The 62071-nt window shown below is 41.8% G+C and overlaps 1 protein-coding gene across 1 annotated transcript; it reads right to left on the bottom strand.

Moving 5' to 3' along the window:
• Positions 1–1799: 1799 nt before the first annotated feature.
• On the bottom strand, positions 1800–28340 carry rab4b (RAB4B, member RAS oncogene family). The gene is made up of 8 exons (XM_060944207.1): positions 28188–28340; positions 10209–10289; positions 8750–8864; positions 8601–8663; positions 7738–7892; positions 7349–7444; positions 7006–7168; positions 1800–3943 (listed from the first exon to the last, which is right to left on the bottom strand). Exons 1-7 carry the CDS (start codon positions 28201–28203, stop codon positions 7053–7055), a joined length of 642 nt encoding a protein of 213 aa, XP_060800190.1. The 5' UTR covers positions 28204–28340; the 3' UTR covers positions 1800–3943; positions 7006–7052.
• Between the last annotated feature and the right edge of the window lie 33731 nt (positions 28341–62071).

Here is a 62071-nt window from a genome sequence, read left to right as displayed (position 1 = left end):
GCATGTTGTAGACTCTACAAATTAGTTGATTAATACATTCATGAGTTGTCACTGCAGTGCTGTAAATTAAATCAGGCGATGGAAAAATGAGTGGCCAAGCAGACGTGAAGTAAAGCAAGTGAAATGTACTTTGTTCGTTTGGAAATATTTCAGACTAAATGAAGCCAATATTCTAACCAGCTGCACACTGTGTAAGACTACACTGGGGAAAGTCGTCATCGCTCTTGGACTTTAATGGGAAGTTGTGTGTGTTATGTCATCACTTTTATATGGTTAATTATAAATGTGTCTCAAGGACTGTTTGATTTTAATCCTCCTGCCCACAATATTTATTTTCTAATGAACTTTCCAAGAATATAAAAATGAATAATTTATTTTGGTTACAGTTCCTTTGGGTAAAGTAGCTCTAAAGATGAATAAATAAATAAACAAACCCCTTTTATGAGATTAGCTAAATATGCCCATGAGCTGCATTTTATTTATTTATTACTGTAATTAAAAAAAAAAAAAGACATACTTTTCAATTCAGTCAATTTATACAGTAGTTACATTTTAATGTTTTGGAACATCCACTAAATAAACAAGTCCTTTTTTTTGCACTCTGACTTAAAAATTGTGAAATGTTCATCATCAATGATACGTTTCTTCATTGTTAAATAACAGTAGGTTTTACAATTTGTTTATTATTAGGCTTCGATTATCTGGACTGAGACACAAGTTCCTACAAATTAGCTGTTACTATAGGAAACATTATCTTATTCAGCTAGAAATTGTATAAACCTGTAATTTGCCTTTCAGCCAACACTAACTGTCAGAGCTGCCGTTATAGAAAATTAAATCAACAACTTCTGACAAATCAGATTTAAGAAGTCGTCAACAGTGCTGCGCTATAACAGCATCGAACTGCACTAATAAAATCACCAAATGTCCCAAATCGGTTTTTGGTTTAAAGGAACAGTCCACCGTACTTCCATAATGAAATATGCTCTTATCTGAATTGAGACGAGCTGCTCCGTACCTCTCCGAGCTTTGCGCGACCTCCCAGTCAGTCAGACGCGCTGTCACTCCTGTTAGCAATGTAGCTAGGCTCAGTATGGCCAATGGTATTTTTTGGGGCTGTAGTTAGATGCGACCAAACTCTTCCGCGTTTTTCCTGTTTACATAGGTTTATATGACCAGTGACATGAAACAAGTTCAGTTACACAAATTGAAACGTGGCGATTTTCTATGCTATGGAAAGTCCGCACTATAATGACAGGCGTACTAACACCTTCTGCGCGCTTCGGCAGCGCATTGATATCTGAGTTCCGTATCAATGCGCTGCTGAAGCGCGCAGAAGGTGTTAGTACGCCTGTCATTATAGTGCGGACTTTCCATAGCATAGAAAATCACTATGTTTCAATTTGTGTAACTGAACTTGTTTCATATCACTGGTCATATAAACCTATGTAAACAGGAAAAACGCAGAAGAGTTTGGTCGCATCTAACTACAGCCCCAAAAAATACCATTGGCCATACTGAGCCTAGCTACATTGCTAACAGGAGTGACAGCGCGTCTGACTGCGTCTGACTGACTGGGAGGTCGCGCAAAGCTCGGAGAGGTACGGAGCAGCTCGTCTCAATTCAGATAAGAGCATATTTCATTATGGAAGTACGGTGGACTGTTCCTTTAACTATGGCTGCTAGAATTAATTTTCTGAATTACTGGTCGACTGATAAAAATTTGAGTTGTTCAACACCTAGTGCATTGTCACATGTGCACAACCAAACAGAATTGACAAGAAACTTACTGTAGAACATTTAAAAAACAAAAACACAAGCAGTCTTTACTTATAGACGTTAAACCTTAAAATTGAACAAGCACCCTCCGCAAAACAATCCAACAGACAAGTTCAATATTATTTACATCATGGATGAGTCAGATATACAGTATTCATGGGTCAACAAAAACCACACTGGTTGCTAAGCAACAAATGAGTTTCTGCAGTACATGGGCAAGTCTCAAAACTCCAGAGTAAAAGACAGATGTAGTCAGAGACACTGCTGTCAAAACCAACAAAAATAGACCAGGTTTCATATTTTTGGTTAGCAGTAATATGTTTAAGCTCGTGTTGTGTGAGCCATATACATGATCGCCATTCTAATTTACAGGAACAATCAGCCCAAAAATAATCAACGTGTGCCAATTTGCTGTTGTGAAATGTTGTTTGTCAAGTGATTTATTGTCTGTAAATGCCCAACCATCATACTACAACATTTCAGAACAGGTTGGGTAGAAAAAGGTGTTAAATCCTTAAGTGTAACCCCTTCAAATGATTTCTACCCCTCAAGTTGAACAGACATGTAGTCGGTGAACCGAGGCCATGCAGGCAGTGTGAAAATTCAACTAAACTGCTCAGTATTTTGCAACACACCGTCTTCACCGACTACCTACACTAATAACAGGATCATCATTTTGGACCACTCTTATAGGCTTAATTCCTATTTAGTAAGGAATGATTACTCTATCATTTTTCACTGTATAGTATTTAGATTACTGCAAATTTTACAATTCTATAGATACAGTATATAACAGTCAAAAAGTGCACTTGCAGAGAGAAAGAAAGAGGGGGGGGAAAAAAAAAACAACAGAAAGAGAACATGGACATATCACAGACATGATATTTAAAACACAGAAGCTGAAAAAGGACTGACGTGAGAGAGAAGGAAAACAAACATATCCAACCATTCATACTGCCATTCCCCTGGTTGAGGGTGTTTGTGAAAGCACCTGGCCATGTGAAGATGGTTTCTGGTCTCTGTGGTGTGTGTGATGGTTCTCAATTTATCACACAGTGCAAAAAGCTTCCTGAAATCTTTTGGGACCATATTATTCTGGATTTCTGTGCAAAAAAAAAAAAAAAAAAAAAAGTGCAGTAAACACATTTCCTCGCATTTTAACGTTATATTAGAGCGCTATATTTTGGGGCCATGTGACAGCTTGGTGACATTCAACTATACAACATCAAGCTGTCTTTCTGTCTATGGATAAATCAATAAAATAATAAAATCTATACTCAGAAGAAGGTTAGTGGTCTGTTTTGTATCAATAAATAACAGCCAATAATAATAATAATAATAATAATAATAATAATGCACCAATGCAAAGTGGTTTCTGAAGGTTAAGAGCTCAACGTGATAACCTACACAAGCCATTGTGCAGTGAACAGCTGATATGCACTGGATAATGATCAACAATTCTGGAGGGGCAGATCAACCATCTCCCCTTTGTGCTTAGAGTTCTCAGCTGCAAATATTTCTTTTTAGGTGCAATGATCTACAGGAAATAGAATTATATAAGGCTTAGCCTACATTTATTGCACCTACACTAAACGCACAGCTTATACTGTACGAGCAAGATCATCTCAAAGCCAGGGCAATGCTGCGGTATTCACGGAAACAGCACTTTCTCCAAAACTGGTCTGTCCAGACAGAATAGGAGTTTAGACCGGCTCCAACCAGCCACCATGTTGATATTGTTAATATCTACTAAGAATTGGAAAAAGCCTTAATTTAAACAGGGGCTACGCAAGTCAACTAATGCGCTGTCGTCAGTGACATTGTATGAAATAGCGAGAAAATGTTATCATCTACACTTCAGCCCAGTGCATAGAGATTAGGCTGATGACTGTTTACTCTACACAAACAATGGGAATGTGTTTGTGGACACACACACACACACACACACACACACACACACATCACAGGATAAGGTTAAATCTGCAAAATTCCTCCACACCACTTTTACCATCCCTCGACTTGATCAGAGGTGCCTTTCCATGGCTGCTAAGGCCACCCGCAAAGCTCAGTGGTTGCAGATGGACTTCATAAAAAGTGATCCAGATGTTTCTAAGTGTCTCAGCAGGTTCGAGAGGGAAACGATGACACCCAGACACACCTGGAGCTGACAAAGAGAGAAAGAGACAAGTCCTGACATGGGTAACTGAAACCCTTCAGAGATAAGTGATAATGGTGCAGATCAGTCTTTTGGGACTCTGTGTGCTCAGTGTGTAGCTGAGGCTAAACATTCAGGTCTCAAGAGCAAGAAAGGTTTTGCGATGGTGTTGTGTGCACGCGCGCGCATGTCCAGATTACAATCCATAAATAGGCCAAGAACCTGGCTTATTCTCTGGCCTCTTCTTATTTTAACAACATATCTGCAAAATCATCACTGAAATCTCACAGCAATCTTAAAGCTCTCTTAAGCTAAGAATGATTTATTAAAAAAAAAAAAAAAAAATCTCCCACATTATTGGCTGGCTTTTTTTCATGGTATATCAGATATATTCCATTCAGCTAGCATGATATTGAACTCGTCTTCGACTTGTTCAAGAACATGCTAGCTGAATGGAATACATCACAAAAAAAGCCAGCCAATATTATAATAATAATAATAATAATAATAATACACATTCCTTTTGGGTGTTCAACGTGTCTTTCTCTTTCAAAATTCTCTCAAAATCTTCTGTAGTTAACAACGCAAACCTGGCAGCCATGTTTGTTTACAAATTGTCACGGTTGCTTGCTAGTGCAGAAGGTTTACGCCTCTGACATGTCTCTTTTCCAGTTTCTCTCTTGTAAACATGCATGAAGAATATATAATGAAGTTTCGGTAGCTTTTCGGGTGTTCAACCCGTCTTTCTCTTTCCCGGCGAACAAAGGATTGCTTATGCTCATGCGCAGCAGAAAACTCCCTCACTAAACATTCACATCAGCTCTGACATGTGACGTCATGTTGTCTTGGCAACCATGCCATATCGTAAAAAAATAAAAAATAAAAAATTCAACGCCCATTCTCCACTGGGTAGAGTGACGTAATACATGTAGGATAAGTGATATGCTAACAATATTGCATGCTATCAAACCAAATGAATGAAACTCGCTATAAAGGAATAGAATAAATATATATGTTATTTACCAGCTGGGAGGTCCGTATCGTGAAATACCGTGACTGAGGTCTTGAAAGTACTGAGCGAGGCCCTCTGGGTCGAGGTCCGTATTCAAGGCCGAGGTCACAGGATTTCACCATACGGACCGACCTTAAGCTGGTAAATAATATATTTATTTTTTTCTTTACCAAATTCTAACAGAAAACGAGAGCGCCCGAAAGGGAAACCCGAGCCAAGCTGCCATTTTGAATCCTCATTCACGGCTGTAATGCAAATGGCTTCCTCCTCGGTATACAAGTGCACTTCCATGGCAGGAAAAAAACTACATTTCGCTGCCTATGTAGTCCCCTATTTATACAAATAGGAGTCATTCAGGATTCAGCCATGTTTTTGCTCAGCGTTAGCAACAGTTAGAGGTTTTTAGCTTTCTCCTGAAATGTTTAATTTCATTTCTTCTTCCTCAGGGTAGTAAAACTCGCTTTCGCTGTGAACACTGTCGTTATCACTATCCATGATGTAAAATTATTGCTATTCTCTTGAGAAATGCTGGCAAAAATTTATAAGATTTTTGATAATCTTATAAATAAATCTTATTAAAAAAAAAGTTGACAAAAACATTCTACTATGTTTGTTGTTGCTGTGAACGAGCGAGTTGCCAGAGGTCCGTAACCAGGGTCCGTATCGTAGGATACGGACCCGCTCGCCAGCCAATCAGAGCGCAGGATTTGATGGAAACCGGACCGCGAAAAAAATAAATGTTTTTATTCCATCGAAAAAGTGTCCTGTATGTAGAACAGCCTTTATGCATATTAAAACAATTAAAAACATCACTTTTGGTTGTTTAACGAGACACTAGAATTATTTTTGCTATGTTGGGAAACTGAAGATTATATTTTGTTCATGCCAAAAGGTGTGCAATAACAACAATAGCTGAGTTTCTAATATTTTCTAAATTAATTATTATTATTTTTTAAATTGTGCGATACATCACTACCACTTTCAAGCTACTGTAGTTCTCGTCTACCAACTAGAGAAGGTAAAAGCCATCATGTTGCCTCCAAGACACATGCATTTCTACCATCACACCTTTCAAACTGCTGCTCATGCAGCATCACCCGGAGATGCGAATTGCCCTATTCTGTATACCTGAGCTTACAGAGTCCCACAGTTCTCAACAGCACTTGAGTTGTTTGTTCAATCTCAACTTCCAGACTTAAAACAGTTGATCATGCACTGGTTAAGCAGCCTGGCCATACTGATGCAACTAAGGCCAAGTTTACATTAGACCGTATCTGTCTCGTTTTCTTCGTGGATGCACTGTCCGTTTATATTAAAACGCCTGGAAACGCCTGGAAACGGGAATCCGCCAGGGTCCACGTATTCAATCCAGATCGTGTCAGCTCCGGTGCTGTGTAAACATTGAGAATACGCGGATACGCTGTGCTGAGCTCTAGCTGGCGTCGTCATTGGACAACGTCACTGTGACATCCACCTTCCTGATTCGCTGGCGTTGGTCATGTGACGCGACTGCTGAAAAACGGCACGGACTTCCGCCTTGTATCACCTTTCATTAAAGAGTATAAAAGTATGAAAATACTGCAAATACTGATGCAAATACTGCCCATTGTGTAGTTATGATTGTCTTTAGGCTTGCCATCCTTCCACTTGCAAGTGGTAAGTGACTGAGCCGCTGTGCGCAAGTCCCGAATCACTGCTCGTGCACTTCACTCGCGCGCTCTGTGAGCTGCGCAGGGCCGGAGTGCGCACCCTCCAGAGGGCACTCGCTGTTCAGGGCGGAGTGATTTGGAGCGCAGCCGCTGAGGAGGAAGTGATGAGCCGCACTGACACATTTCAACTTACGTGCCGAATTAGTCATGTGATTAGCGTATCCGTGTATTGGCGTTGCTGTGTGCATGCGAATCGTGTATTGGCGTTGCTGTGCGCACGCTAATCGTTTTTAAAAACGTTAATCTGATGATCCGCTGATACGGTCTAATGTAAACCCCACCTAAGACTGGACTGACTGATGTTCTGACCGTCTGAGCGAGACACTGGGTGTCAAGGACTGTGTCCTGACCTGAAGCAGGAGAGGTTGTGCGCAGGGAAAGGGAGTGCGTCCCGTCCCTAGCAGTTACATTGCTGCTTGGTTTGTGCAGCAGAGCCCCGTGGCTGCCTCAACTGCCTCAGGGACGCGTCACCATACTGAATACCAGAACCCATCCTTTCAGGGTCCAGCTCACCTAAACACAAGATATGAACAGAGACACAAATTCATACAGAGTTCATACATAAACCGGTGTGTCAATTTCCTAACACTCTTAATCACAAATATTAATGGACACCAAATTTAAAGGATACACAAAGAATAACCTCAGTACAGAATTTCTATTCAGATATTTTTCAGAAGAGCGTTCGCTTACCAGATTCTATCTTGTTTAGAATCGTGCGGGCACATTTGAGAAAACCCTCTTCAACATTCTCTCCAGTTAATGCGCTCGTCTCCAAAAACATCAACTCTAAGACCAAGAAAGAAGGTAAATGCACAACACACAGAATGAATGACAAGAGCCATATTACAAGGTTGGCATCAAAGGTAACACTCAGCACGACACTACCACCACCGTGTTTCACTAGACAGATGGTGTTCTCAGAGTGAATTTTAATATTATTATAACAACTGTCTATCGACCAATCTCAAATTTAATATTGGCCAATCTGTCTCATCATTAATTAACCAATTTCCTCAGGAGCGCCTACATCTTAAAGAAAAGCTAAAATAATATTTTATGTAGCCGTTCAGGGGGCTCACCATTCTCTTGAGCAAAACGAGATGCTTCCAGGAAGGTGACCTCACGGTCTGCATCCAAATCTTTCTTGTTCCCGCAAAGGATGATGACAATGTTGGGGCTGGCCAGCGTCCGAGCATCCGTCAGCCAGTTGGTCAGAGCGTTGTAGGTCTCTCGACTGAGCGGTGCACAGACCACACAAAACATGAACCATTTCACAAGAACTGCATTCTGACTCTTGTGGGAAAATGAGGCAACTAGACACTGGTCACCACAATACTGGTCAACTGGCTAAATGCACTTCTGCTTCATCATCATGAGATAATTCTTATTACTGTTGAGGCATCAATTAAGCACGACTCATCTTGCACAGTGCATCAGGAAAGGTGTTTTTCTTGATTCACTATTTACCTTCGAAGCATAAACTCATTGAGTGGAGTCGGTAAGAAGAGAATATGGGACAGCTGGCCACCACAAATGTAAGACGATACACAGAAATCCTGCCTTACAAATTTATTGCACTACTTCAAAAACACAATCCTTTTAGCTCCACATTCACCACCACCCTTTAATTTGGTAACAGCACAAAGACCCGGCCAACAACGACATCTTTCCGAGTTGCTGCCTCCTACATTTTATTACAGGCCTGTCACTCTACAATCACACGGTTCCCTTCATTGCTATTATTGCCACCCCAGAATAGAGTGCTGCAGTCATGCTGTCTGAATTATGGGTGCAGAAGCAAACGACTGTGTGAAGCCACATGGCCCAGTAACTCTGTATTATATGAACTGTGACTGAACTAATCATTTTAATAATGATAATAATATCTTATGCCAGATGTTAGCTTACAAATCAAGTACTTGATATCAAGTGGTCATCTTACCTTGTGATGTCGTAGACAAGAAGAGCCCCAGCGGCGCCCCGATAATAGCTACGAGTCACTGACCTACAGTATAAAACACCATGAACAGGTGTCATTCAGTCATCAACAGAACGCAGTTTTGTTGTGCGCTACCAATCATAAACTTTTACCTGAAGCGCTCCTGTCCTGCTGTGTCCCAGATCTGCAGTTTAACCGTTTTTCCACCAACATTGACGACCCTCGAACCAAATTCCACACCAATGGTGTGATTGGAGTCTTGTTTGACTGGAACATCATACATACAGTTTAAATGTGTTTGATGCCGAGCTCCTAAAATACTTAATCAGAAACCAGCTGAGATTCATTTTTGAGGAATATTTTCTACACATAATGGGCATCATTTGTCAAAGTTGTGGAGAAATGTTTGCATAAACCAAACCAAACCAAGTGGGCAGCCATGGCCTCAAGGTTAGAGAAGCAGCCTTGGTTCCCAGGACCAGCAAAAAAAAAAAAAAAAAAAAAAAAAGGGGAATAAACAGCACTTCCCCCTCCCTCTGTATCATGGCTGAAGTGCCCTTGAGCAAGGCATCTAAGCCCCAACTGCTCCCCGGGCGCTGTAGCATAGCTGCCCATTGCTCTGGGTAAGAGTGTGCACTCACTGCTTCACATGGGTTAAGCCTAGGTCGCAACCGGACGTACGATTTTTTGGCCGTGCGATTTTTGGCGTTTCCCAAATCGCTGTGTTTTTTTTGTTCGTGGAGAAAGACGCACGTTGTCCGTAAGTTTGTCTTGCAACCTGAAAAAAACGTAAGCGCCCGTAGAGTTTGTTTGACATGACAAAGAACCTCTGCGGCCGGTCTACGGCTCGAAAATCAGCACGTCACACGCGCGCCCTCCGTGTGTTTCTTGCGTTTTTTGCACGTAGACCAGCCGTAGGAGCACGTACGGACGGTTGTGACCGAGGCTTTAAATGCAAAAGAAGAATTTCACTGTGCTTGAGCGTACATTTGACAAATAAAGGCTTCTTCTTAAATATTTCTGCCAGATTTACAAAATTTTGGAAACACTGATTTCCTTCAAAATTTGTCAGCACCAAATCTTCCAGGCTTACTTACGGTTTACAGCTATGCACACACAGACAGGCCCGTCCTCCGTTTATATGGTGGAGGTTTGTATGGTGTACATTTCTTTTTTTATCAATATTTAATGATTTTTAAGTCTTAATTTACATGCATGTGTTGGCTTGCTTTCTTTAAATTAAAGAATATAATGAACGTCAATGATATAAAACGACTTCTTAGTCTCCGACTCAATGAACTAACATGAGGACGATTTTGACAGGAACTATAAAGCTGCGAAATGCTGTAAATGTAACAAAAAATGTGCAGTCATCCATGCAAATTACATGATTTGAAGTCGATCAAGTTGCCTTGTGTAAATTTGCACAGGCGTAAGATAAACGGTTTCCCGAATTTACAGGATTTTCGTGAATATGAAATTTCTTGGGCAAACGCTTGTACTAAAGATTTACACAGAACATTTTCCATTTTCCTCGTCGAAAGGTCATCATGAAATTTAAACATGCGAGTGTGAGGATGTGAATGCCAGAAAGCACTATTAAACACTTACACTTATTCTCAATAAACTGATGAAGTAGGCAGGATTTCCCAGTCCCCGCGCTGCCAATCACAAGGAACTTAAACAGGAAATCTGAAGACCACAGGACAGCAATCCAAGAAAATACATGGAAAGAGAGACAGGGAAAAAAAAAAAATCAATAAATAACTGAATATGAACAAAATTGCTCGCAGCCACTCTTTATTCTCGGACCATCTAAGCATCACCCTGTGTCTTCACCGTGTGTTGATTTTTCCACTTTCATACGCATGTACAGCCTTTTGTGTTAGGGTTTCTACTTTACACAAATAAGCCAGATGATTTGAGGTTTCAAAAAGCAAGCATGCAACCTCTGCACTGTTCCAAACCATGACAACATTTCCATGCAATTTGAAAAACAAACACTTGTAGAAGACAGAGTGAGGAGTTTGGCTAAGTGATTCATTCTGAAACAGTCACAGATGACTAATAAAAAGACCACAAAAAGTAACATCCTGGCAGTATTCTGGTGGTAGGAGCTTCATCATGCAAAAAACCTCAGCCACATCTTCGAACAGCAGATTCCCCCACAAAGACACACACGTCATTTTCGTAATATGATCCAGAGATCTGCAGCTGGACCGAGTCAGAACTTGACCTTGCTTACGCAGATGAGCACAGGGTCGCGGTCAACCTGCATGAGCACAGAATGTCCCAAAAGCTCTTTGTGCTGGTGGAGTAGGGGGTCTACAGATCCACTCTGAACACAGGAAAGACTCAGTCTGCCGGCAGACACGATCAGACCCAGTTTAAATAGAAACCAGTACGAACTTATGAAGGGACATGACCGTTTGTTTTTATGTCTAGGAGCTGATTTTAATGCCATTGCGTTTATTGTGATGACACATCCTAAGAGTAGAGAATAAGTGATTCTTGAAAGAGTGCACGCTAAGCTCTATTTGGACAACATTAGTTTTGCATAACTGAGCTGGGGGTAATATCACCTAGTCTGGCTAACGCGACTTCAAAGCTCTGCGAGCATTTGGTCTGGCAAAGATATTAAGCCCAACCGTTTCCCAGAGCCCGTGGTTGACCCGCCTCCCTGAAATGCCTCAGTTTGCTACTGGTCGAAGCCAGAAAAGGCTGTGACGAAGCTTAAACCAATCACATCACTCTTTCCTCTGACGTATGTGACGCGACGGGGCGAACTGGTAGATTAAACTCTTACCGAAGCCGGTCGGGAGCAAGGCGAAAACGTCCTTCCTTTCAATAAATACCTCCAGGGCTGCTCTTTGCTCCGTTTTCAATGAGAACTTGCTCCATGTTCGTAATGTTTCTAGTGAATGAAGCGCTTCCGGCATAGATTCTGTAAACAATCTATGGCTTCCGGTCGCAGTTCTACTACGTCAGTGCCTTGAACACGCCTCTACCCAGGGCCGTTGGAGATGCTCAAAGTTGATTGGCTCCCGATTTTTCGGGAGCTTGGAAGAGCTGTAGATAGCTTGCCTTGCCAGACTAAGCTCGCAACAGGCCCTCGTGTTGCGTCACACTTAGGATGGACGGGCCCAGGCTAAATATCACCTGCCCTGTGATTTTACTTAGCATTGCTGGAAGTTCACCATTCTCTTGGAATGGACATTTCCAGGAGAGTGACCTGATTATTTTAGTCCTGTTTGGATACACGTCTTGTATTGGGATAAGGGGTATGTGTGTCACAAACACAAACCTAGTTGATGGATATTTTAGAAGTTTAGATGTTACAGCTTGCATGCGTGATGAATGCATTTCCATGTTCATTTATATTTAAAAAAAAAAAAAACCCTCATCCATCTGAGGCCTTTCTGTGTGGAGTTTGCACGTTCTCCCGTGTCTGTGTGGGTTTCCTCCGGGTGCTCTGGTTTCCCCAACAGTCCAAAGACATGCAGGTTAGATTAACGGGTGGCTCTAAATTGACCGTAGATGTGAGTGTGAATGGTTGTTTGTCTTGATGTGTCAGTCCTGTGATGATCTGGTGACTTGTCCAGGGTGTATCCCGCCTCTCGCCCATAGTCAGCTGGGATAGGCTCCAGCTTGCCCGCGACCCTGCACAGGATAAGCGGCTACAGATAATGGATGGATGGATGGATGGATATCCATCTGATGGAGTTTATCACCAAAGAGGGAACATGCAAACATTTTTATTACAGAAATGACGTTGAAAACTAAAACCATCCAAACAGAGCTCAAATAAAAGTTTTATAAAGTGTGGGAAATTTTACATACAATTCCTCCTGGGAATCTGAAACATTGTTTTTTCTTTTTCTATTTAATTATAGCCGGTTTTATCCTCTCAGTGTTGGACTGTGTGATATGAGCAAAAAAAATGCCATACTGTGATTATATTGTTACACATTGTAAACGCAATATGCTTTGAAACATCAAAATATACTAATTAACCATGATGTCTCACATTCAGATATTGGCCTGAATTATTATCACCAAAATTAAATGTATATTTGTACCACAGCAATGCCATGACTTACCAAATCACCCAGAAGAAAAAAATAAACTGAATCTTCTGCTCACAAGACTCAACACAAAGCCGGAGGTGTGGTCGAGCACTTATCTGCATGTTACAGGCTTCTGTAATATCAATATTTAGAAGGTCAAGACTGTGATAATGATTCACAACTGTATCATGTTACACCCTTTTCCAAGCTCACTGACCTGAGTGACTGATATGAATTTCTTTTTTATTCTGTACTGCGCCCTTTCCACTGCTTTATCACTACACAGATGTGGCATTATTCTGAACTGTACATCTAAAATGTACAAATCATTTATCTTGGGGGGGGGGCAACCCTGTTTTCTTTTTACATCCCTGATTTCTGATCTCATTATCTCTAGCCGCTTTATCCTTCTACAGGGTCGCAGGTAAGCTGGAGCCTATCCCAGCTGACTACGGGTGAAAGGCGGGGTACACCCTGGACAAGTCGCCAGGTCATCACAGGGCTGACACATAGACACAGACAACCATTCACACTCACATTCACACCTACGCTCAATTTAGAGTCACCAGTTAACCTAACCTGCATGTCTTTGGACTGTGGGGGAAACCGGAGCACCCGGAGGAAACCCACGGGGAGAACATGCAAACTCCACACAGAAAGGCCCTCGCCGGCCCCGGGGCTCGAACCCGGACCTTCTTGCTGTGAGGCGACAGCGCTAACCACTACACCACCGTGCCGCCCACATCCCTGATTCATGATATTAAAAGTTTTGCTTCAGGTCAAGTTCTTTTAATCTCTAATTCCATACTTCAGCATTGCAGAAAACCAAATCAGTATCACCATGCTGTTTCAGAACTGAAGTGCCTTCAATTAAACACTTGTTTCAGTAATTCTGCATTATATATACACACTGCCTAGTCAAAAAATTAAAAAAAAAAACCTGTTTGGATTTAAATAAGATACTTCGGAGCCTTTGATTGGATAATTACTGCAGTGATTAATGTGTTTCAGCTGGCAACAATTCTTGTAACTAACTGATGCAGTGAGTAGCTTCTCATTTCTTTAACAACCTTGTAGGAAGATGCATCATGTGGTCGTGTGAAAGATGTTACTGCATTTCAGAAGGGTCAAATTATTGGCCTGCATCAAGCAAAGGAAACAACTAAAGAGATTAAATTACTGGCATTGGGTTAAGAACTGTCCAATGCATTATTAAGACCTGGAAGGACAGCGGTGAACGGTCAACTTCAAGGAAGAAATGTGGTCAGATAAAAATCTTGACTGAGCATAATCAGAGATCACTTAAAGGAACAGTCCACCGTACTTCCATAATGAAATATGCTCTTATCTGAATTGAGACGAGCTGCTCCGTACCTCTCCGAGCTTTGCGCGACCTCCCAGTCAGTCAGACACAGTCAGACGTGCTGTCACTCCTGTTAGCAATGTAGCTAGGCTCAGCATGGCCAATGGTATTTTTTGGGGCTGTAGTTAGATGCGACCAAACTCTTCCGCGTTTTTCCTGTTTACATAGGTTTATATGACCAGTGACATGAAACAAGTTCAGTTACACAAATTGAAACGTGGCGATTTTCTATGCTATGGAAAGTCTGCACTATAATGACAGGCGTACTAACACCTTCTGCGCGCTTCGGCAGCGCATTGATATCTGAGCTCCGTATCAATGCGCAGAAGGTGTTAGTACGCCTGTCATTATAGTGCGGACTTTCCATAGCATAGAAAATCGCCACGTTTCAATTTGTGTAACTGAACTTGTTTCATGTCACTGGTCATATAAACCTATGTAAACAGGAAAAACGCAGAAGAGTTTGGTCGCATCTAACTACAGCCCCAAAAAATACCATTGGCCATGCTGAGCCTAGCTACATTGCTAACAGGAGTGACAGCACGTCTGACTGCGTCTGACTGACTGGGAGGTCGCGCAAAGCTCGGAGAGGTACGGAGCAGCTCGTCTCAATTCAGATAAGAGCATGTTTCATTATGGAAGTACGGTGGACTGTTCCTTTAAAGGCTTGGCGAAGTCAGATTGTAAACAATGGACAGCAGAACTCATGGCTATGTTTAAGTCAAAGTCAACTTTGTCAATACTTCAATATGTGCAGTGAAAGGAAGAGCATTTACACATGCACAATGTGAGGAATGCTTTTCTAACAAAAGCCTGAAAAAGCGCGTACCACAAACACGGATCCTGTACTTCACCTTGACAAAACTAATGCGTCTTCATCCAGTGTTCTTCCCTAATCTAAGCTGTGACTGCTTAAAAGATTTTAATGGCAACTCAAGCAAGGAGAGTATTTACACAGCTGCTGTGCAACCAAGAGGATTTCCGTGCTTTAACTTGATAAAAGCACCAAGGTGACAGCGAGCCCATCAGGCCTACGTAACCAGCCTACGACTGCTCACCACAAGCAACTCTCTTTTAATCCTTTAAAGAATACATCATCTTTCCCAGAACTAAGTGGAGCTACTTTAGTAAGCAAATATAGAAGAAGTGGTGGAATAACAGAGCCTGACACTAAATTAATAACATTTTTGTTCGAAAAAACATGATTGAGTCGGGGGGGAATCCTCTATAACATGATGTTTTCTGAACTCTTGACATACTGCATATTGTAAAAGTAATTCACAGTCAGTTTGCGTCAGGGACATCGGGTCAGGCTTGATTAGAAATTTCACCTTACACCAGCTCAGATAAATCATATTACACATACATGCACTTTTTAAAATTTATATTATATATCAATCAGTGTTTTCCCCAGAAAAAAAATTAAAGCCCTAAATTCTGGCATGATGATAGACAATTGAGCGCCAATGGTGCGAAGTAAAACTAGGGGGGTCCGGGGGCATGCCCCCCCGGAAAACTTTTTGAAAATAGATGCTCTCGGGTGCATTTTCAGGGTCTCAGAGGTTTTAGACACATGATTATAGGATAGATTTTTACCAGTGTTTCAATGATTTCTGACCTAAATAGTATTACATTTGAAATTTCACCTTAAAGTTCAACATGCAAGTTAAACTGTTTTGTTATAGATTACTGAGGTATACGATAGATTGAAAATTGAATTATCTATGATCAAGTAGTGCTGTAACAAAAATGTGCATGAAAATATGACCAGGCGGCACGGTGGTGTAGTGGTTAGCGCTGTCGCCTCACAGCAAGAAGGTCCTGGGTTTGAGCCCCGGGGCCGGCAAGGGCCTTTCTGTGTGGAGTTTGCATGTTCTCCCCGTGGGTTTCCTCCGGGTGCTCCGGTTTCCCCCACAGTCCAAAGACATGCAGGTTAGGTTAACTGGCGACTCTAAATTGACCGTAGGTGTGAATGTGAGTGTGAATGGTTGTCTGTGTCTATGTGTCAGCCCTGTGATGACCTGGTGACTTGTCCAGGGTGTACCCCGCCTTTCACCCGTAGTCAGCTGGGATAGACTCCAGCTTGCCTGTGACCCTGTAGAAGGATAAAGCGGCTAGAGATAATGAGATGAGATGAAAATATGACCAGTGGTTTGCTCCATCTTATGCAAGCCAATGAAGAGAATCGATCATCATGACCTCCTGTTGATCACAAAGGGATCTGAACCCAAGAACTGCCACCTTAAAATAAGTTGCTGTATTACTATAACTGGAATGATTTAGAATGTTTCTGATCCACATAAATGGATGTTGTCTGATAAACTCAAATTGAATACTGATAAAACAGAATTCTTGCTGATTGGTACTCAACCTCAGTTGGAGAAAGTTACTGTCACGAATCTGTGTATTGGAGAATCTATAATTGACCAATCATCTTCTGCTGTAAAGAACTTGGGAGCCTGGTTTGACTCCCACTTGAACATGCGCGAACATCTCATCTCATCTCATTATCTGTAGCCGCTTTATCCTTCTACAGGGTCGCAGGCAAGCTGGAGCCTATCCCAGCTGACTACGGGTGAAAGGTGGGGTACACCCTGGACAAGTCGCCAGGTCATCACAGGGCTGACACAGACAACCATTCACACTCACATTCACACCTACGGTCAATTTAGAGTCACCAGTTAACCTAACCTGCATGTCTTTGGACTGTGGGGGAAACCGGAGCACCCGGAGGAAACCCACGCGGACACGGGGAGAACATGCAAACTCCGCACAGAAAGGCCCTCGCCGGCCACGGGGCTCGAACCCGGACCTTCTTGCTGTGAGGCGACAGCGCTAACCACTACACCACCGTGCCGCCATGCGCGAACATATCAAAAAAAACATGTTCATCGTTTTATCACCTCTACAATATTCGTAGAAAGTATTTATCTCGTAATACAACAGAATCGTTAGTTCATGCTTTTATTACAAGTAAATTAGATTATTGCAATAGCTTATTATATGGCCTTCCTGATGTACATATTACTAAATTGCAGAGAATACAAAATGCTGCGGCCAGGCTTGTTGTTGGACTTCCTCGTTTTTGCCATATTACACCTGTATTACTTGATCTACACTGGCTGCCAATTAGGTATCGTATTCATTTTAAGATCTTATTGTTAACTTTTAAATGTTTACATGGTCTGGCACTAGCCTGGCAAGCCAGACTAAATGTGAATATTTAGTCTGGCCTCGATCCGTAGACATTTCCGAAGGGGGTGGGAGGAACAAACCGCTGTCTTTCAAACTGTCTCTGTGCGTATAGGACAACGCTCTGACCAATCAGCGCAACAGTGACTGTGACGCAGTCAGAGCGACAGAAAGCAGTGGGGGAGGCCTTGAAATAAATAATTTTTCAAAATGCGTATTAATTAATAAACAGGTTCTAGATATTAAGAAGTTTGGAGATAATGACCACAAGTTTGGAGTCTGTACCACATACACTCATTTTTTTTCCCCAAGTGTTTTTCAAGGGTTTGCTTAAACTGTTTTTGAGAGTTTTTATTTAGTGGTGTTTGGTGAAATAATTTCCCTTAAATTTAAAATGACGGGAAAATAAGAAACAATCAAAAAGTAATGTTTCAAAGCTGTTTATTAATTCTTCGTACTGCACAAACTAGCCCCATCCTTTTGGCTACGAGCGGAGCCAGCTGGTAGATCAGACTTTTGCCATAGCCGGTCGGCAAAACAGCGAAAACGTCCTTCTTGAAAAGGAATGAGCGGAGAGCCTCTTCCTGCTCATGTTTCAACGAAAACTCCAAGTCTAATTCTTCTAAAACTGATTCCAAAGCGAAGTCAAACGCACGCTGTTCACTAGCCGTAGCCATCTTTCCTGCTGTGCTTTCTCCAGCGTCGCGCAGCTTTGTCGTCACTCCTGCAAAAGCCCGCCCAAAGAATCCAAACAAAAACCTTGCGTTGTGATTGGCGGGCACGATTTGATGCCCGGGGTGTTTTTGTTTATATGGTGCGAGGCTAGACCCACTCGCTAGGCAAAAATATTTTTGGCCGCTAAGTGGGTGGGTCTAGTTTACTAGGCTAGTCTGGCACCACAATATCTATCTGAATTAGTTTCTAAGGCTCCTGGATATAATCTACGTAATCACAAGGGTACTTTGTTAGTTCCAGCCAGCGGAAAGTGTAAAGTAACATTGGGTGATCGGGCTTTTCAGTCTGCCGCCCCTAAGCTTTGGAATGCACTTCCTATAGAAATCAGAAATGAACACTCTTTAGCCAAGTTTAAATCGTATATTAAGACTTATCTTTTTGAATTAGCTTATAAACGTGATTAGGATTTTTATATGGAGTTGTATTTTACAAGTTTTTATCTAATTTTTATTTATTTTTATATATGCATTTGTTATAGTGAAAGTTAATTCTTATCATTTATTTGTTAACCTTAGTTGCATGTGAGCATATCCACATGAAATATGCGCATTATAAATATTAAAGTATTATTATAATTACCATAATGTATGTATAACTAAGATACACAAAAGAAAAGTAAGGCAACTGCATATTATAAAGTTTAAATTTTGGCACTTTATTAAATGGACTAGATTAAGATTAAAACATATTTAAAGGAAAAGAAAACTTAATTCATACATTTAAGTTTGCAGAAAGATTATGTACTTATTAACAAATTCTCTTCATGAATGTGTTTATAAGTGTCAAATGTAGCATAATTTCAAATAATAATGATAAGCAGGCTTTTAGATAGAGGGGCGTCTGGGCGTCTTTTCGACGCCCTGTACTGAAAAAAACAAGAAATTGGACGCCCTACTTTTTAGTACGACGCCCTAAAGACGCCCTAATATTTCCGCCAGTGTTATGTCCGGTAACTTAGCTGAATATGTTAAAAAATCGCCGAGTCTGAGCTTTCCGAGGATCTACAAGCTTTGTTGACACCGCCATTTTGGAAATTTCAGAAGTCTCGCTTTGACAGCTGTCTTTCCCGAAGACGCCCAGGGTTACCATAGCAACAGCACGAGCCCAGAGTACAAAATATAGGCACCCGCCGCAGAGCTACAGAAACACGCGTTTCTATGGCTGCACTAATTTCAAAGTTGAGAGCCCTCGTTATAAATAAATGGGTTATTAAATAAATTTGGTGTACAAAGCACTTGTAATATGCGTTCCCAGAGCAGAGGGGGAAAAGATGTATGCCTAGGAGACACTGGCATAAATATCCAGACAATATAGCCGTAGACTATATTGCCGCAGCTAAATGTGGAATGTAGTCTATAGAAAACCGGCCTTACCTGACATGTTATTTATCCCGAATAAATCCTGCATGCATTTCAAAGGTGAGAACAATTTGAAGGTTTTTCATACCTAAATGTAAATTTTTAGTACCTTGGTTTTTACCTTCTAGCTTTGTAATTAATGGGTTTCTATTGAAAAAACGAATACCATTATAATGTTTGAAGACTTAGCCATATTTCCTGTGTGTTTTTTTTCTTTGTTATACTAAATCTTTGGACGCTAGCGGCTTTGAAAGCAAAACTGGTCAGCCGGGGTTGGTTGTCACACTGTGTTCGGGGTTGGTTGTCACATGTAATGCAATTGCAATAGGTGCACTACTGACTGAGACAAACACAGCTACAACAAGCTTTATTTATGTAGTATTCTGCGATCAGAAAGCTTTATAGCTAATTTGTCATGCTTAATATGCAACTCCAGCTCAAAAAATCCCAGAAATATACCCATTTTAATAATAATATTCATTAAAAATATACGCAGTTTGCAGTGTATTTTGTTTTGGTGTTCCCAAAGTTGATATTGTATTACCAATCTGTTATACCTACATGTATTTTGAATACATTTTCTTTAACATTTTTACATAATTCTCAAAAATATGTATGTATTTTCGGTTCCTGTACCGCCCCATTGAAATAACATTGTGACAACCAACCCTATAGGGTGTCACAATCTGTCAAAGTGTGTTTGACAGCCCATATCTTTTGAACACAACGACATAAAGTAGAAATACCACCTTCCAGTCGTACCTGAGACTTGCAGCTTCCTTTGTACATTGAAAGGGACCCTATTGCAGTGAAACCATTTTGTTTACATTAAGACATTAAAGAAAGTTGTTTTACCTAAAATGAATCTGGCTTGAATTTTTCCATGCACACATGCCTCCCCCCAGTCCAGCCTTACTATTGATACAAGAATGTTGTAACAAAGGCAAAAACACTTGGCTGTATTGCTCAAAATTTGCTGTCAAAATGAAGGAAATAGCATTTGAGAGCATTAGAAATTTCAAAATTTTCCGGGGGAGTACCCCCGGAACCCCCTAAAACACTCGTGCCAGCGGCGCTCAACGCGCCGCTACACCTCGCCACATACAGTGACACCTGCAAAAAAGTTAGACTCCCTAAAAAAAAATCCTGCCTAAAAGCCTGATGATAAGCGTATTTGGCAGTGTGATGTCACTGTGACCCTTTAACAAAAGAATAATCCGGAACCTTCTTTTGTTAAATGGATCCCAGTGACATCACACTGCCAAAAATTCTTATGATTATTATTTGAAATTATGATATATTTGACACATTTGGACAACTTCACTTCGTGAGAGTGTTTATAAGTACATAAGCTTTCTGCAAACCCAAACTAATGAATTAAGTTTTCTACTCCTTTAAAGCAGATTCATTCTCCTTGGCCCAATGTTGGGCAACCCTTTCATAGTCCATCTCGCTGTCATCCATGCTGATGTGGATCAAACTGTCCAGCGAGTGCTTTTTGAGCCAGTCGCTGGGATCAAAATTGATGACGTTTTCACTGTCGTGACAGTTGTCTGGTTTTGTGCGCCATCACTCACGTGGGTTTGTTGACATTTAGTCAACCAATCTTTGATCGAAACCATAATGATAATAGACCAGGTCAAACTTTTGTGATTCAAATCAGTCGGCTTTGTCCGTCTGGTGGGGGACAACATCGGCAGCCAACGAGATGGCTTATAATGAATCGGAAAATTCCGGGATGTCTGAAATTCTTTCGATATTTTTATTGGACGGTTTGAACACGTGATCTTGACACAGCCAACAGATTACAGTTTGTTTACATCATACCACGCGGACATATTACTTTGACAGAAACAACACAAACACTGGAAAAAGAGGCCGCTTGTTTAACACAAATATCAATCAATATGTAAATGGATCTGTTATTTGCTCTCCTATGTATCTAGTTACTTGTGGGTAGGAAATTTTAACGTATCAGTATAAATCTAAGCGTATTGGATTTTAACTAAAGCGACTAAGCATATTGGCAGGCAGAGCGTCAGGCCCGATACGCTAAAATGCTTTGGGGAAAACCAAACACACACACACTATGTACACTACCGTTCAAAAGTTTGGGGTCACTTTGAAATGTCCTTATTTTTGAAAGAAAAGCACTGTTCTTTTCAATGAAGATCACTTTAAACTAATCAGAAATCCACTCTATACATTGCTAATGTGGTAAATGACTATTCTAGCTGCAAATGTGTGGTTTTTGGTGCAATATCTCCATAGGTGTATAGAGGCCCATTTCCAGCAACTCTCACTCCAGTGTTCTAATGGTACAATGTGTTGCTCATTGCCTCAGAAGGCTAATGGATGATTAGAAAACCCTTGTACAATCATGTTAGCACAGCTGAAAACAGTTGAGCTCTTTAGAGAAGCTATAAAACTGACCTTCCTTTGAGCAGATTGAGTTTCTGGAGCATCACATTTGTGGGGTCGATTAAATGCTCAAAATGGCCAGAAAAATGTCTTGACTATATTTTCTATTCATTTTACAACTTATGGTGGTAAATAAAAGTGTGACTTTTCATGGAAAAACACAAAATTGTCTGGGTGACCCCAAACTTTTGAACGGTAGTGTATGTACGTACGTACAGGGGGCTGCAAAAGTAAGTACACAGTAAGGATTATACGCAAACAACAGCAGCAGGACGACTTCTACTTTCAGCAGGATGGGGCGCCACCGCACTTCACACTCAATGTGCGTGTGCTATTTGACAAAGAATTTCCCAACAGGTTGATTGGATTTTGGGGAGCCGTTGACTGGCCACCACGTTTGCCAGATCTCACCCCTATGGACTTCTTTTTCTGGGGATGTGTAAAAGATAGGGTTTTCACACGTAAGCCATGTTCTGTTGATGCCATGATTCAGTTCATACGGGAGGCCTGCCAGGAAATTGATGCTGATAAAGACCTTTGTGCCAGTGTGTGCATGGGTGTCCACACTCGACTAGTGGAGTGTGTGAATGCTGGGGGCAACCAGTTTGAACATTTGAGGGATTAATATGTTTATTATTATTAATTAATATGTTTCTCATCTCATCTCATTATCTCTAGCTGCTTTATCCTGTTCTACAGGGTCGCAGGCAAGCTGGAGCCTATCCCAGCTGACTACGGGTGAAAGGCGGGGTACACCCTGGACAAGTCGCCAGGTCATCACAGGGCTGACACATAGACACAGACAACCATTCACACTCACATTCACACCTACGGTCAATTTAGAGTCACCAGTTAACCTAACCTGCATGTCTTTGGACTGTGGGGGAAACCGGAGCACCCGGAGGAAACCCACGCGGACAACGTGCAAACTCTGCACAGAAAGGCCCTCGCCGGCCACGGGGCTTGAACCCAGACCTTCTTGCTGTGAGGCGACAGCGCTAACCACTACACCACCGTGCCGCCATTAATATGTTTGTATAATCAATAAAATAACGTTTTGTGCAAACATTTTGTTTTTCATTACTGTATACCTACTTTTGCAGCCCCCTGTATGTACGCATGATATATCTCACACACATACATACGTGTGTGTATTTTTTTTTTTAATTTATTTCTTCCCTCCCCCAATCAGGAACAAGAGAACACACAAGAAATCTGATCTTATACTATAAAGAATTAAGGACTGATGTAGTTTAGCTCCCCCCACTGAACAGCCAATTTATCCGTAGTGGAATGTATCATCCCAGTCGTATAGTTGTTTACTGAAGCGACCAACATGAGACGTTTGTGTATTTCGTACTTGTTTATATTCGGCCAGAGTGAGTCATCTTATCTAAGGCACCCTTGATGAGAAGCATGTTTATGGCTCTGTATCTTGGCTTGGATGTTAGCACTACCCTCATCCTGAAAATTATTTTCCAGGCTGAGAACAAAACCAGATTAGACAACATGTTACATGGAGTACGCTGTTTGGTTGATAAAAATGTGACTAGATGTGATTCCCCCCCAATCTACACGATATTTCGGTTTGCTGGTTAATTTGTGGACTTACTGTAGTTCACATCTATGTCTCTGCATCATAGATGGCTTTGAATGAGATTACAGTGGAGCAACTGGAACGCTGCGACAGTCACCGATATCCACAATAAAGTTTTTGTTCTCATAATCTATAACACTGAGGAAATTGCAGCATTCAATGATGCCTTTGGAGTCCTGAACATAATAGTTCGTCATAACACAACTGGTGTCAGTACTGTTTAGTGCACGCTGTGCAGCCACAAATTCTCTCTAAACGTGTGCACTTGCAGCTGTGAAATTAATCCTCGTGACAGAACAGTGCAGCTCAACCCATGTTATGAAATTTTCTTCTGAAAGCAGCTTACAAGAGCATTTTTTCTACAAGTGAGGGTGAAGTCCCAAACCTTACATCCGGCAGCTTTAAGTTGTTCAAGACAGTCACAACGCACCAGAAATAAAAATTTTAAAAATAATAATAATAATAATAATACATGTCAAGACACGAGCTCAAGCCGGGCGGCACGGTGGTGTAGTGGTTAGCGCTGTCACCTCACAGCAAGAAGGTCCGGGTTTGATCCCCGGGGCCGGCGAGGGCCTTTCTGTGCGGAGTTTGCATGTTCTCCCCGTGTCCGCGTGGGTTTCCTCCGGGTGCTCCGGTTTCCCCCACAGTCCAAAGACATGCAGGTTAGGTTAACTGGTGACTCTAAATTGACCGTAGGTGTGAATGTGAGTGTGAATGGTTGTCTGTGTCTATGTGTCAGCCCTGTGATGACCTGGCGACTTGTCCAGGGTGTACCCCGCCTTTCGCCCGTAGTCAGCTGGGATAGGCTCCAGCTTGCCTGCGACCCTGTAGAAGGATAAAGCAGCTAGAGATAATGAGATGAGACGAGCTCAAGCCCTGAAAGTGAAGCATGCTTCATCTGGAGAGGTGAACTAGTTAGAGATCAATAGGGCAATTACAGCGTCTTGGTAAGACGTACATCATTCCCTGTAGGCGCTTGAGTTCAGAAGGGGATGAGGTTTTATAAAAGCTGAAATGGACATCTACATGAATATTTCATTATAGTACAGTGCAAATACATGAAGCGATAAAACACAAGAGCTGGATGGATGGAAGAGCAACCACACGGGTGGATGTGCTTAAGTTTAAGGGAATTTAATAAAAGATGCTGTATAACAGGTGAGTCATGCTAAGTACAATATTAAATCAAATTCAACCTGAACATGTATTATGTTAAACTGGCACCTAGTTTTTCAAATAAGGCACCCAAGGTAACCCAAAGAGTGGTCAAAACTGACCTCTGTACATAAACTCGCAACTGATCTTGACCAGTGCTCAGCAATCCCGTTCCTATTAATCTACTTTCCTACTGAATTCAGTCCCAGTCCTAATCTTACTGAGCTGATCCAGATAAAAAGCAGACTGAATATTTGAGGTGAGGGAGTTGGATCAGGGTTGGAACTGAAGTCTGGAAGAAGGTCAATATTAAGGAACAGGATGTGTGTTCACATATTTAATTAAAAAAAAAAGATGCTATTTAACAGGCGAGTCATTGAATCCGTCCTGTGCACATACATCACAGTCTGGTTCGAAGCAGCCACGAAGCAGGACAGGAACAGATTGCAGTGAACAGTAAGGTCAGCAGAAAGGATTATCGATGCTCCCCTGCCCAACTTCCAGGATTTGTACAATTCACGAAGCAGGCAGAGAAAATCATGAACGACTCCTCACACCTTTTCCAACTCCTCCCCTCCTGCAGGCGCTATAAACCACTGTGAACCAGAACCACCAGCTTCTTTCCCTGTGCCATCAATGTCATAAATATCTGAACTGAACCATCCTTGCCATTATACCTGTACCTGACCTCACTGCACTCTGTGTACCCTGACTTTAGTATATTGTCTTGTCTGTAAATGTTGTCTGTATATGGTGTACTGTGTATTGTCGATAGCATACATATTTATAACATATACTGTATATTATCGATAGTGTTTATTATAGATAGATATCCATCCATTATCTGTAGCCGCTTATCCTGTTCTACAGGGTCGCAGGCAAGCTGGATCCTATCCCAGCTGACTATGGGTGAGAGGCAGGGTACACCCTACATCGCAGGGCTGACACAGAGACAAACAACCATTCACACCTACGATCAATTTAGAGCCACCTGCATGTCTTTGGACTGTAGAGGAAACCCACGCAGACACGGGGAGAACATGCAAACTCCACACAGAAAGGCCCCAGTCGGCCGCTGGGCTCGAACCCAGGACCTTCTTGTTGTGAGGAGACAGTGCTAACCACTACACCACCGTGCCGCCCCTATACAGTAGATAGATAGGTAATACATATTTAGATTATAGATAGATATTGTATAATACAGATTAGACATCATGTACAATAGTTATTATAGATTGCACATTTATTATATCGTGTAATGTCTATATTGTACATTACATCTATCATATATTCACACGTTCCTCTGTATCGCTAGAGAGACACCAACTGCCCGAACCAAATTCCGTGTGTGTGTGTGTCAACATACTCGGCCAGTAAACAGGATTTTCATCTCATCTCATTATCTCTAGCCGCTTTATCCTTCTACAGGGTCGCAGGCAAGCTGGAGCCTATCCCGGCTGACTACGGGCGAAAGGCGGGGGACACCCTGGACAAGTCGCCAGGTCATCACAGGGCTGACACATAGACACAGACAACCATTCACACTCACATTCACACCTACGATCAATTTAGAGTCACCAGTTAACCTAACCTGCATGTCTTTGGACTGTGGGGGAAACCGGAGCACCCGGAGGAAACCCACACGGACACGGGGAGAACATGCAAACTCCACACAGAAAGGCCCTCGCCGGCCACGGGGCTCGAACCCAGGACCTTCTTGCTGTGAGGCGACAGCGCTAACCACTACACCACCGTGCCGCCCAAACAGGATTTTGATTCTGATATTTAGATAGCAAATAACTGCAAGCTCACGCTCATGCCTAAGAATAGGATACTTTTCACTAACTTGCTGTATCATCTGCTTGTTTGGAAATGCCACCGAGTCACAGAAAAAGACAACCAGAAGGACGGTTACAACTGCCAGCAAGTTACTCGGGATCACTTTACCAAGCACAGAACAAATTTATAAAGACAGACTGGTGATAAAGGCAAATAATATTGTTTGTGACTTCACACACCCTTTGGCCTCTTTTTTTAAACTACTGCCATCTAGGTGTCGTTTTTGCTCACCCTTTCTGACTAAGAACACATCCAAATTTTCATTTGTACCACAAGCCTTAAAACAGTTGAAGTAGCTAGACGTCCAGCTGGTTTGGCCATACCCAGTGGTGCATAGTGCACTGTAGGCGTGATGAATGATATGTTATTTATGTTGGTGTCTGATGTATGTACTATGTGTTGTGTTATATGTTTGACGTTCTGTCAGTCATGAAGTGCCTTGTGATTGTGTTGCAATCCCAACTGCCCCTCAGGGACAATAAAGTTATCTACTACTACTAACATACAGTGGTGGGCAAAAGTTTACATACCCCAACAGAATGTTTTGTTTCTTGACTATTTCTAAGAGAAATTGAATGATAATACACAAAAACCTTTATTTCACTTGTGGTTAATGGTTGGCTGAAGCCATTTATTGTCAAGAAAATGTTAATCCTTTTTAAACCATTATGACAACAAAAAAAAAAACTGCACAAATGACCCTGATCAAAAGTTTACATACCCCAATTCTTAATACTGTGTATTTCCCCCTTTAACATCAATAACAGCTTGAAGTCTTTTGTGATAGTTGTCAATGAGTCTCTTTATCTTTTCAGATGGTAAAGCTGCCCATTCTTCTTGGCAAAAAGCCTCCAGTTCCTGTAAAGTCTGGGGCTGTCTTGCATGGACTGCACGTTTGAGGTCTCCCCAGAGTGGCTCAATAATGTTGAGGTCAGGAGACTGAGATGGCCACTCTAAGACCTTCACTTTATGCTGTTGTAGCCAAGTTGATTTGGCCTTGTGTTTTGGATCATTGTCGTGCTGGAATGTCCAAGTTCGTCCTATGCGCAGCTTCCGGGCTGAGGCGTGTAGATTTTCCTCCAGTATTTTTTGATAAGTGACTGCATTCATCCTGCCATCAACTCTTACCAAATTTCCGTCAAGAAACGAAACATTCCGTTGGGGTATGTAAACTTTTGCCCACCACTGTATATGCCTTGTACTTAAATAAAGTACAACTTAGCTAAGTACGGAAACTTTCCAAAGAAACAGAACGCCTCAAAAACAACAACCCTTCATCAACTATGCAAGGTAGAAGGTGAAGCCAGTTGAGAATGATTACAGCTCGAGATGTGTTATGAAAAATACTGGCCTGGCTGCTGATCTCACCTTTAAGGTTTCTAATTTGCACAGCTAAGGTAAATGGTGCAGCTCGGTGTTAACAGCTGTTACACCTGCTAACAAGAAAGTCCCCAAGCTGCAGTATGGCAGTGTGCTTTAAACAGCCATCCTAATAAATAAAAACATGAGCTAAACAATAATAACCTACAACCCAGATCATTCATCTTATAGCTGAAACTCTGCTGGCTCATTTTCAGTTTGGAAAGCAGACTTAAAATCTTCTGCATATTGCAGTGATGCTGTCAGTTTCAACACTTCAGAGTGAGTCATGTATAATATCTAAACCTACTCAGAGCTGGATGCACCTGAACACAGGATGTTGTCTTATCTGGTTTAGCAAGCTGTCAAAACCCCAAGAGGTTCCTGTTGATGCATCAACAAGCTAGCAAGATAACTGTATAGGTTGCTATAGAGAGCTACACACAGTAAATGTTTGCTAGCCTACGGGTTCGCTAACTGCCCACAAGTGTGTAACGTTACCGTATGTCTCTGACATGGCGACCACACGTTTAAACCGAGCTGTATTCAATGGCGTAGCGACAGGCTTTCTTCCCAAACTACTCCGTTTAACGGCACTCCAGTTTCCAATGACGTTAGCCACCAGGCTAGCTACTTTCCTCTACCCCAACACCGCTTCCTGTTTTACAACAAGCTGAGTGCGTCATCACGTTACGTCCTCACGCTGATTGCGTCATTACGCACGCTATCTTTTCAGTGAGTCGAATCATTTGGCTCAGTTCACCAAAAAGAACCGACTCCATTTCATGAACGGTTCATTGTCAGTTTTTCTTTTCTCATCTTATCTCATTATCTGTAGCCGGGCGGCACGGTGGTGTAGTGGTTAGCACTGTCGCCTCACAGCAAGAAAGTCCGGGTTCGAGCCCCGTGGCCGGCGAGGGCCTTTCTGTGTGGAGTTTGCATGTTCTCCCCGTGTCCACATGGGTTTCCTCCGGGTGCTCTGGTTTCCCCCACAGTCCAAAGACATGCAGGTTAGGTTAACTGGTGACTCTAAATTGACCGTAGGTGTGAATGTGAGTGTGAATGGTTGTCTGTGTCTATGTGTCAGCCCTGTGATGACCTGGTGACTTGTCCAGGGTGTACCCCGCCTTTCGCCCGTAGTCAGCTGGGATAGGCTCCAGCTTGCCTGCGACCCTGTAGAACAGGATAAAGCGGCTAGAGATAATGAGATGAGATGAGATTATCTGTAGCTGCTTTATCCTGTTCTACAGGGTCGCAGGCAAGCTGGAGCCTATCCCAGCTGACTACACCCTGGACAAGTCGCCAGGTCATCACAGGGCTGACACATAGACACAGACAACCATTCACACTCACATTCACACCTACGGTCAATTTAGAGTCACCAGTTAACCTAACCTGCATGTCTTTGGACTGTGAGGGAAACCGGAGCACCCGGAGGAAACCCACACGGACAACATGCAAACTCTGCACAGAAAGGCCCTCGCCGGCCACGGGGCTCGAACCCAGACCTTCTTGCTGTGAGGCGACAGCGTTAACCACTACACCACTGTGCCACCCCCATTGCCAGCTTTTCTCCCTCTAAATCCTTTTGGTAAACTGGGATGTATGGATGCTGCCAGTCCCTCACTTGCTTGCTCACTCGAGTTTGTGGATGGTGTAGTGGCTGCTGCTTTGTGTCCCGGGGCTCCCTCATGCCTGTGTTACCTTCTGGCTCGGCCCTTTTAGTTATGCTGTCATACAGGGGCGTAGCTAGGATTTTTCAAAGGGGGTGGTGGTGTAGTGGTTAGGTCCTGGGTTCGAGCCCAGCGGCCGGCGAGGACCTTTCTGTGTGGAGTTTGCATGTTCTCCCCGTGTCCGCGTGGGTTTCCTCCGGGTGCTCCGGTTTCCCCCACAGTCCAAAGACATGCAGGTTAGGTTAACTGGTGACTCTAAATTGACCGTAGGTGTGAATGTGAGTGTGAATGGTTGTTTGTCTGCAATGACCTGGTGACTTGTCCAGGGTGTATCCCGCCTCTTGCTCATAGTCAGCTGAGATAGGCTCCAGCTTGCCTGAGACCCTGTAGAACAGGATAAGCGGCTACAGATAATGGATGGATAGATGGATGGATGGGTCACACACTGACTGGCAGCCTGAGTACATTATGTAACAAAAAATAATTACCACTGCTAGTTTTAGGCAGCTTAGAAACTGGCTCTTCCATTATTGCTGTTTCTTCCACATTTTCTTGATGTTGTGTTCTAGAAACAGCACACTAAAACTTAGCTTCAAAGCCACAAAATGCAACTTTGATGGGAAAAAAATATAATAAATTGCTTACCTCTCTTCACGTCAAAAGAAGGAGGAAAGTTTCGCTTGTTTTGACATGGCGAATTATTAACACAAGAGGAAATACTCGTAATTCGCAACTAAAAAGACTGCAGCTACACTGGCAGATTGACCATGCTTTCTAATGTGATCATGTTGCGCTTGCGCAGAACGGTGTCAGTCCTGCGCACCTTGACTCGTGCACCTGAAGGCACGCCTCAGGCTGTGCGCGCACCTAACGAGCTCTGGCACGCATGCCGTTAACAAAGAACACCTCTCTTTAATCAGTGAACTATGTTTGGGCTATTTAAGGACTGTGCCCACGCAAGGACGATGCGAAGTATTACGCTGCATCTAGTGTGCCTTACTGAGCCTTGTTTCCTGTTCCTGTTGACCTCCTGGTTTTTTGACTCCTGTTTCCCGTCCCTTGATCTTGTATAGTTTTGCCTCTGATATTCTGTCTGCGCCTCGATTGACCTCCTGCCTGTTTCCTCGATTATGACTTTGCCTGCTGTTTTGGACTGTTTGCCTGTTGTGTGCATTTCACTCACTTTATGCTCATATCGCGCTGGGCATATTATTTAACATATCTGCACTTACATCCACCTCTCCCGCACACACTCTGACAAACTGGGTTTTCGTGCCCAAACCACAGGAAGTCCATACAAGGTTAATAGAAACCCTAATGAGGCTGAGGTGACAATCTAGTTTAAAAAAAAAATGTTAGAAAAATTACAGTGGGTGCTTTTCTAATATTCTTATGCGGCTACTGAAAAAATGCATGGTCCAACAAGGGGGGGTCATGGGCACCCCAGGAACCCCCCCCCCCCAAGCTACGCCCCTGTCATAGTTAGTTTTGCCGGAGTCCCTGCTTGTACTCAGCGCAAAATGTATACTCATCTCATTATCTCTAGCCGCTTTATCCTGTTCTACAGGGTCGCAGGCAAGCTGGAGCCTATCCCAGCTGACTACGGGCGAAAGGTGGGGTACACCCTGGACAAGTCGCCAGGTCATCACAGGGCCCAAAATGTATACTGTTCCTACTTATTCAGGTGACATTGGGCATACCTAACAACCTGTGTTTTCTCTCTCTTTCCCCCCATCTGTCCCTCTGAGTTACATGTTGATCCTGAGATCGAGATTCTGACCTCTTCTGCTCCTCGGACCTGCCTGATCCATCCTGATGCCCTACGTCTGGCTGGAGTCTCATCACATCGATCCTGTGGAGAACGGCCCCATATGGACAGTTGAAAGTCGCACTTGGAAGACGCTCTGGATACTTACAGTAATGCTTTTATGGCTGAGGACTACAGTCGACTTGCTAACTTTAGAACTGCAGTTGTCATGAACAGTTTTGCACTCAAGTTTCCATCAATGAAGAGTTTATAACATCAACGAAACTGACTTCATGTTAAAACTGTTCATGTTATAGTCATGTTGTCTGCTGTTGTCCAAATGAGGATGGGTTCCCTTCTGAGTCTGGTTCCTCTCGAGGTTTCTTCCTCATGTCGTCTGAGGGAGTTTTTCCTTGCCACCGTTACCACAGGCGTGCTCATTGGGGATAGATTAGGGATAAAATTAGCTCATGTCTTAAGTCATTCAAATTCTGTAAAGCTGCTTTGCGACAGTGTTTATTGTTAAAAGCGCTATACAAATAAACTTGACTTGGCTTGACTTGAAGCGAACAATGTTTGGGATATTTTGATCAGTGATTGTTTTTCTTTATAAAACTATAGCTGCAGTTATCTCCTAAAAATTCTCTATATTCCAAATAGCAAAATAATGTTACTATGTGTTATTTCATAAAATTTATAAATTTGCAAGATACTGCCAATGTGTAAGAATTCCTGCACTAATGTGATTGTAAGAAGATTCATTCGACTATATGAGAGTCGGTTCTCCTAGTTCACATCATCAAGAGCCTATTTCAAGAACCGACTCGTTTGTGAACGACCCATCAGTACTCGGAGTCAGCTCAATCTGACTCAGACCTCTTCTTAGGAAACTAATATGTCGATTTCGCAACTCTCCGTCCTAGGAAACCCCACCTGAGCTCTTTAGACGTGGTCCCAGGGTCGCAGAGTTTCATTTATACAGCCTATTTTATACAAACAGTTTAAAAGAGTGACGAGCAAAACGATTCTTTTAGTGATTCGAATCATTTAGTTCAGTACTGAAAAGATTCGAATCTTTAACTGATTGTGACATGATTTTGTGTTATAATCTTTACCATATCAATACAGGCTGATTTTTTTTTAATTAGGAATAAAACAATACAGTGAGAACGAGCATGCATATATTATGACAGAAGTAATTTCAAACTATAGCTGACATTTGCATTCTGTGAAAGACTACAGCATTGTATAAGAGCTACAGTTACTCATGAAAACAAAGTTAAACTTACTGCAGAAGACTATAACAAAAACTTACACCACAAACATTTAAGCAGAGAAGGAAAATGGATATAACAAATAAGTTGCTCAAAACTGACCAAAGATTGAGCATTGAGCAGGTTGTCTTTTGTATTGCCCATATATTCACTTATCAGCATATCATAACAAGAAAGGTCATTCAGTAACCTGGACAAGATGTTTGTTGTACTGACCTGCTGTTCTATTCTACAGTGTAAATGCAGTATAATATGGATTTCCAACACATGCAAGTTTATAACACACAGCGATAACGTGTCCGAATCAGCCCTAAGAATATTGGAAGATGGAAATCAAACTTTTTGTTTGTTTACAATGCAAGCATGAATACATTTATTCTAACACATAATGTGAGGGGGTGGCACGGTGGTGTAGTGGTTAGCGCTGTCGCCTCACAGCAAAAAGGTCCTGGGTTCGAGCCCAGTGGCCGGCGAGGGCCTTTCTGTGTGGAGTTTGCATGTTCTCCCCGTGTCCGCGTGGGTTTCCTCCGGGTGCTCCGGTTTCCCCCACAGTCCAAAGACATGCAGGTTAGGTTAACTGGTGACTCTAAATTGACCATAGGTGTGAATGTGAGTGTGAATGGTTGTCTGTGTCTATGTGTCAGCCCTGTGATGACCTGGCGACTTGTCCAGGGTGTACCCCGCCTTTCGCCCGTAGTCAGCTGGGATAGGCTCCAGCTTGCCTGCGACCCTGTAGAACAGGATAAAGCGGCTGGAAATAATGAGATGAGATGAGATGAGATAATATGAGAAAATGTTTGTCTTTCATTAGTTCACCACATGGTGGCAGTTAAAGCACTGAGAATCTTTCCCTGTCCCCCACACAACCATAGATGTGCATTTTTATCCCCATCTCTCTGAGTCCTGAAATGGCCCAGTAATCCAGTTGCTGTGTTCTCATTTCTGATACACCTGATTTGTTCTATGAAGGGTTTAACAAAAAGGCATCGAGTCATTCGTATAAGCAATGAACTCTGCAACGTTATAACAATTATTTTATCAAATGCAATAATGATTCTGAAAAACATCCTGTGATTACAATTAGTCCCACAAGACAATTGAACAAAATGTATCTATGATGGATTATGAATTATGAATTAGAGCAGCTTAAAGACAGAGGTGGGATTCTTCACTACACTTTTTTCTTTATGCTGCTTGTCAGAAGTGCTGGCTGAGGATGACCAAGAATGTGATCTGCTGTTATTTCTTATCCTTGCTTCATTCTTCTACACACACACACACACACACACACACACACACACACACACCACACACACACACACAGCTCCAGAGCTCCCGTCATGCAGGAATGCCCAGGGCAACAGGTGATAAATTACAGAGCCCTCTACCACTATCTCTGTGGTTTCCTCCCTATCTTTGTTCTCCTGAGACAGACCCCCTCCCCAAACCTCTTCAGTTATTTTTAAAAGCTCTTTTTTGTCTCGGAGATTAAAAGGAGGAGGAAGCTTCGTGTGAGGGCACGGATGTTTTCTTAAGGTTGTCTAAACTATGAATAAAGGAAAAGAGGGGTGCTTTCACTATGGCCTCCTACTCTGGCGTAGAGACCAATCCCATACGGTGCAAGGCTGTTACACCTTCGGGCTGATATTGTTTAGACTGCAGAGGAGCCAAGCGGTTGTCCTTGGACACACTCGTTAACGCAGGAGACAGATTAGGGTTAAGTGGAGTCTAATTCTGAAACACACACACACACATACACACACACACACACACACTATCAGCACATACATACACAGGCATGAGAGGCATGTCAGGACATGTAGCCTAAATGACCTCATAGAAGCATGAAAAATTAAGACAGAATGTATGTTTGGGGCATTGAACTAACTCCAAAATGATGGTGCTAAAACGATGAATCATTTTCCAACTTGAATCAAGTTACAACAGTGAGTCACAACTTCATTGAGAGATAGGGCTAATCTCTGTTGTGTTTGTTAAGCCTGTCAGCACTGAAGAAGAATTGGATAAAGATGGAAAAGAGGTCTTTCTGGTTTGACCAACATATCAAATAATAAAAAAGTGCAGCAGATTACCCTTTAATTCTATGAAGCATTATTCCTCTGATTAATGCTTAATAATCCAGTCTTGTAGATCTGTGCACCGGATTCAGCTTCCTTCTCTTTAGAAACCTTCAGAAGGTCAGAAAAATGTTGGGTTGAGGACGTTTAGAAAAAAGTCACCTTCTGAAACAGAAATGTCTGAATGACCCACCTAGCCACAGGACTGTAGTGGTGTATGAAGGAGGATGGGAATTGTCAGGAACTTAGACGATGCTGCTGTGATGAGAAGAAAGCTGCTAGGCAAAAACGTCTCTACGTGGTTTTGTTTTCTGCGAGTGCAAAATACATTTGAATCCAACCTGTTAAGTATTTCCCATCAGCTGTTGCTTGAGGAGTCAGCGTTTAGTGACCCTGCCATTATATGGGAACAACTGGGGCCCGCGATAGGCAGACATGTAGAAGAGACCAGTTTGTCAAAATTTATTGTAAAAAACAAAACAAAACATGTAGGTGCAAGGCACAGTCAATATGCATGGCTGCAAACTTCACTGAGACTTGCAACTTCGCTGAGAGATAAGGCTAATCTTTTGTGTTTGTTAAGTCTTTCTAAAAGGAGACTGGCACAGCCTGTCAGCACTGAAGAAGGTTTTTTTTTTTTTTAATCTTGTTCTCATGGAGAAACCAGAATGGTATAAAGGAGGTCTTCGCACCCATCTTTTACCTTGCCATTTCAGAAGCCTTAAATGGCTAACCGTAGAGGATAGAGTAACATATTTTAACCTGAATATGGTACATAGAATTATCAACAGTGAGACCCCAATCTATCTTAATTATTTTAACAGAGTAAATGAGGTGCATAGCTACTCCACAAGGAGAAGCTCCACTGATCTTGTTTTGTATAGATTCAATACGCGAATGGGTAAAAGTTCTTTTTTATATTTAGGGGCAGTCCTATGGAACAACCTACCTGACCATATTAAAAACATGGCATCCAATAGTACCTTTAAGTTAGCATTAAAAAAGTGGTTGTCTGACAAAATGGCATAAAGGTAATTCAAATGTACTTATTTATTGTCTTTGTTGTTATGTTTGTATGTATTGCATGTGTTATTTTTTTACACATACATTGTACACCATACTGATTTTAGTTGTACACTTTTAGACATACATTTTAATTTTTTTTTTTATGCATAAGGACCACAATGGAAATAAGTTCATCTGAGCTTTTTAGTGTTATCCTTTTGACATATGTGCAAGGTACATAAGCACCATTTACTTTTTTTTTTTGTATCAACCTTGAGCAGTGTCAATAAATAAAATCAAAATCAAATCAAATCTTCCTGATTGGACAGTCATATCAAAAACATATAACAGTGTAGCAGCTTAGTTTATACAGAATAGATCTTCTGATTAATGTTTCATAAACGAAATATTGCAAAACCTTCTGAAGGTCAGAAGTGTAATCTTGACCAGCACTGCTGTGGTTTTGTGATTCTACTGTATATTATCTTTCTCAATGTCATCATCTCTGTCGAGGCTGCCATTTCATATGAATATACACAAACAAAATGTGCATGTTCTCCTAGTCCTACTTGCTGTTTACTACCTCACCCTTCTTGTTCTCGCCATTGGTGCATTATTATTATTGGCGCATTCAGAGATGCTTAAATGTGTGACTGGTGTGTTGTGTAACACTTCTACTCCCCGCTTGATTCATTGCTGTTGCTGTGAAGCTCAATCCTCTTTATAGTGCTTTCATTCTCGTGTCATACTGGCATTTCAGCCTAACCTCAGGCCAACAACTCGCCTGATACAAAGGCGAAACTGCAGCAGGTCTCTGAATGAAAGAAATGGCCTGGAAGACCATTGGTTGAAAGAGGGGCTTTCTGGGGCAGAGTGTGTGGCCAGTGAAAGGGCTGATGGGAAATAAAATGCTTCTCGCTTTGTGTCATTCTCTTTTACTGCTTTCTCGCCTTTGGGGGGAAAAGGGGAAAAGGCCAATTCCTTCTCACATCACTGCCATTTACACTGTTCAATGGAAAACTTGACTTTCACGGGCGTGCAAGTGAGCGCAGGGGAACTTCTCTCAATGGTGTCTCTATTTCATTCTTAATGCACCATTATGAAAAAATGTTCTCAGCGTAATGATTGGACAATAGACAAGACTATAGATCTATTGTAGAGAACAAGATAGAAAAGTATAATTGATTCTAGATGTAAGATGAGGTTTGAGATGGGATTCATGTCTGAGAATATGTCCTGTTGTCTTGCTTTTGTAAATGTAGCCAGAGATTAGGGTTCAGGTCAAATCCCATTGTTTTTCAAGAACCAGGGGGAAGATCCTGCTGTTCACTGGCTGGCTAGTTTAAACCTGTCATTTGTCTCCTGGAGATTTCCATTGTCAAAGCATTCATTCATTCATCTTCAGTAACCACTTTATCTGAATCATGGTTGCAGTGACAACTGTATCACAACTCTATGATTAGAAGACTAATGAGATTAGTAGTTAGAGACAGATGTGTAATAAACAGAAAAGGAGATGGCTCGACTGAAATATGGCGGTAATATTAAAGCCTGAACTGTTATTCTAATAATGCAACTCTGTAGACACTGAAAATGATTGTTGAGCTATAAAATACTTTGCATGACACATTCAGGCAATTAGCTATCATGAGCTGTTTAAAAGAAAGATTATGGCAGATATAATTTTTCAGTTAAACAATTATATTTAATGAAGCATCATTACAAATGATGAACCACACAGGTTAAATATGTCATGCATAATATGTAAACTGACCTTAGAATGGAATAAAACTCAGCCGAAAGCCTTTTTGAACATCACTTTTACTTGCGTGTTAAAGTGTTATTCAGGGTCGGCGATATGGCAAAATATATTACATCAATACTTGAAAACCACTCAGTAAGAATCACAATATTTAGGTTTGCTAACCTGTTTTACTTATAGATTATGGTTGTAGACATTAAATTAAAAAAAAATACTAATAAATCAACATTAAAAAAACAGGGCACTTAAACATTCAGTGCAAAAAAAAATATTATTCATTATATAGTTAACTAGTCTTTATAGTAAATAAGATAACTTACTGGTCATTTAGGTAATTTAACATCAACATCGGGCCAGATTTTGATCTGTGTGGAAGACTTTAAGTACCTTTAAGTACAGTTAAAGACTTGTAGTCCAGTAGTACCTTGTAATACCTTTAAGTATAGTTAAAGTCTTACCTTAAAGTTTTTGATTAACAGCTCCGGTAAAGACATTAAAGTAAGAATTGCACCAGCATGGGCAGCCATGAATAAACTGTCATTGATATGGAAGTCCAGTCTGAGTCGAGCACTGAAAATGAGCTTCTTCAGGGCAGCAGTGGAGAGAATATTGCGATATGGAGCCGAATGCTGGACATTAACAGAAGCTCTTGAGAGAAGACTCAATAGCACTTACACAAAAATTCTCAGAATTGTTCTAAATGCATCATGGTGCCAAAAACTCACAAACAATGCATTATACAAAGATCCACCACCTCTGAATCATCCGCAAGCGTAGACTGAGATTTGTAGGTCACTGTTGGAAAAAAAAGGATGAAATAATTCACAAACTGGTGCTGTGGGAACTGACTCATGGCAGGAGAAGTCAGGCAGACCAAGAAAAAACTACATTAATCACCTCCAAGAAGATACAAATATGAGCAGGAGAAACTTGATGAAAGCAATAGAAGATAGGAATTCATGGAGGCAGCTAGCCAATGATCGGTTCCAAGCGAGCTCGCGTCAGTAGATAGGTACAGCAAATAATAATGGATCAATCAGAGTTATGAAAGTACTAAAGATACATCTAAGATCTCGGAAAAAATGTACAACCCCGATTCCAAAAAAGTTGGGACAAAGTACAAATTGTAAATAAAAACGGAATGCAATGATGTGGAAATTTCAAAATTCCATATTTTATTCAGAATAGAACATAGATGACATATCAAATGTTTAAACTGAGAAAATGTATCATTTAAAGAGAAAAATTAGGTGATTTTAAATTTCATGACAACAACACATCTCAAAAAAGTTGGGACAAGGCCATGTTTACCACTGTGAGACATCCCCTTTTCTCTTTACAACAGTCTGTAAACGTCTGGGGACTGAGAAGACAAGTTGCTCAAGTTTAGGGATAGGAATGTTAACCCATTCTTGTCTAATGTAGGATTCTAGTTGCTCAACTGTCTTAGGTCTTTTTTGTCGTATCTTCCGTTTTATGATGCGCCAAATGTTTTCTATGGGTGAAAGATCTGGACTTCAGGCTGGCCAGTTCAGTACTCGGACCCTTCTTCTACGCAGCCATGATGCTGTAATTGATGCAGTATGTGGTTTGGCATTGTCATGTTGGAAAATGCAAGGTCTTTCCTGAAAGAGACGTCATCTGGATGGGAGCATATGTTGCTCTAGAACCTGGATATACCTTTCAGCATTGATGGTGTCTTTCCAGATGTGTAAGCTGCCCATGCCACACGCACTAATGCAACCCCATACCATCAGAGATGCAGGCTTCTGAACTGAGCGCTGATAACAACTTGGGTCGTCCTTCTCCTCTTTAGGCCAAATGACACGGCGTCCCTGATTTCCATAAAGAACTTCAAATTTTGATTCGTCTGACCACAGAACAGTTTTCCACTTTGCCACAATCCATTTTAAATGAGCCTTGGCCCAGAGAAGACGTCTGCGCTTCTGGATCATGTTTAGATACGGCTTCTTCTTTGAACTATAGAGTTTTAGCTGGCAACGGCGGATGGCACGGTGAATTGTGTTCTCAGATAATGTTCTCTGGAAATATTCCTGAGCCCATTTTGTGATTTCCAATACAGAAGCATGCCTGTATGTGATGCAGTGCTGTCTAAGGGCCCAAAGATCACGGGCACCCAGTATGGTTTTCTGGCCTTGACCCTTACGCACAGAGATTCTTCCAGATTCTCTGAATCTTTTGATGATATTATGCACTGTAGATGATGATATGTTCAAACTCTTTGCAATTTTACACTGTCGAACTCCTTTCTGATATTGCTCCACTATTTGTCGGCGCAGAATTAGGGGGATTGGTGATCCTCTTCCCATCTTTACTTCTGAGAGCTGCTGCCACTCCAAGATGCTCTTTTTATACCCAGTCATGTTAATGACCTATTGCCAATTGACCTAATGAGTTGCAATTTGCTCCTCCAGCTGTTCCTTTTTTGTACCTTTAACTTTTCCAGCCTCTTATTGCTCCTGTCCCAACTTTTTTGAGATGTGCTGCTGTCATGAAATTTCAAATGAGCCAATATTTGGCATGAAATTTCAAAATGTCTCACTTTCAACATTTGATATGTTGTCAATGTTCTATTGTGAATACAATATCAGTTTTTGAGATTTGTAAATTATTGCATTCCGTTTTTATTTACAATTTGTACTTTGTCCCAACTTTTTTGGAATCGGGGTTGTATTGTGACATAATTTATCCATGTATTATTGCTTTGCTATCTTATACCACAGTGCTGTTAACCTCTTAAGTGTTGTTTAATTTTCTCTCATTCACTGGGACTTGTAGGTTAGACGTTCATATAGCAAATTAATGCTAATCATAAATGGATTTAAAAAGTAAGCAAAGTCATATGCTGTAATTATTGATATAGTGAAACATTCTGTAAGGAGGGCGGCACAGTGGTGTAGTGGTTAGCACTGTTGCCTCACAGCAAGAAGGTTCTGGGTTCGAGCCCAGCTGCCGACAGGGACCTTTCTGTGTGGAGTTTGCATGTTCTCCCCATGTCCGCGTGAGTTTACTCCAGGTGCTCCGGTTTCCCCCACAGTCCAAAGACATGTAGGTTAGGTTAATTTGTGGCTCTAAATTGACTGTAGGTGTGAATGGTTGTTTGTTTCCATGTGTCCGCCTTGTGATGATCTGGTGACTTGTCCAGGGTGTACCCTGCCTCGCGCCCATAGTCAGCTGGGATAGGCTCCAGCTTGCCTGTGACCCTGCACAGGATAAGCGGCTACGGCTAATGGATGGGTTCTGTAAGGAGACGTTTATATAACATTCATGGAAAGATTCTCCAGTGTCAGTGCTTAGTAGCAATCAGTAAATATTCCACCACAGGACAGTCTTCAGGAAAGAGGAGTTTGCACTTTATGGTTTCTCAGTAACAAGATGTAGGTTTTTTTAATTGTTAAAGGGGAACTGAAGTCATTTTTAAACTTGCTTTATTTCTTTATTAACATGTTATTCAATTACATTTTCAGTTTTATTAACCTTATATCGTGACTCATATTGGCAACTAATTACAATTAAATATTATACTTATTGGCCTATTCGGTTTTTAGCCAGGTTGAATTTAGTTCGTTCGGTCCACGGCAGGCGTCACTTATCTGCGTGATCTTCACGAGACTTGTGCAAGACTTCAAAACGTGAAGTGTCAGCCAGGTGTCAGTGCCGCCATTTTGAAAATTGTTTTCCAAATGAAATATTGCACAAAAACGAGTTTAAATGAAGATTACCGCCTACTTTTTTCAAACTTTCCTGATTGCTATCAAAACAAACAAAACTTCTGGCTTGATTACGTCAGCATTCAAAAGAGGGCGTGCGCGTCTTTTGACAACGTTGGCAGATGTTGGTCACTTTGATTTCCGCTGTACGTTTTACTTCTGTCCTATGATGTCTTGCACAGGTCTCAATGAATCTTGTTTACGGCCATTGTTTTGACATATGGACTGATATATTACATAGCATGTTTCAAATACTCATAACTTGCTATAGCAGTGACAAAATAGCTATCAAAAATGCATTCCTATATTTAATAAAATGAGATAAATAGAATTTTGATAATAAAAAATTTGCCTTCAGTTCTCCTTTAACTTGAAGACAGAGGTAAAAAAAAACAGATACTGGTGAAGGAATTCTGTATATATGCTATAACATAAGCGATACCAGGAACATTGTTTCATGGACGTTCCACAGCATTGGATGGTTAAAATGGTTAGAGTTGGTGATTGCTGCAGTATAAGAGGAATAAAACAATTCAGGGCATGCTGTTATTGGAAAATAATCAACTTCAGGGTGATAACGGGTGTGTTTTTCTTCTTTACATATCCTACTCATATAAAGAAATTGGGTTTATTTTGCAAACACGAGATGAGATTGAAGTCATGCTCAAACTCTCCGTCTCCAAAATTCCAAAAAGTTTGTGTATATATATATATATATATATGGGGGGGGCGGCACGGTGGTGTAGTGGTTAGCGCTGTCGCCTCACAGCAAGAAGGTCCGGGTTCGAGCCCCGTGGCCGGCAAGGGCCCTTCTGTGTGGAGTTTGCATGTTCTCCCCGTGTCCGCATGGGTTTCCTCCGGGTGCTCCGGTTTCCCCCACAGTCCAAAGACATGCAGGTTAGGTTAACTGGTGACTCTAAATTGACCGTAGGTGTGAATGTGAGTGTGAATGGTTGTCTGTGTCTATGTGTCAGCCCTGTGATGACCTGGCGACTTGTCCAGGGTGTACCCCGCCTTTCGCCCGTAGTCAGCTGGGATAGGCTCCAGCTTGCCTGCGACCCTGTAGAACAGGATAAAGCGGCTAGAGATAATGAGATGAGATATATATGTGTGTGTGTGTGTGTGTGTGTGTGTGTGTGTGTGTGTGTAGGGGGGTTGGGGTGGAAGCAGGAGATCTATGTGATATTGGGCTGAGTGGTCAGTATCAGTGGGTTGGAACAGGCCAAGCCACGTCCACTGCTGGAAAGAATGCTTTCACCTCCTCACCCTCAATCATCACTATCTGATCTTCTGCAGGCTTTTTTGTCCCAGTGATGACTTATTGGCTGGAAACTGCATGACTCCTCCAACCTCCCCTCAGGTCCTTACCTAAAGACACACAAACACAAACACACTCACAAATCTGCTTTCCGTTCCTCACACCACGCTCCACTGCCCTCAGGGAGGAGGGCTGATCGGGTCAGAAGGCCAACACAAAGCACAGGTTTTGGAAAGATGTTCTCACTGCTTTGGCAACACAACTCTGAGCCACATTTGCTTGCTTACATGGGCCAGCTGAATAGAACTGCAAAGTGAAGAACAAGCATGTCACTGGGAGCGGGAGCGGAAAGAGACATCCCAGAAATTACCATGACTGATTTATGTTGAAGAGAGAACGGCAGAGAACGAGAAACAACAGCAATGCACTTCAGTCACATTTCTGTCGTGTTTACTTCGACCAGACATCGTGCCAAAAATGCTTTTACACCTCAGCCGTGAATGAAAGATCGTGAAAGGAAAGGAAGAGGAAGATCTCCTGCAGGAACACAACCCTGATGACAGTATACATCCCTTAAATACTGTTTATGCAAAGTTAACACAGTCAACAGTTCAGTTGAATTCAATGTTATTTGTATAGCACTTTTAACAGTAGACATTGTCACAAAACAGCTATACGGACATCCAGATGTAGATTTAGATCCCTTCAGTTGACACCTTCAGATAAAACTCTTAATTAAGACCCACAATTAATATCAATACTTTAGAGCTATGGAAAACAAGACCACTATATTGTGGAGTGCACTTACACACTTACGCACCGCAAGTTGGCCTAGTGGTTAGCGTGTCTACCTCTAGCGAGGTCTATTCATACCAAAGACCATCATAAAAATGGTACCTACTACCATCTGGCAAGGCACGCTGCAATACAGATGCAAGTGGGGAAGTCAAACTCTTGTGGTTACCAGAGGACTAGCCCCCCACTGTAACCCTAGCTGTATAGGCGAGAAGCCGAGGCCGCACCCACACACCTTAAGGAGTTGGTTAGTACTGGGATGAGAGACTGCCTGGGAGGACCAGTTCCTGGCGTGAGAAGGACTCTGACTTACACACATGCATGTTTCTATAAATTTTACTTTCGATTATCATTACCTCTGCCACCTTTGTTGGAGGAGGTTATGTTTTTGCTTTTGTTCATTTTTTGTTTTTCTGTTCCCAACGTAACTCAAAAAGTAGTGAACAGATTTTGAAATTATGAGGAAATGTGAGCGATGGGCCAAGGAACAACTGATTAGATTTTGATCCATATACTAGTGCATCTCAAAAAATTAGAATACCATGACAAAGTTCCTTTTTTTCATAATTTAATTCAAAAAGGTAAACTTTCATATATTCTATATTCATTACATGTAAAGTGAAATATTTAAAGCCTTTTATGTTTTAATTTTGATGATCATGGCTTATAGCTCATGAAAATCAGAAATCCAGTATCTCAAATTATTAGAATATTCCCTAAGATCAATCAAAAAAAGGATTTACAATACAGAAATGTCCAACTTCTGAAAAGTATATTCATTTATACACTCAATACTTGGTTGGGGCTCCTTTACCATGAATTACTGTATCAGTGCGGTGTGGCATGGAGGTGATCAGTCTGTGGCACTGCTGAGGTGTTATTGAAGCCCAGGTTGCTTTGATAGTGGCCTTCAGTGTATCTGTATTTTTAGGTTGGGAGTTTCTCATCTTCCTCTTGACAATACCTCATAGATTCTCTATGAGGTTCAGGTCAGGCAAGTTGGCTGGCCAATCAAACACAGTAATATCATGGTCAGCAAACCATTTGGTAGTAGTTTTGGCACTGTGGGTAGGTGCTAAGTCCTGCTGGAAAAGGAAATCAGCATCTCCAAAAAGCTCATCAGCAGATGGAAGCATGAAGTGCTCTAAAATCTCCTGGTAGATGGCTGTGTTGACTTTGGACTTGATAAAATACAGTGGACCAACACAGGGGCACAGATAGGATTTTTGAACTGGGAGGGACTGAGCTGTCAGCAAATGATTCCATTTTGTGTGTAATATATATATATATATATATATATATATATATATATATATATATATATATATATATATATATATATACACACACACTACCGTTCAAAAGTTTGGGGGCACTTTGAAATGTCCTTATTTTTGAAAGAAAAGCACTGTTCTTATCAATGACGATCACTTTAAACTAATCAGAAATCCACTCTATACATTGCTAATGTGGTAAATGACTATTCTAGCTGCAAATGTGTGGTTTTTGGTGCAATATCTCCATAGGTGTATAGAGGCCCATTTCCAGCAACTCTCACTCCAGTGTTCTAATGGTACAATGTGTTTGCTCATTGCCTCAGAAGGCTAATGGATGATTAGAAAACCCTTGTACAATCATGTTAGCACAGCTGAAAACAGTTTAGCTCTTTAGAGAAGCTATAAAACTGACCTTCCTTTGAGCAGATTGAGTTTCTGGAGCTTCACATTTGTGGGGTCGATTAAATGCTCAAAATGGCCAGAAAAATGTCTTGACTATATTTTCTATTCATTTTACAACTTATGGTGGTAAATAAAAGTGTGACTTTTCATGGAAAACACAAAATTGTCTGGGTGACCCCAAACTTTTGAACGGTAGTGTGTATACATGTTATTTCACCTCCCTCACTGCCATCACCAGGAACTACCTGCAGGCCAGGACAATGATAACATTTTAACATAGCCTATGGAAATCCAAAGTTTACACATTATCATCACGCACAGAAATTGCAAAACTGCAAAACTAGTTTTAAAACCGCTAAGTTCCAACTGTTAAACATAGCGAGAGGCTGGGCTACGTGTGTGTGTGTAAAGTGTAAACCAGTGCATCCTGACTTTCTAACTATGCCTGTGTGTTGCGTGAGCGGCAGTCAGTCAACAACTCTTCGCAAAGTTTCCTTATGAAACAATATGCTCGCTGAAATTATGGCAGGGAACGCCAGATTAAACATTAAAACTGCCTTCTGAGCACTGTATCTACAGGCTACCACCGAAAGAAGGAGGCTACCAGAAAGGCATCTCTACTCCGTACGATTTTACTTTCACTACGACATTACTTTGAACAGACTATCAAAAAATTGCAAGGTGATATGATAAAGTAAGGCACAGTTTACTTACAGTCGTTGTTTTTTGAAAAAACGATGCAATCGTTTTCTGCCTTTTGGCACCCTTCATCATGCCGTGTTGGGGTCCTGAACTAGGAGGAGCTGTCCCCGATATACCTGTCAAACTTGTTGTTGGTAACCATAGCAACCAAGCTCGAGCTCGCAACCTGTGCAGACTGCGCAGTTGCAACTATGTATGTATTTCGAGGACCACAATGGAAATAAGTATTTTTACTTTTTGTGTTATCCTCCGCAATATTTATATTTATATGTTCACATGTTATGTATATGTTTCTATTGTGAAATAAATCAATCAAAAAAAAAATTACTGCTGTGCACCTCAATAAACCGAATGGTAATTAGTCTTTTGATTTTTCCGTGAGGTTTGCCTTATGCAAAGAAAGACAGCATAGACGTTTTTTCCTCCCTATATGTGGGGGGGACCGAACAAGGTGAATTTAAATCTGGGTGGGACGAATCCCCCCCGTCCCCCCCTCTATCTGCGCCCGTGGACCAACACCAGCAGATGACATGGCACCCCAAATCATCACAGACTGTGGAAACTTCACACTGGGCTTCAAACACCTTGGATTCTGTGCCTCTCCACTCTTCCTCCAGACTCTAGAACTGTGATTTCCAAATTAAATGCAAAATGTACTTTTATCTGAAAAGAGGACTTTGGACCACTGAGCAACAGTCCATTTCTTTCTCTCCTTAGCCCAGATAAGACACTTCTGACATTGTCTCTGGCTCAGGAATAGCTTGATATTAGGAATGCGAAAGTTGTGTCCCCTTTCTTGAAGATGTCTATTCGTGATGGGTCTTGATACACTGACACCAGCCTCAGTCCACTCCTTGTGAAGCTCTCCCAAGTTCTTGAATCAACTTTTCTTGACAATCCTCTCAAGACTGCGGCCATCCCTGTTGCTTGTGCACCTTTTCCAGCCACCCTTTTCAGCAATGACCTTTTGTGGCTTACCCTCCTTGTGGAGGGCATCAGTGATCATCTTCTGGACAACAGTCAAGTCAGCAGTCTTCCCCATGATTGTGGTTGTGTGTACTGAACTAGACCAAGAGATACACTGTGTTCATACTGTTTTACTCAAACTCGAAAATGAAATATTCTAATATTTTGAGATGTTTATGTTTTTGTACTGTATGCCATACTGATTAAAATTAAAATAAAAAAATGCTTGAAACATTTTAGTTTATGTGTAATGAGTCTATAATATATAACATTTTGACTTTCTTAAATAACTGATGGAAAATATTGAACTTTTTCACAATATTCTAATTTTTTGAGATGCACTAGTATGTGGCTTGGCAGAGGTATGCACACTACCAAGTGCCCTTCTCGTTATCACTGAATTGAAAACCATTTAGACATACGATAGGGTCAACAAGTCTGACAGCACGAGTGAAAATACTTCTTTCTTGCACCGTATACATCCCCCTTTGACTTAAATCATAGTGTGCACTTGAGCTGGTATGGACTCCACATGTTTGTAGAAAACCTGATGATCCATATTAGATTAAATACATCAAAGTGTCATCAAAACATCTACTTCAACAATGAGTTAACACATTTGTCAATACGACAGTACTTCAAAATGCTTCAAAATCCATGCTGTTGAGGAGGATCTGGAGGTTCAAGATGTGACCTTCTTCTGCGAAGGGATAGCGAAGCTTGAACATCAGTGGACCAAGTGCATTGAAGTTAAAGGAGACTATGTTGAAAAATAATGCAAGAACAATCTTTCTCCTCTGATGTTTTCTGGGTGAGGCCAAGAACTTTTAGAAGCACTCTTGTATCAATAACGTTAAATAGTGAGTTAGAAATAGTGGGTTAGAAATAGTGCAGAATCTTGAATCTTGAATATTCAAGATATTGCTTTCTTTATTTTCAGTTTTTCAAAATTGCAAAACTTTCTGTTTATTTCGAGTTTTAAATGTAAAAAAAAATTAAATGTGGCCTCAGACGTATGGATTTGTACACACCCTCATGTGTTACTGCATTCTGATTAATACAGTGGTGCTTGAAAGTTTGTGAACCCTTTAGAATTTTCTATATTTCTGCATAAATATGACCTAAAACATCATCAGATTTTCACACAAGTCCTAAAAGTAGATAAAGAGAACCCAGTTAAATAAATGAGACAAAAATATTATACTTGGTCATTTATTTATTGAGGAAAATGATCCAATATTACATATCTGTAAGCATGTGAACCTCTAGGATTAGCAGTTAATTTGAAGGTGAAATTAGAGTCAGGTGTTCTCAATCAATGGGATGACAATCAGGTGTGAGTGGGCACCCTGTTTTATTTCAAGAACAGGGATCTATCAAAGTCTGATCTTCACAACACATGTTTGTGGAAGTGTATCATGGCACAAACAAAGGAGATTTCTGAGGACCTCAGAAAAAGCGTTATTGATGCTCATCAGGCTGGAAAAGGTTACAAAACCATCTCTAAAGAGTTTGGACTCCACCAATCCACAGTCAGACAGATTATGTACAAATGGAGGAAGTTCAAGACCATTGTTACCCTCCCCAGGAGTGGTCGACCAACAAAGATCACTTCAAGAGCAAGGTGTGTAATAGTTGGCGAGGTCACAAAGGACCCCAGGGTAACTTCTAAGCAACTGAAGGCCTCTCTCACATTGGCTAATGTTAATGTTCATGAGTCCACCATCAGGAGAACACTGAACAACATGGTGTGCATGGCAGGGTTGCAAGGAGAAAGCCACTGCTCTCCAAAAAGAACATTGCTGCTCGTCTGCAGTTTGCTAAAGATCACGTGGACAAGCCAAAAGGCTATTGGAAAAATGTCTTGTGGACGGATGAGGCCAAAATAGAATTTTTTGGTTTAAATGAGAAGCGTTATGTTTGGAGAAAGAAAAATGCTGCATTCCAGCATAAGAACCTTATCTCATCTGTGAAACATGGTGGTGGTAGTATCATGGTTTGGGCCTGTTTTGCTGCATCTCGGCCAGGACGGCTTGCCATCATTGATGGAACAATGAATTCTGAATTATACCAGTGAATTCTAAAGAAAAATGTCAGGACATCTGTCCATGAACTGAATCTCAAGAGAAGGTGGGTCATGCAGCAAGACAATGACCCTAAGCACACAAGTCGTTTTACTAAGGAATGGTTAAAGAAGAATAAAATTAATGTTTTGGAATGGCCAAGTCAAAGTCCTGACCTTAATCCAATGGAAATGTTGTGGAAGGACCTGAAGTGAGAAGTTCATGTGAGGAAACCCACCAACATCCCAGAGTTGAAGCTGTTCTGTATGGAGGAATGGGCTAAAATTCCTCCAAGCCGGTGTGCAGGACTGATCAACAGTTACCGGAAACGTTTAGTTGCAGTTATTGCTGCACAAGGGGGTCACACCAGATACTGAAAGCAAAGGTTCACATACTTTTGCCACTCACAGATATGTAATATTAGATCATTTTCCTCAAAAAATAAATGACCAAGTATAATATTTTTTGTCTCATTTGTTTAACTGGGTTCTCTTTATCTACTTTTAGGACTTGTGTGAAAATCTGCTGATGTTTTAGGTCATATTTATGCAGAAATATAGAAAATTCTAAAGGGTTCACAATCTTTCAAGCACCACTGTAATATCACAAAATGCTAAACATGAAGTCGTGGTTGATGCGTCACATAGCATCCGAGAAAGAATTGCTTCTAAAACATGTTTGCTTGTTTCTCGCACAGTTTTCCAAAACCAAGATTTATTCCTTCCAGAGACAGTTGACCTGTTGACTAATTGCTGGTATGAATAAAGAAGTTCAAATACAAAAATCTCAATTAAAACCATCCATCATCTTCTCATATCCTCCTGGCAAGTTGGTATTGACTGAGTGACTGGATGCGACTTGTTGAGGAATCCAGGAATGACATCATGCATAGAATGTCAGGAGTTTGTTCAAGGCAGAGCTCATGTTATAAGTGTGTGCAATAAAGTACAGTACGTTTCTCCAGCTGCAGTATGCAGGTTCGAGCTGTCACCATATTCATGCCAGGACATCACGTGCTTCCAAGTCCTTGAGATTAAAAGGTACAGTGCATTTTATACGGAGACGGTCATGTCATGTCATTGATCTCTCAACACTATCTTTAGCAGATCTGTCTGTGTATATTTATTTGTTCTGTATATCAGAGAGTTGTACGAGTTACTTATCACTTATCGCTGAAACGTCTCCAAGCATTTTGTGTCGAGAAGAATTGTTATTCATTTATAATGAATAAACATGACATTGTATTGTGTAAGTGAAGGTAAAATCATGCTTGCGCTCTCTTTAAATGAATAAAAAAAAGGTGATCATCCACAAGCAGGAATGCACATGTTAGTTTCCCCATCTGACATTTTCCCCTATAGCACAAACACATATGAACTCAGACACCTTTCTTTCTTTCCACTTAGATATCACACCTGTCTGTCAACAAGCCTGTGAATTAGTCCCAGCTTCTGGGAAATTATACTTCATTTATGAGATGAGTGAAGCATCATTCATTCATTCAGTCATCTTTAGTAACAGGTTTATCCTGATCAGGGTCCTGGTGGATCTGCAACCTTTTCTGGAGCCTTTTCACTCGGTATAAGGTATGAATACACCCTAAATGGGATGCCAGTCCATGTCACACACTTTCAAAGACTCATTTACAACTAGGAGCATCCTAGAGTCACCATTTCGGCTACCACCACGTAGGGGAAACTGGAGAACCTGAAAGAAATCCATGTGAACATGGAGGGAGCATGTGAAACTTCACAGCTTGGGATTGAACTGGGGAATGTGGAGCTGTGAGGCAGCAGCACTACCTGGTGCACCACCGTGCCACTTATTAAAGAAACATCCAGTGCAAATTATGCATTTCCTGAATCCAAATAGTTTTCTTGGTCATATAGATGACTTGCAACCACCTGATCACAATGTGCTGTCATGAGCGTCCGCCATGATGGTGGATATACAAAGCAACTAGGATGGCAGCTGCTGAAAGTATGTCTGTAAACAACGCTGAATTTTCTCAGTATTACCACAATTTGAAAGATCGAGTGAAGAGAGATGTGTGTGGTTTTGTCCCATATTATTTTAAAAAGTCAGGCTTTTCTGAAGGTAAGACGCTTCTACCGACCATCGAGTACGAATACAGGTCATTTTGTCCCATGACAATTTCATCCAAAGCCTTTTTCATACGCACTATCAGTTATTTTATATTTCAGGTATTTGTCTGTTCAAAAAAAGGAGGAATTCTCAATGGAATTTGACCGAAGCAAAACACATTTTTGTAAAGCAAAATGAGTGCCATAGTCTCATCTCATCTCATTATCTCTAGCCGCTTTATCCTTCTACAGGGTCGCAGGCAAGCTGGAGCCTATCCCAGCTGACTACGGGCGAAAGGCGGGGTACACCCTGGACAAGTCGCCAGGTCATCACAGGGCTGACACATAGACACGGACAACCATTCACACTCACACCTACGGTCAATTTAGAGTCACCAGTTAACCTAACCTGCATGTCTTTGGACTGTGGGGGAAACCGGAGCACCCGGAGGAAACCCACGCAGACACGGGGAGAACATGCAAACTCCACACAGAAAGGCCCTCGCCGGCCCCGGGGCTCGAACCCAGGACCTTCTTGCTGTGAGGCGACAGCGCTAACCACTACACCACCGTGCCGCCGAGTGCCATAGTATGGATCATATTAAATTTTAGGTGCTGAGCAATGCTCTTTTCGTTCGTGAATCCCAGGCCGAGGCGCGGTCCTACCAACCCGAGACAGCACTCTTTCCAAGGGGGAGGCTTAGAGGGAGGTGCCTGTCAAATTTGGCTTCGCTGTGAGCTCCGTTGGCCGAGTTATTAATTTTTAAAGCCGGCTGGATCATGTTAAATCTTTAGGTGCCGAGCAGCACTCTCACGGGGCTTTCATTCGTGAACACCGGAATACCTGAAATATAAAATAATTGACAGTGCGTATGAAAAAGGCTTTGGACGGAATGTCTTAACTATTGGACAAAATGGTCATGTACAAAGTGTCCTGATCCCCTCGTCTCCTCTCTGTACTAAGCCTCAGAGTTTCCTCGCTCTCTTTCCGAATCACAGACGGAATTCTAAAAAATGTGCCGTGGTCACGAGTACTGTTGTGACCACAACCATATACAGCACAAAGATACGGCATAGCTAAAAGAACACTTACAGCAGTGGAAAAACAAAGAGAGTTGCGCACGCGTGACTATGTTTTGTATGGAATGTCGCTTGACCCCGCATTTGTATATCCACCAACATGGCCGGCATCCGGGTTGCTATTTTGCTTTGATGTCACTTGCAAGTCAAGGATAACACTTAATGGGTCAGCAGAAATACCATGCACTTTTTCATTTACATTAATTTGCTAATATTTTCAACTGCGAACTGGCCTAGTGCTTAGCGTGTCCGCCCCTTGATCAGGAGATCACAAGTTCTATTCACGGTTGGGACATACCAAAGACCATCATAAAAATGGTACCTACTGCCGTCTGGCAAGGCACGCTGCAATACAGATGCGAGTGGGGAGTCAAACTCTCGAGGTTATCAGACGGCTAGCCCCCCATAACCCTAGCTGTATAGCCAAGGGCTTTAGAAGTGGAGATTGGCACCACCCAATGCGCCTTAAGGGCCTGGTTAGGACTGGGATGGAAGACCTGGCATGGGAAGGACTTTGGTTTGTTTTAGCATTTTCATCTGAAGATAGATTTTTTTTAGGTTTCCCTGGCTATTAAAGTGCTTTCTTAAAGTACACCATCATGACTTCCTATTTAACAAACATAACAATTAAATACTAATGGTTCAATGATATTGACTGGAAGGTTGTGAGTTTAAATCCCACCAGTGTTGGGTCTTAAAACAACAATGACAACAACAACAACAACAACAACAACAACAAAAAAATACCAACTGCTTCAGAGGTACTATAGGATGTTGACTCTGTGCTTTGGCTTCAGCTTCCTCTATCCAAAATCAATCAATAAATAAATAACATCTATTTCCTCCTCTAGATTGCCAAAGTGCACATTAAAAACAGAACAGTGTGTACTTGGTGTCTGTGTTCGAGTGTGTTTGGGCAGGTGTGTTATTGTGAGGAATTGAGTTTGCACAATCAGGTGGTTGCCTGCGTGCGTGCGTGTGTGTGTGCGCGCATATGTGTACACAAGTCCCTGCTTGAGGAAGCACGTGTGGAAACAGTTGACCTCATGGTTAGATTATGAGATAACACTGGTGAGGACTTACTAAATCACTTCAGAAATATACTTGACTTGATTTGGACTTGATTTTGCTGCATTATTTTCATAAGACGGACGTTTTAATTATTTATGGCCTATTCTGAGAAAGACATTTTGATTAAAGTGGAACACAGGTTAAGTAAATATACTGTAGATAGTTAGAATCATAATATACTTTGAGGGCTGCAAACCTGGTTAAAAAAAACCAAAAAAATGAAAATGAATACCACGTAGCCTCAAGACGGAATGATATGAACAGCTACCTTTGTGTATAAGTTCAGCAACCTTGTCTTCTATAGCTCGGTTGAAGTTCTGTATCTTAATATATCTCAAATCATATGTTTAAGGCCCCATCCACACGGCAACGGATTCAGGTGAATCTGATAAAATTGTTTATCGTTTTGGCCTGGCGTCCACAAGGCACTGGCGTTTTGGGTGCCCCAAAACGAAATCTTTTGAGAACAGGTTCCAGAGTGGAAAAATCTGGCAACGGCGCCGTTGCGAAGCCCTCTGGATGAGTAGAACGGATTTGTTTACGATGACGTCACAACCACATGACTGTCAGTGCTTCACACCGGGTAGAAGTGTAACGAACTCGATGCGAGTTGTCAACAAATCCTATAACTTGGTTCATGAAACGCGCTTACAAAATATTTTCACTGTAAATATTTATTGTGTAATGGTGCAAAGAGAGAGAGAGAGAGAGAGAGAGAGAGAGAGAGAGTGTGAGAGAATAGCCCTTAGGGCAGAGTCTTTAGTCCAAACACTGCGGAAGCAGTACCAAACCGCGCACCGCCCGTGCGCTCTCCAAAAACAATCCCGCCAGCAAAAATAGGGAAAAAAAAAGGAGCGATCTCACCTCTTCAGATGTTGGTTTAAGTCCGACAATACATTCCTCAAAAAGGGCGTAGAAGAACAAAGTAATCCATCAACGTGTAGCATTCAATTTATTCCGGACCATTAAAGAATTCTGGAGGATATCAGAATGTTGGTGTACCGGCTTCCATCTACCCCCGTTCATTCCTCTTTCCGCATCTTTCGTTTTACGCTACTGATTAATAATCAAAACTTTATGTGGCTGATGCTACAGAAGAAGGGGTTTATGCACACGCGTCTACTTCTTCTATTGTTCTGGTGTCTCCGATGGGACCGTCTTACAGCGCATATAGTGGTGTGGCATGTGTATTGCATTGTTTTCAGCAAGCGTTGCGTTGCCATATGTACCTGATATTTTACTGATCCGTTGCCCATGTGGACGCGATATTTAAAAAAAAAACCTCGTTGCCGTTGTCGTGTGGATGTAGCCTAACATACATGTAATGCAAGGAGTGTGCTCACACGTAGAAGTTCTATGAGATGTTGTGTACAATTAATATCCAGATTTATGGGTGTCATTTGATTTATTTATTTATTTATTTATTGATTGATTGATTGTAATAAATCTGAACTCTACGTCCAGCAGTGTCAGCATAGTCTGTGAACTGTAGCTCTGGCACATCATTAATCATTAATTTTACATGCACAAAATACTCCATTGTTTGCCTTTATTCCAAAAAAGCTGTTTACATGGCTGATGAAAATGAATAGTCCATTAATATTCCCGTTTACATGCAGCCGTGTATACTCTGATTGTCTAGTTTGCTTGTGTACAACACACAAGAACACGCCAGTGTAGAATATTTCTCTTGGTGTAATTTTTGTACATGTAATTGCTCGAAATGAACAGAGCGATGTTATCAGGATGGTGGAAAATATTTGTAAGACATTTCATTTGACTCAGTCACACTGATTTGGAATTTATTTCGGATTTGACATGTATAATACCTAAGACAAGCTTGATATGTGAAGCTAAAAGACTTGGATGTGCTTATACTTGCAAAGTGATGATTTGTTGACACCTCTGTCAGAGGGTATCAAATGGGGCGAAGTTTGATGCTTCTGTTCACACTGGTACATTCCTAATAATTTCTCAATTCCACAGTGAATATGGTTGTTCTACTGGCAGATCGCTTCACTTCTTTCGAGCATTTATTTCTAGAAAGATGCAAAATACAACTCCGCTAGTGTGAATGGTTGTCTGTGTCTATGTGTCAGCCCTGTGATGACCTGACGACTTGTCCAGGGTGTACCCCGCCTTTCGCCCGTAGTCAGCTGGGATAGGCTCCAGCTTGCCTGCGACCCTGTAGAACAGGATAAAGCGGCTACAGATAATGAGATGAGATGAGACAACTCCGCTAATTGCACAAGACAATTTCAAGCTTGCAGTGAGAAAGAAATGTGCAGAAACCAGTTTAATAATTCATTCATTCATTCATTATCTCTAGCCGCTTTATCCTTCTACAGGGTCGCAGGCAAGCTGGAGCCTATCCCAGCTGACTACGGGCGAAAGGCGGGGTACACCCTGGACAAGTCGCCAGGTCATCACAGGGCTGACACATAGACACAGACAACCATTCACACTCACATTCACACCTACGCTCAATTTAGAGTCGCCAGTTAACCTAACCTGCATGTCTTTGGACTGTGGGGGAAACCGGAGCACCCGGAGGAAACCCACGCGGACACGGGGAGAACATGCAAACTCCACACAGAAAGGCCCTCGCCGGCCCCGGGGCTCGAACCCAGGACCTTCTTGCTGTGAGGCGACAGCGCTAACCACTACACCACCGTGCCGCCCCAGTTTAATAATGCTCTAGTAAATGATAATAAATTACACAATATTCAAGATATTTAGCTTTGATATGATTTATGTGTTGATAGACTTAAAAAGTCATGTGATGTATTTTTATGTAATGCAAATTCTGCTTTGTAAAATCAGATAATATATTTTGAAACGAAATTGATGTGTATGCAGTGTTTTACAGAGTTTTTACAGAGTCAAGTGTGAGCTGTTAGTTTATCTTAACTGTGCTGCTTGCGTAATCAGGCCTTTGCTACACTAAACAGACCACTCCAGATTATCTCAACATTACGTGCCTCTTTGTCAGATACTTTTATGGGACATTTCACACACACACACACACACACACACACACACACACACACACACACACACACACACACACGTCTTACTGTCTTTCTAAATGAATATAATGGCTCCAGCATGTTCCTGGAAAATTAACCATAAAGGCAAACCATGTCATGTGTGTGTGTGTGTGTGTGTGTGTGTGAGATGTGAGGCTCACTCCACCATTGATATCCTCTCTCCACACTAATGATGTCATTGTGCCCCAGGTGCAGCCCACCTGGACTGCATGCTCAGCCTGCATGTTTGGACTCGGAGCAGACCCCCACCCCACCCCACCCCACCCTACCCTACCCCCTTTCCCCACAAATTGCCCACTGACTTCGCTCTTACCTTCAAAGAGCTGCTAATGTCCTCTCCCCCCCCAGTCTTCCCTTTTCCTCTCCTTTTCTGTGCCAGGAGATGACTACAGCGTTTATGTGTGTGAGCATTGCTGCTATTATTATTAATAATAGTGATCACGGAAGTGTCATCACTCAGGCCTATCATTTAGAGCAAAGAAAGCAGCGGTGGCGTGTCTGGAGTGTGTGTGGGGGGCGTGCTCTTCACTCTTCGTGTACAGTATGTCTCTGTTTTTCTGTCCCACGTTTACGACTGTGTTGTCAACTAGTCTTCATTACCTTGCATTACCTCTCTGGTTTTGGCAAGCATGCACACAATACGTATGACTTACCCAGATGACTAATTTCACAAATTAAAACTGCACTGTGTAAGATTTTATCACAAAATAAAATCATTTTCAATCAGGGGAATTAAAACAATATAGATTCTTGGAAGCCTGTAACAATAATTAGCAGTCAGAGCTGCGTGTGTTGTACAACGTCATGGAAACATCACACGCAATCACTCTTTAACCTTCGAAAGCAGGCTGGATTTAAACAGAGATTATGATATTGAACTAGCCAGGGAACATTGAGTTACAATAACAAGCCAAAGAACACAAATTAGATCTGATATCAAACTACACAACATAGACTGTATAATAAAAGAAAATACACACACTGGAAGTGACCGGGTGAGCCTGATATTCCACACTGTTTTGTAGCTAGTTAAAGATACCCAGCTATTATCTGTCATAGAGCTGCACAAAAAACTTCAGAAAGTGAATAAATTCATATTGGAGCCCTGTGTGATTATATACAGTGGATATAAAAAGTGTATGCACCCCATTAAAATGATAGGTTCTTCTGATGTAAAAAAACAAAACAAAACAAAATGAGACCATGATAAATAATTTCAAAACTTTTCCCACCTTTAACGTGACCTATAACCTGTACAATTCAATTGAAAAACAAACAATTCTGTTAGGGGGAAAAACATAAAAAATAAAAGGCATACAATAAGCTGGTTGCATAAAGGCCAATTTATGCTGACAACCCAGTCCTCGCAGATAGCGTCGCAGACAGCGTCTGCGTAGCCCCCCCACCTTCGCAGACGCTCTGCGCGCACCTCCCAAAAATTGTGACCACCCCAGAAGCCTCGCAGACAGCGTCGCAGACAAGAGGGCTCTGATTGGTCCACTCTACATCCGCTGTACACGCACTTCCGCTTCCCTACTTTCCCGGTTTGGTTTGTTTTCACGACCGGCATTTTTAAAAACACGAGCGAAGATGGAGCAGCACGAAGAGTGGTTGATTGAGGAAGTACGTACATCTATACGACTCCAGTTCTAGTCATTATAAAAAAAAAAAGTTCTAGTCATTATAAGTAACCGGAGGATAAACACTCCACTAACCACACCCACCAACTACTCCTGGCGACTTCGCGCCCCCTTGCGTTGTGCCAGTGAATAACATCGCGCACGCCTATTACTCCCCGCTCAACGATAAATTACAACTGTCTGCGAAAAGCTATCTGCGAAAGCCTTGTCATAAGAGCATGCAGAGGCCTTAAGTGTGCACGCCCTTAAACTAATATTTTGTTGAAGCATCTTTTGATTTAATTACAGCATTCAGTCTTTTTGGGTCGGAGTCTATCAGCCTGCCACATCTAGACTTGGCAATATTTGCCCACTCTTCCTTGCAAAAGTTCTCCAAATCTGCCAGATTGCAAGGGCATCTCTTGTGCACAGCCCTCTTCAGGTCACCCCACAGATTTACAATTGGATTTAGGTCTGGGCTCTGGCTGGGCCATTCCAAAACTTTTTTGGGGTCATTGTTGTGCTGAAAGATGAAATTCTTCTTTATTTTCAGCTTTCTAGCAGACACCTTAAGATTTTGGGCCAGAATTGACTGGCATTTAGAACTGTTCATAATTCCCTCCACCTTGACTAAAGCCCCTGTTCCAGCTGAAGAAAAACAACCCCAAAACATGATGCTGCCACCACCATGCTTCACCGGGGGTATGGTGTTCTTTTGGTGATGCGCAGTGTTGTTTTTGTGCCAAACATACCTTTTGGAATTGTGGACAAAAAGTTCAACCTTGGTTTCATCAGACCATAACACATTTTCCCACATGCTTTTGGGAGAGTTGATGTATTTTTTTTGCAAAATTTAGACGGGCCTGGATGTTTTTCTTTGACCCTACCCTCATAGTCCAGACATATGGAGAATACGGGAGATTGTTGTCATATGTAGTACACAACCAGTACTTGCCAGAAATCCCTGCAGCTCCTTCAGTGTTGCTGTAGGCCTCTTGGCAGCCTCCCTGACCAGTTTTCATCTCGTCTTTTCATCAGTTTTGGAGGGACGTCCAGTCCTCGGTAATGTCACTGTTGTCCCATATTTTCTCCACTTCTTGATGACTGTCTTCACTGTGCTCCATGGCCGTGTGCTCTAATGCCGTGGAAATGTTTTTGTCCCCTTCTCCTGACTGATACCTTTCAACAATGAGATCCCTTTGATGCTTTGTAAGCTCTCTGCAAACCCTGGCTTTTGCTGGAGGATGCAACTGAGTACATTTCTGAACTTTATTTGGGGTTAATCAGAGTCATTTTAATTGATGGCAGGTGTGAACCCAAAAAGACTGGATGCTGTAATTAAATCAAAAGGTGCTTCAACGAAGTATTAGTTTAAGGGTGTGCACACTTATGCAACCAGCTTATTGTACGTTTTTTTTTAATGTTTTCCCCCCCTAACAGATTTGTTTGTTTTTCAATTGAATTGTACAGGTTATAGGTTACATTAAAGGTGGGAAAAGTTTTGAAATTATTTATCACGGCCTCATTTTTTTACATCAGAAAAACGATCATTTTAACGGGGTGTGTACACTTTTTATATCCACTGTAGTGCTGAGAAATCAAAAGAAAGCAAACCTCTGGCCTTCAACTACCGTTGGTGCTGTAGCGAGCTGGCTGCAACGAGCAATCAGGCTGGATGCTTGAACAGATTATAATGAATGTACAGTATAGTATACAAGCATCCTTACTATTTAGGTATATTTATGCTGACTATTTAGGTATATTTAGTGTGTAGTATGTGGTTTGGGACCAGCCTTGAATAGTCCTTGAATGTACATGTGAATGTTTAAACGATACTCACAATCATCAAAATAATTCACATAGTAAAGAAGCATGCAACACAAACTATGGTACAAACCTTGGTTTTTCTACAAACATGGCTCCCAATCCCTCAGCTTTAATATAATTCATCTTTGCCATATATTAAAGTGACACAGGTCAATGTATTAAAAAAGATGTTTTGTGCCCTATGGAGATAGAGTAACCCCAAGGTACTTGAATCACACGCTGTATTGCCCGCTGCCTCATGCCTGTGAAGGAGAATGAGCTGGAAAAACACCATGCGCTAACGTTTACACTTGGGTACGGAAACCGAAGTTTATCCTCATTATAATATTATAATGAGCGAGGTTGCAACAAACATGGCGGAACCGGCAGCCTCTGACACACCCTGTGTCCGAAATTGCTCAATCGTTCACTACTCCCTACTGCCTATATAGGGAATTACTACATAGAGGACTATATAGTGAGCTCATTGGTAAAATGAAAAAATGCTTTCGTATGCTAGTCTGTCACGCTAGTATTTATGCCATTACTGTCACACAATTAAAACGTGCCAGATCAGTCGGCTGGTGGGGTTTCAAAATAATAAATACATGCATGTATTTTTGTGATAAATACATATTATACTGAGCGTATTTCCCACATTAATAAATACAAAGTACCTGCATCTTTCAGTTTTTTTAAATCAAGGCTGAATACTTTCTTCTTTGCCGCTGCCTTTTATTAAATCAAATGTGAGACTTTTAATTTGATTTCTTTCAGCGCAACTGCAATGCATAGTGGGATATATTGCTTTGGTTAGTGACCATCAGTTGTATGCTACTTTTTGTGATGCATTGTGGGATACTTTGAGTGCACTATATAGGGTGTAAATAATCCTCACTAAGGTTTCGGACAGCACTACAAAATGGTGTCCCCACTATATAGTGCCCTATATAGTGAGTAGGGAGTGATTTCAGGCACAGGGACAGAAGTGAGCGCTCAAGAGCCTTCAAGCTCCCAGGTGCATTTAGATTTGGAATATTTTAATTCTCAGTTTTTATTTTTATAAAAATATTTTCCTAAATATTTCAATTTGTGGCGGCACGGTGGTGTAGTGGTTAGCGCTGTCGCCTCACAGCAAGAAGGTCCGGGTTCGAGCCCCGTGGCCGGCGAGGGCCTTTCTGTGCGGAGTTTGCATGTTCTCCCCGTGTCCGCGTGGGTTTCCTCCGGGTGCTCCGGTTTCCCCCACAGTCCAAAGACATGCAGGTTAGGTTAACTGGTGACTCTAAATTGACCGTAGGTGTGAATGTGAGTGTGAATGGTTGTCTGTGTCTATGTGTCAGCCCTGTGATGACCTGGCGACTTGTCCAGGGTGTACCCCGCCTTTCACCCGTAGTCAGCTGGGATAGGCTCCAGATTGCCTGCGACCCTGTAGACCAGGATAAAGCGGCTACAGATAATGAGATGAGATGAGATTTCAATTTGTCTCGATTTAGGAGTTTTCATTCAATCTGGGTGATCCACCATTGTCAGGGTGCAGGCACTTACGGTTGCAATTGCAGGGGAGAGCGGGTGTGTCGCAAACTGAACCAAAGCAAGAAACAGGAATCGTAGTCAGGGACGGGCGGAGGTCAGTCGATCGGCAAACAGGATAACGTAGGAAGGACCATAAGACGAAGTCGAAGCTAAACGTAAACAGTGGTCTACATGGGAAGTTAGGGAGAAGTCAGGGAGAAGTAAAAATGGCTCAGTAAAGTCAGGTACAGGACGCAGAACGATACTTTGCACTGACTGCTTGTGCAAGCCGAGTGTATATGGGCTGGGTAATTACGGGTAGACTGGTGACAGGTGATGTAATTAGAATTCTGGCGACAAGGGGGCACTGTGACTCTTGGGAAATGTAGTCCGGAGCAGCCATGTTTGGAGGCTGCTCCGAACTCAGGCTTTCTGCATCATTACTGACAGCCATGTTTGCTGTGGCTCCACGGTCACGACCTCTGACCCGCGCATGAGCTCGCATGACTTTTCCGAACTGGCTGCCGAGCGGTTTATAAACAGACTAACACGTGGTTAGGACGCCCCACATTAGGAAATAAAATGTATTGAAACAAGATGATGCATACAAGCTATGGGGATGGGTATCAGCTCAAACAATTCAGAAAGGGGAGTGGATTAAATGATTCCTGAACCAGCACATCGACCTGTGTCAATTTAACCACCATCACCTGGGTATATTGGTACAGTTCTTTATGCCTATAGCTCTCAAATGGGGTCTGCAGACCCTCAGGGGCCTACGACATACTCAGGGGGTCTGGAATCTCATCTCATCTCATTATCTCTAGCCGCTTTATCCTTCTACAGGGTCGCAGGCAAGCTGGAGCCTATCCCAGCTGACTACGGGCGAAAGGCGGGGTACACCCTGGACAAGTCGCCAGGTCATCACAGGACTGACACATAGACACAGACAACCATTCACACTCACATTCACACCTACGGTCAATTTAGAGTCACCAGCCACAGGGCTCAAACCCGGGTCTGGAATTAAAGTTGTAATTTAGTTATTGAATTTTTGTAGTTATAACCTTAACTGTACAAAGCTCAAATAACAAATATAAGTGACAAAAATATAAAATGTAATGAAACTAGGGGACTTTTAACACAGTGTATCTGATTTGGGTTCTGTAGGTGGAATATCTCATCCTCATCTCATTATCTGTAGCCGCTTTATCTTGTTCTACAGGGTCGCAGGCAAGCTGGAGCTCATCCCAGCTGACTATGGGCGAAAGGTGGGGTACACCCTGGACAAGTCGCCAGGTCATCACAGGGCTGACACATAGACACAGACAACCATTCACACTCACATTCACACCTACGGTCAATTTAGAGTCGCCAGTTAACCTAACCTGCATGTCTTTGGACTGTGGGGGAAACCGGAGCACCCGGAG

The sequence above is a fragment of the Neoarius graeffei genome, chromosome 17 (genome assembly GCF_027579695.1).
Source record: "Neoarius graeffei isolate fNeoGra1 chromosome 17, fNeoGra1.pri, whole genome shotgun sequence".
In the NCBI taxonomy this organism is placed as follows: Eukaryota; Metazoa; Chordata; class Actinopteri; order Siluriformes; family Ariidae; genus Neoarius; species Neoarius graeffei.
Note: the sequence above shows the minus strand (reverse complement) of the source record. Positions and strands in the feature narration are given on the sequence as shown.

Bases quoted from the DNA above. Each gene is read 5' to 3' on its own strand.
- rab4b (XM_060944207.1), bottom strand. The intron at 8,865-10,208 runs GTAAGTGTTTAA...ATGATGTTCCAG, and splicing joins TCAGTTTATTGAGAATAAGT to TCAAACAAGACTCCAATCAC. The intron at 7,169-7,348 runs GTAAGCGAACGC...TCTTGTGTTTAG, and splicing joins TCTAAACAAGATAGAATCTG to GTGAGCTGGACCCTGAAAGG.